The sequence below is a fragment of the Peromyscus eremicus genome, chromosome 15 (genome assembly GCF_949786415.1).
Source record: "Peromyscus eremicus chromosome 15, PerEre_H2_v1, whole genome shotgun sequence".
NCBI lineage: Eukaryota > Metazoa > Chordata > Mammalia > Rodentia > Cricetidae > Peromyscus > Peromyscus eremicus.
The window spans coordinates 22,250,779-22,320,222 of record NC_081431.1 but is presented as its reverse complement, the minus strand read 5'-3'; the positions used below and the strand labels follow the sequence as shown (position 1 = coordinate 22,320,222).

Below are 69,444 nucleotides of genomic sequence, written 5' to 3'. Positions count from 1 at the left end.
GGGATGCCACGCCAGATCCTCTGATCAGACGTCCCCCCTGCCCCTGCCCTCCATGAATGGTTAATATATATGTATATATAAGTTTTAGCAGTGACATTCCCCGAGAGCCCCTGGATCTCTAATCTCTCCTCTGCCAGGGTAGGGTCCAGCCTATCTGGTCACCTCTGGCAGTGCCCGATGATTGCCTCTTTTCTTTCTGGGCTTACTAATACATTCCTTCCCCACAGCCGTCAAAACTGGACCAACTTTTCCCCCGGGACCAAAGCCTCCTTCCGCCAGTGTGCCTCTCTCTCCCTGACCTCTGCACTTCCAGTCCATTCCTTGGCCAGGAGTCAGAGATGCTGCCCCGTGGCCCTGTGCCGCACTGACCTTCCTTCTACAAGTATGCCTCTCCTACAGCTGCGGCTGCAGGGATTTAATTTATAGGGAGGAGCCTGCGGCTGTCACTCCAGCCACAGCTGGGCTGTACTTAGCACACATCTGGGCAGCTTTCCCATACAGAGGCCCTTTCGGCTTCTTATTTTCCATTCCTCTCACTGTGGCTAAGGGGTGGGTGGAGCAGCCTAGACAGAGGTGGAAGAGCTGCCCACCGTGGTCTGGGGCTTGAGGAACACGAGTTGGCTGAATTTCAATAAAGAACCTCATTCTTTTTTGGATGGAGTCAGGCTGTGTCTGGGGCCACTGTGCCCACTTTGGGGGAGGGAATCACACCAGGCAAGGAGCAGGGGGCAGAGTTGAAAGGTTGCAGGGCTGAGCCCTGTCTTTGTTTCCGTCCCCATCCCTCTCTGTCGTTTGGTTTAGGGGAAGACAGGTTGGGATAAAGAAGGCACAGGACCTCACTTGGGGTAGGAGCCTTAATGCAGTTTATGTGAGCTGCATTTGTAGGATGGAAGAACTTTATTCCTCAGTGAATTGGGCAGGTGACCTGCTGCTCCTGGCTGAGTCTTGACAAGTACAGGCCTAACCAAACAGGAGGCCCTTGAGGCAGGCAGGGGGCAAGATGGCCCATGTTGGAGTAGGCTATTCCAGAGTGGGGGGCTAAAGGTGGGGGGGGGGTCACAGTGGCTGGGAAATGAGCAGGAATGAGTTAGCGGCTGTGGAGATGTCTTATCCACTGACCCCAAGCACCTGTGAGCTGTATTCCAGGGACAGCCTCGAGGCAGCTTTCCTCTAGATTTTGGCCTTGGATAAGAATCAACTTGGGGTCGCTCTGTCCCCAGCCCAACCCCGGAATGAATGCTCGCAGCCTGTAGGCTCTCAACCTTTCAAGGCTTCCTGTGCTGACTCCGTGTCTTCCCAGGGGGAACCTGAGGGACTCTAGGTCAGCTCCTGCCTGACCCCTGCCCACCCTCACTAGCCAGTCTCAGGGCCGTGGTCTCCCATGTCCCTCTCCCTTTTCCTGCTTTGATACTACCCATCTCTTGCAGAGCAGAAAGCCATAGCATTGTGCCTGAGACTCAGCTAATGCAGCGGTTTGTAACCAAAGAGCTTTTGTCTCCCGCTCCTTCCCTGCCTCACTGTGGCTGTCTCTTCCTAGAAACACCTACTGTGTGCCAGACACCATGCCCTAGTTTATAGCCGGCAGCCCCGTGGCTTTCGGCCTTATCCTGACACCTCACTATGGAAGAGATAGCATTTTCTTGCCTGCTGCACTCTCAGGGATGTGGCACGGATAAGATAGGCTGCAGCCTCTGTGTAAATCTCCAGGGGGTTAGCCGCCACTCCTTTATCTCTCCTTCAGAGAGGCTTTATGGACTACCAGCCTGTGAGAGTGATGTCATTGCAGAGAAAATACTGAATTCACTGATTTTCTTTTTTAAAAACATCCTTCCCTGATTTAACTATTTAGAGCTACAAACTGTTGTCAACACACTGCAGTTTTCTGGGATGTGATATGCCTCAGCATTAACACTGTCAGGTCTCAGAAGATTCTTATAGAAGTCCAGGAGGTGGATATTACCTTGTTATTGCCCCCATTCTACCCCCTGGGTCTCACAAAGGGAAAGAAGCTTAGCCCAGGCCACCTAGCAGTCACATGAAGGAGCAAGTATTTGAGCCCGAAGTCAACCTGGCTGAAGATGTAGTTCAGCCTGTGCTGTTATGGGCTCAGCCACAAATAGGGGTGTGGAGAGACTGGGGAATAAATGTAAAATGGGGTAATGGGATGCTGTTCCTCATTCTGTAAACCAGAGAGGATGATTTTTTCCTGAGGCTCCTGTGAAGATTGTGTAAGCCCAGAGTGGAAAGGACTTGCGTGGTGAATGCTTGTAAAGGCCTAAGAAATGAAGGAATATGGGATCAAAGGTAGGCTTTGTGTGCACAGTGGACTGGAAGATTGCCGATGCCCATTGGTGCTACAGCCCATCACCACAGTACTGCTGAGTATGATCAAAGAAGCTTCAGCTGGCCCTATCTCACTCTCTAGAGAACAAGGCAGTGGGGTCCAAGAGATGCTCATTTTTCTTCTGGTTATGATCTCCAATTGCCAGGCTTGAAGAGGAATCTCAATATCTCTTCATATCAGTAGACATTCAACTCCGTCCTGGTTAGGTTGGATTTGTGTGTGTGTGTGTGTGTGTGTGTGTGTGTGTGTGTGTGTGTGTGTGTAACTTGACACAAACGAGTTATCTGGGAAGAGAAATGTCAGTGAGAAAATGCCTCCATCAGACTGGCCTGCAGGTGAGTCTGTGGGGGCATTTCTTGATTAGTGATTGATGTGTGGGGGGGGCAGCCACAGTGGGAAAGTGGTCCTGGGTGATAACAGCAGACTGACCAAACCATGAACAGCAAGCCAGTAAGCAGTGTTCCCCTGTGGCCTCTGCTTCAGTTCCTGCCTCCAGGTGCCTGCCTGGAGTTCCTATCTTGATTCCCCCAATGGACTGCGACTATGGACATGTGAAACAAATAAATCCTTTTCTCACCAAGATGCTTTGGTCCTGATGTCTTTATTACAGCAACAGACAGCAAACTAAGACAAAACCCTTTTGGGACTAGCATCTTAAGCTCTTGTATCATTTTCTGTTTGCGTTTTAGCTTTTGGCCCCCGCTGAGGCCAGTTTCACTCCTGATTTGGCTCTTCTAGTTTTTCCTGGCACCCTTTCAAGCCCTGGAGTCCAGAATGGGTCCCAACCCTGATGCCAGGAGAAACAGCTCCTTTGTACAATGTCCTCTTTGCCTGTCATCTCCTAGCACCCGTCCTTGGTGGCTTTCTGTATGTATTTTGTAACTGATACTGCAGGGAGAGTCCAGCTACCTAAAACAACCTCCTTGGAGGTCTCTGCACGGTTTGCCCTTTTATCTCCTCAAAGCTTTCTTCAAATAGTGCCATTCCTGAGCACCCTACTTAAAACTGCACACCGCCTCGGCCTGCATCCCTCCTCCTTTCCTGCTGCCATTTATGACGGTCGGAGAGCCAATATGTTTAACTTACTCATTTCCAGCCTCCACCCATAGAGTCCACACTGCGCAGAGGCAGGGTTTTATTGGTTTTGTTGATGCAGAGTGGTGCCACAGGTGCTGGATAAATATTTGTTGGCTGAATAAACGAACGACTGTCATACCACCTGCTTGCTCTCAAATCCCCTTGCCTAGTGAGATAGTGCCCAGCCAGCCCAGGGGCACAGCCGCTCTGCCTCCCATCAGATCCGGGATGGAACCAAGCTCAATTGTCAGCTCCCATACTTCCCCTGCGCTAATTTTCACAAAGCAAACCCCCAAGAAGCTTCACCCCCTACTGCCAGAGAAGCTGCAAAGTGGATGGAGGGTAGTCTATGTGTGCAAATGGAAGGCAGAGTGATGACTTGAGATGAGGGGATGGGGAGTGGGAGGCACACCGGAAGAAGAGGGCAGAGTCAACTTTCCTTCAGTTTACTTTGCCTTCATCCATCAAGCAGAAAATCACTGTGGAGGTGTAGAAAAAGTAGGCGTGGCCCTTGGTGGCCAATAGAAGGGAGGATTAGAGAAGGGCAGCAGGGAGGAGGAGGAGGGTTTCAGAAGCTCCGCCCAGTTTGGCTTGCAGGTGAGAAAAATCGAAGGTCGGTGCTGTCCCTGTGTGAGTGTGTGTACTCAGGTGTGTGAGGACAGCTAGACCAAGGCTCAGGGACCCCAGGTGGGAGAGATGAATCTGTGTGAAGAGACCGCCTGTGAGTGTCTGTCTGCCCAGGGTGGAGGGTAACGGGTGGACAGAGGTATTGGTCCTGTGTGCGTGCGTGCGTGCGTGCGTGCGTGCGTGCGTGCGTGCGTAGGCATCTGTGTGTTTGTCCACCAGGGAGAACAATAGGCACCATTCCTACCCCTTTTGCTCTTTGAGAACTTGGCAAAGGGCCCAAGGAGCAGTGGAACAGGGAGAGGGCTGGAAATAGGACCCTAGGGAAGGAGACAATAGAGGGCCTGGGATTAAATTTGTTGAAGAAAGGCTAAAAGAGTGAATTAGTAACTGTCTCTTTGCAAAGAAGTAGGTTTTAGTCCCAGTGGCCGGGGAGGAGGGATTACAGAAAAATGCCCTGAAGTTGCATCTAGAGAAATTTAGGTTAGACAAGGAAAAATGATACTCTTGCCTCTAAAGGTTATTAGCCTCTGGAATCTCTCAAGGGTCAGAAGGAATGTCTTCAATAAATAGGACAAATCTCATTTCCTAATGGAAGAAAAATGGGCAGTTCTGCCCGGAAATGCTCAGATACACTCCCCCCCCCCTTTTTTTCCATGTGTGTGGTTTTCAACACTTATTACACTTACTGAGTTTCTATTTCAGACCTTACAGGGTAAATTATTGATACATGACCTCTTTGCTCAAAGACTATGTGCTCCTCTGAAGGGAGATCACATACAGATGTGAGCCGTGATGATTCCTGAAGCCAGTGACACATGCCTTTGAGGAATGTATGCAGGACTCTATGGGAGGACTCTCTGGTCAACTCCTCAACACTCTGGAGAATTCCTGAATGCCATGGGGATCAGAGGTCATCTAGATCAAGAATTATCTGCCCCCCTCCCATTTGCCCAAGGAAGTATGGGAGCCTACTAGGGAGACTTTTGAGATAATAAACAGTCACCGACTTAGTGGTCAGAGGTCAAGTGTCTGGGTGGAGAGGGGTTAGGCTTTTCTTTGGGATGGACACGAACAAAGAGGTGTACGAGTGAGAACCAGGGATCATCACGGGCAGACAGGTTAACATCACTAGAACCTGAAGTGGGTGTAAAGAGGTGATAGAAGCATCCCATCAGACACCCGGGCTGTCATTCTACTGTACTCCCCTTTGGCTAGAATCTGACTTTTCAGTTGGTTTTCCAGTAGGGAAATATGGCTCCGTGTGTCTGATAGAAGCGTGACTGTGGTGAAGGCGATGATAGTCACCATCATTTTTGCTACACGCTATGCTAGGAACTCTATGTTTTGGGTTTATTCTTTCATTATTTCAAATAGTAATCCTTGAACATCTTTTCAAAGTTGTGGCACCCGTTGCATTCTGGGGGTGAGGGCTCTGCCATTAACAAGACAAGCAATCTCCGGTCTCCTGAAAGGGTTAAGAAAAGCAAGGAGCCAATTATAAAACAACATGTGTCGTGGCATTATTAGAGGGTCTAGGTCTTAGGGGGAGCTCCAGGATGGGTGCCATGACCCATCATCACCGTCATTATCACGCTTCTACCACACACTGAGCTGTATTTCCCTACTAGAAAACCAGTTAAAAAATTGGATTCTGCCAGGCGGTGGTGGCGCACGCCTTTAATCCCAGCACTCGGGAGGCAGAGGCAAGCGGATCTCTGTGAGTTCGAGGCCAGCCTGGTCTACAGAGCAAGATCCAGGAAAGGCGCAAAGCTACACAGAGAAACCCTGTCTCGAAAAACCAATAAATAAATAAATAAATAAATAAATAAATAAATAAATAAATAAATAAAATAAAAATTAAAAAAAATTAAAAAAAATTGGATTTTACCATACACCTTCCATGGGTTATGGAAGATGGTGACATCTGAAAATGCCGGGGTAATTGAAAGCATATAGGGAAGCCAGGGGTGGTGAGACTTCCCGGGCACGATGTGAGAAGTGCCCTTGCAGGGATGAGGCTATGCCAGGTTGGACCGGATCTTTGAATTTAGAGATGCTGCTAAGAAATGTGATTGAGAAGGGAAGTGAGGATCAGGTCATCAAAGGAGCTTCCAAGAAGTTATTGGATTCTTTTCCAGGAGACAGCTTCTTATGTGGTTGGCCTTGAACTTGTGGCAGTCTTCCTGCCTCTCCCTTTGGCATGCTGGGATTCAGGCGCTTGCCACCATGCCTCATGACTGAATGATGCCGAGCCAGACAAGAGAGTTGTAAACTGTGCTTTGTTCAGAAAGTTCTGTGAGGCTGCAAGGCCAAGAATGGTCTAAAATAGGGAAAGGAGTGCTGGAGGGTTCAGGCTGATGTGACAGTGGCCTGGGTTAAGGGCAGGGCAGTGAAAACTGGAAGAAGATAATGAAGGTCCAAATAGTTTGGAACTCTTACTGACAGTAGAACAGAAGGAGAGAGGAAGGGGTTAAGAAAGACATCGTTTAGCTCCAATAACTCATGTGCTAGCTGTTGCTGGGATGAGAAGTCCACGAGGAGAGGGCACCAACACAAAATACGAATCTTCCCCATTTCACAGAGCAGGACACCTAAGCTCACGGAGTAACAGTGACTCGCCCAGCCAAACTGATAGACCGACTGAAACCTAAACTCTAGATAGCAGAAGTCCAAGCTAGTGCTCACCCCGTTGTGGGGTTCCCCTGTGAAATGACTGACCCTGAAGAAGGGTTCAGCCTGCAGCTGGCTCGGGCTGTGGTTTTCCTGTGAGTGGAGGCCAGGGCCATAGTGGAGGAAGGGAGAGGTCAGGCTTGGCAAGAGGTACAGGAAGTTCAGCTCTGCATCAGCCACCTCTCCAGTCAAATGGAGAGCTGGCTGCTTTGGAGAGGAATCCGACAAGACCGCCTGAGGCGCAGCCCCTGGATCCTGCTTCTGCAGGTTTCCTGCTCAAGGCAGCCTGACCTTCTTAGACCTCCCTCAGATAGCCCCATTTTTACCTCCAGCGACAGAAACTACAGCGACCACCGAGACTGTGCTTTCAAGACACTTGGATATTTATTGATCCCAGAGAGGTTTGCCACCTCCTGGTAAGGCTTTAATATTTTCATATCCTTTGGAGAGAACAGAAAAACCAAAACTTAGGGAGTGTGAGTGATTTGCCTGGAGTCCTACAGTTCCCGAGAGCAGGAAGCATACATTACATATCTTCCCTTGGCTCCTGGTTCTCAGAACCAAAAAGTGTTACAGCCAGAAGGAGCTCAGAGTTCAGGATTTTGAACTGTGATGCATGAACTAGAACCCAGGTTTCTAGACGCCTGTCCATCAGTTGATGTTGAAAGTCAAGCATCCTTGGAGCTGGGGCTGGCTATAGACCTTAGGGAACACAGGATGGTAGATTCTCCTAACCCGATCACCAGGAGCTCCACCTTGCTAAACACATCCCGTTCTCTAAGTGATATCCTCACACTCCAGCATGGGACTCAATGGGACGCCAGTGAGAAACGCAGATTCTAGCTGACTTATTAGAGCTATAGACCCAGAACCTGGGTGGAGATTAAATCAAATGGACTCCTCCTTAATTTTCAGTCAGTATATCCCAGAAGACTGGAAAAAGTTTCTCTAACAAGAAAACTGAGGTCTTGGAAGAGCGCTGGCCTGAGCCAGGAACAGTTGTTGTCCCTTCCCCCTCAACCCTAGCTCTGTTTGGTGACTGTGGTGGGGTTGCCAGGGGAACCAGCCTGTGCAACTTCCTGGCTTTGGTGGTTTTTTTTTCCCTCCCCTCCTTGGCCTTATCTCAGCCTCCGCCATCCAGTCCAGGGCTGCGTGCTGGTCACGTAGGAGGGGAAGCTGGTGCCAGGCATGTCCAGGACACCAAGGGAACATTGGCCCAAGTGCTGGATGGGTAGGAGGGTGGCGCTGTGAAGTTCAAGAAGTCAGGGAGGGTGGGTAGGGGCACAATTTAATTAATGTCTTTCTCTGTGGCCTGGGCGGTACCTGCCACATGGTGATGTAGGGGAGGGTGGTGGTCACGGACAAGGGTCTCTCTCTGTCCTGACTCTGATATCTCAACTGTCCTTTCATCCTCCCCTCTGGCGCCTGCTCCTCTCTCTCTCTTCTCTAGACCCAAAGTCTCCAGCCCCAAGGACCCCCAGTGGTCCCTACTTCCACCCCCGACACTGACATCCCTGCCCCCACAGTCCTGTGCTCTTCTGTTCTCTCTGTTTGGTTCCAGATCGCTTCCTGCGTTTCAGGCTCTCCTCTCTCCCTGCCTCGCCTGGGTCTCTTGGGCGGGCGGTGGATGGTTAAGAACAGGAAAGAGAAAGGGAGTTTTGCAGACAGATGGAAAGCAGTTAGCAATTTAAGTAGAGTAATTCGTGCGCGTTTAAGCATTTATTTATGTTTTGAGCCTTACTTTGATTTCAAAAGAATTTAGGGTGGTTTGGAGAATTTAAGTGTTCCAGGAAAGGGCATGGTGACGCAGCTCTCAGGCATCATGCAGCTTAGCAGAGAGGGTAAGATCCATTCCTGGGTCCTGATGTTTGTACTACACTAAGGACGAGCCCCCCTTAAACCCCCACATGGCTGGGGGGAAGAAAATACTGCAAACTGATTTTGAGCATGGTCTTATCTTCATACCTCCCCTCCTCCCCGGGGTGGGGGCTATTATCCTTTCCCAGGAGGAAACCAGGCCCAGGCCAGGGTCAAGCCTTGGGAGACTCTCAAGTCATAGCTGTCCTTTTTCCATTCTGTTCTCCCAGGGGACACAGCATGGGGGAGCTCCTTCAGGCCCTCCAAAATGGAATTTTGGCTGGGAACCAGACTTAGAAGAAAGAGCTTTACTGGGGAGAAAATGGATACCCCTAAAATGGAAGCAAAGGCCCTTGAAAGGGATGGGACAGGTCCAGGGAATGGAGGGGACTCCTGGACTCAAGAACTCCCAGGTCTGAGTATAGAAGTTCAGAAAGACAATGCCAGAGAGCCATATGCAAGGAACACAAACCCCTCTACAGGAATGCGGAGTCCTGCCACATTCTCTGTCCACGCCCAGCTACCCCATCCTATTTCCTTTCTTACCTAGCTTCAGAGTGTGTCATGCTAGAGCAGGGAGGCCAGGTTCCCCCTTCATTTCAGAGAGGCCAGAGGAAGGGGAAGCCAAGGAGGAGCAGAGAATCACTCTCCCTTCCCATTGCTCTTAGACAGGAGATACGCTTAAGTGAGAAGCCAGACTTTATTTTAATAGCTCTGCTGGGCCATGTCTCCCAGGCTCCTCCAGCTAAATATGCTTATTCATCAGAGTCAAACTTCCTATGTCTCCTGCCTCAGCCAGTGTGGGGAGCATCTCAAGGGCCAGCAGGGTGACTGGCCAGGCACCCTTCAAGGCTCCAAGGGATGAGATGGCTGTTCCAGGGCCAAGTCCAAACCAGAACTGGCAGGCTGTGTGCTCCAGCCCCTTGCCTCCACGCTTCTCCTGGATCTTGACCCCTGGCTAGCGACCTAGGCCTTTTTCTGGGACTTCCCTGGGAGTGGTGCCCTGGTGGGAAGGGTGAGGCAGGGTTGGCAGGAGGCAGGGTTGAGCAGGGCACCAGTCCCCTCCCTCTTCTTCTAGCTCAGCTTTTTAGCTCTTCTCATAGCTCTCACCACTGGGCTTGCTGGACAGTGAGGACATGAGCAGTGGAGAGTGAAGAAAGGATTGCTTATGGGGGGAGGGGGGTGGGGGGTGGGGGTGGGAGGGGTAGACAAGAAAGGACTTCAAAGATGTAGAAGTAGAAATAGCTGGAAGAAGACAGAAAAGGGTATTGAGGGATGAGTGGGCAGGGTTGGGGGAGGGAGGCAATCACTTGAAGCCTTACTCGATAAGGTAGGATACTGCTGTGCTTTTGAGCCAAGTTTTGCTGAGAAAGAAAAGAAAAAAAAAAAAGAGTACTTAGTTTTGTGAGGCCTGAAGCTTATGTAGTTTTTGGAAGCTCCAGTTGAGATAAGCAATACAAAGTTATTAATCCAAAATTAGATACAGAAACAAATACTTGGGATAATAAACAAAGCTGGAATAATTATAAGCTTTAGGCATTGAGGAAAATGTCACAAAAATCTCCACCCCAAGAGGAGTGATAAGCTTTGTGAAGGGTCTTTCTTCCCCACCCCTTAGTTTCTTCACTTGGTAATGGTTTTATAACCTGAGTAAGACAACCCAGTCTTTCCTGGGATGTGGATTGATCAACATTTTTATTATTATTGATAGATTAGAATGTTCCACTTCACCGTTTGTTGTAGGCAAAATCATGTCGGATGTTATTGTTGTTGTCAAATTTGGGGAAATTTGTACTAAATTTCTTTCTTGTAGGAGTTGTAGGATTTCAGAGTATTGTTCAGTAATTAATCTTAAGTGTTCTTTGAATTGATGACTCTCATTAATCAGATTGTGGCTGGTCCTCCTCTTGCTGTGCTAATATGGGTTTCATGCATTCTCTATCAATGCCAATGCTTTATATTAAATCAACAGGGAATTTAACATTCTCCCAATGTTTGTGCATTTCCTTTGTCTTGTTAAGTGGATTACTACACAACCTAAATTTAGTCTTCTTATTCCTTCAGATTTCATCTGTTCCTTTTGGAATTACCCTTCTTGTGGTACAGTTTAAAAATTGGTTTAATTTGCTTCTCAATTCCAAAGTAATTCCTATTGATTTCATGGCTTTTTTTTTTTCCTATTTCTGTTTCGTGAGCTGTCCATTTGAAGTTAATTTAATGTCTTTTAACACATATACTTAAAGTCATAAGAAGGAAATATATTGTCCATATATATCCAAATCAGAAATCTTTTAAATTTGACTTGCATGACTGACATTTCCAAAAATAGGCAGCTGGGATTTAGGTCAGTGGTAGAGCACTTTCCTGAGATGCCTGAGGCCCTGAGTTTGATCCTCAGTTTAAGGAGATTGCTCAGTGGGTAAAAGTACTTGCTGTAAAAGCTGGACCGACCTGAGCTTGATCCCTGGATGTCGTAGTCCCCATTGGTATTCATGGCACTCTTACGTGGAGATGGAAGGCAGAGACAGGAGAATCACCCCACCCCACCCCACCCATGCCTCTACGTGTGTGTGTGTGTGTGTGTGTGTGTGTGTGTGTGTGTGTGTGTATGCCACAAGTATATAAATAAACAAAAATAGCAGTCTAAAATGGAACGGCCTCATCAGCCCCTTCCCCTTAGGGCACAGGGAACTGTGCAGAAGAGGAGGCTGGAAGACTGTAAGGGTCAGAGGTGATGGATGACACCAAGGAGCAGTGTCTTCCAGACACAACGGGACTGACGCACCTATGAACTCACACCGAGGAAACTGTCTTCCAGACACAACAGGACTGACGCACACACAAACCCATGAAGGCAGTCGACACAGGGCCTGCACAGGTCCAGGCCAAATGGAGGAAGTGGACATGAGCTCCTATCCCTAACCAAGAAACTATCTCCACTCATAAAGGAACAATTAGTTTCCCCAGCGGAGTCTCACTGGGTATACAGGCCACTAGTAAGGCCAGACCCCATGCCCAGCAGTAGACGGCCATCACAAAATGAACTCATTTTTTTTTTTTTTTGGTCTCATATTGCTTTGTTTGGGCATTTTACCTCCTTACTGGTATTTTGCTTGTATATTATGGTTTCTGATTTTTGTGGGTTTTGTGTGTGTGTGTGTGTGTGTGTGTGTGTGTGTGTGTGTGTGTTTGTTTGTTGTTGTTTTGAGACAGGATTTCTCTGTGTAACCATCCTGGCTGTTCTGGAATTCACTTTGAGGATGGCCTCAAACTCACAGAGGTCTCCCTGCACCTACCTCTGCCTCCCGAGTGCTGGGAATAAAGGCATGTGCCACTATCACCAGGGTGATTTTTATGTTTGTATTTATTTATTTATTTGGTGTGTGTGTGTGTGTGTGTGTGTGTGTGTATGTTTCTCATGCTTTTTCTTTCTTTCTTTTTATTTATTTATTTTATCCATTTGTTTTCTAAAGCAAGAGAGAGAAAGGTGTGGCATTGGAAGTGTGGGTGGGGAAGTGGGGAGGATCTGGGAGGAGAGAAAGGAGGGGCAACTGTGATCAGAATATATTGTATGAAAACATATTCAATAAAAAGAAGCTCCAAATAAAACCATAAATACATTAAAATGGACTTCAAAGCAACATAGTCCATGTTTTAGCATTTTCAATAAATTTTATTTTATTTTTCAAATCTTTGAAAATATAGTGCAGGGTATGGAGAGATGGATCTGTGGTTAGGAGCACTGACTGCTCTTCCTGAGGACCCAGGTTTGATTCCCAGCACCCACAGGGCAGATCCTAACTCTCTGTAACTCCAATTCCAGGGGATCCAATGCCATCTTCTGGCCCCCAGGGGCACTGCAGGCATGTGATGCACAAACAATTATCATTATATACATGTACATAAACATAATAAATAAGAAAAGTGTTCAAAAAATTGAGAAGAAAATACGTCACAGAGCCCTTAAAATACCCTTGTTATGCTTCATAGTGTGGTAGGCTGAATGAAGCACACCCTTCCAACACACTGCCCGAATGTCCACCTCTTCATCTCCAGAACTTGTGAATACTCACCTTACATGGCAAAAGTGGTTAATCAGAAATGGTTAAGTCAGGGAGCCTGAGATGAGGGGTGACCTTCACTCTTCTGGGTGCACAGAGTCCTGAAAAACATCAGAGAACATTTCCCAGCAGAGCGGGTGGTAACTACTGCAGAACTGCCAGAGACAGTCAACAGTGCTGCCTTTGTGGAGAGTGGAAGGGTTCATGAGCCAAGGACAAGGGGCAGCCTTAGAAACACCGCAACCTCTAGGAAGAACGCATCCCCGCTGACACTTTAATTTTAGCCCAGTGAAACCCACATCAGACTTCTAAACTGTAATAAATTCGTGTTTATTTAAGCTCCTAAATTCATCGTGATTTGTTATAGCGGCAGTGGGAAACTAAAACACAGGACCTGGATAGCTTTAAAATGAGAAGACTGCGTCCATTATGCTTAGGAAAATTCGGGTGACTTGCACTTCAGGGACTGTAATAAAGAAATACAAAGAGAAAATAATCAGCGAAGGAGAAATGCAAGCAGCCAACCAGTTTGGGTGCTCTGGGGCAGCTTTTCTCTGATGAAACGTGTGATGTACACATAACTATGTATGTTCCATGTCTCTTTCTGGACACAGAGAACTTCAGTTTTCGCTAAGCATGAGTACAGAATGAGTGAATCCCCATGTAACATTTTGTCCTAGTCTTTCTTGTGTGTGTACGCATGGTGTGCAAGCATGTGTGTATGTGTGCTTGCATATGTGTTCAGATACATTGCATGAGTGTGCATGCATGCAGAGCCTGGAGGTTGGTGTTGGGTGTCCTCCTCAGTTGCTCTCCACCTTAGTATTGAAGCAAGAGCTCTCACTTATACCCAGAGCTTGCTGATTCTGTTAATCTAGGAAGCCAGACCGCTCTGGGACCCCATCTCTGCCTCCTGGGATTTGGGACTATCATACCTGCCATACCCATCAGGCATCTAGGTGGGTTTTCCGGATCTGAACTCTGGTCTTCAGGCTTAAGTGGCACACATTTTATCCAATGATCCAGCTTCCCATGCCCACTTAGAGCTTTACAGCATTGATGGTTAGAGGAATATTTTTTCCACAGACTGGCTTCTGGCTTTGTTCATTCCCAACCTTGTTTTCCCTCCCTTTTCGAATCCTTTAGCCATCAGGCATCACAGACAGCCATATGGAGAATATGGCTCATAAGTTGCTGCCTGGATGTCCAGTGAGTTGACTTAGTAGCCTGGTGGGATGAGCGTTCCAGGAAGCTTTCCTTTTCTAGAAAAGTCTTAACTGTACACGCAAGTGATGGAAACCACACCAACATGTGTCACTAAACCCAGAATAAATGTTTCTTTAAATCAACTTACGTTGCACAAATACGTGACTAAGCAGACATATTGTTCAGGGCTTTGCTATGAGCCTTAGAGTGCCTCATGCGAGCAGCAGGCCCTGGAGCAAGGCGCTGTTAACTGTGAGCTACATTCAGACACTGGAGAGTGATTTCCCTGCAGTGCACTCTGTCAGCCATTCCTCCCTGCCTTTACCCCTTTCCTTTAGCGTGGCAGGCTGAGTTGTGAAAAGCACACATGCCTTGTTTTGCAGTTGCCTCTCTTGGCCTTACTTTTCCATCTTTGGTTACGGGGCTAATACTTACCTCCGAGAGGTGTGGTTAAGAATTGGATTCCAAAGGAGATAAGAGTGGAGGAACCTGGGGAATGAACTCTGTAGCTTTCTGGATTAAGCAGCAGCAGCAGGAGCAGCAATAACAATACACTTCTGAGAAAATAGGAAAGAAAAAATCCCGCCAAAACTTCACCTGGTTGGTGGGAGATTTTTGTGAGGAGTGAGTGGGGCATGCAGGATCCCAGGTCTGCTCAGTTCTGTCTGTCCTGCAGATGGGGAGGCATGGGGGACCAAGGCCGAGCTGGGTGATCTTAAAGCTCCTGAAAACATTTACAGTAGGTGAAAGGCAGGTTCCCCTAAGCTGGAGCCGTGGATTTTGACGTCATTTAGGTAGGACTTATGTTTTTAGTTTACTTACTTATTTATTGAGATGGAGCTTGCTATACTGCCCAGGCTGATTTTGAACTTCCCGTCTCAGATTCCCTGTCATCTCAGAGCTACAGCTTGTGAGACTACATACCCGTCTTCGGGGCTAGCTCGCTCTTTGGTCTAGCCAGACTCCCTCCTACTGTGAAATGTGTTTGGTTTAATGCTGCCGGCTTGTCTGCCGCCTGAACTCTTATCAGGTTTGGTTTGGCTCCTCCTGCAAACCCGTAGCAGTAACCATGGTAACCTAGGGTGGGTGGAAAGGTCTGTGAGAGAAAACTGCGACCGGGGCCTGGCTCCTGGGCTCCTTGATAGTGGAGCCCTTCTGGGCCCATGGAAAGTAGGCCCTTTAAAGTTTGAGCCTGACTTAAATTGAGTCAAAGCCAAAGTGGACGTCAGGGGCATATCCAAGGGGCTCAACCTTCAAGACCCTTGTTCTTGCTCCACTGTAGGGCGGGAAAAGCTTGAGGGAAGGTTTCCTGCTTCTAAACTACCTTGTGACTGCCCCAGGAACTGGGAGGGGCGGGGTACGGGGCGGGGCTAAAGCGCAGACTGCGGGTTCTTGGTTGCTATGGTAACGCGTCATCTCCCGCGGAGCCAGTGGAGGCGCTTGCAGCTGAAGCGGTGGCAGAGATGGTGAGGCTCTGGGTAGCTATAGCTCCTGAGTCCTGAAGTGGATTGGGGCTCTGAGGGGGAAAACTGGGCTTTTCTCTGAGAGGCTGGGGAGGACAGGAAGTTATGGGAGTGAGCACCGGACCACTGTGGAAACGCAGTAAAGGAAGTCCAGAGGCGGATTCAAAAGACTTAGTATTGATTGGCAACCTCCGGTAGGGTTGAATGGGGGATGTGCTGCACCTTTTCCCATCCCATTGGGCTGGGTCCTCTTGGGTTGTGGGGTGTGATGTGGAGAAAAGCACCGGTAAGAAGGCCAGATGATGGGGTCGACGACCCGCTATGCAGTTAACCAGCAGGGTGATCATGGGAAAAGCACTTAATGTTCTAGAAGAACCCTCCTCGGTTCTCACTTGTGTGGGGATGACTTCGGATCATTCAGTGGGCACTCCATAAGCATTTGTGAATGAATGGATGGATGGATAAATGGATGGATGGATGGATGGATGGATGGATGGATGGATGATGGATGAATGAATGAACGAATGAACAAATGAATGAGGAGGATCTCAGGTTTACAAAGTCCTGGGGAATGATTGGGGTAAGTCGGACAGTCCTGAGATTCCTTGAGCTGGGGTGGACTGCCATGGTCATGGACTGAGAAAATCAGCAAGACCTCGTAGGAGCCATAAAAGCCTTGTCCTGAGTGTGTTGGATCTGAGGGGTTAGGGGAGGCTGCGGACAGGTGTTGGAGCATATAGTTACTGGAACTTACTTAGAATGTCTGGCGAGCTGGGTGGCTAAAGGGGGTAATTGGGTTGTATTTGTGGACACACTTTAGGCTCAGAGGCTGCCTTGCGTTTGTGGAGTTTAGTGGATTTCAGAAGAAGCTGGTTAATTACGAAAGAAGTAAGTCTTCAAGTTCCCAGCTTTTGGGGACGCTCTGAAGTGTAGTGATGGGAATCCCTTCCGGTTGTACACTTTGATTGTCTCCCCTCAACACAGCAGTGCGTGCGTGCGTGCGTGCGTGCGTGCGTGCGTGTGTGTGTGTGTGTGTGTGTGTGTGATGACCTGGCACCAAGCCTGGTCTCTAGGGACAAGTGCTAGATATCAGCTCATCTCTCCTGTTTCAAAAGCATCCTCTTTCCAAGCACTCGTGAATCAGCAAGTTGCAACTGGACTAGCTAGATTTGTGGGCTGCATAGATCCCAAGCCCAGAGATTTCCACCCAAAGACCACTCAGGACAAGGGTCTGGATAAGTCATTCGACCCTTATAAAATGCTTTGGATAGGAATGGGTATATAGACATGTTGGAAAGATAGTGGGTTTAAGTAATCCTCAGCAAGCCAGATGTGCATGTCCGTGTGCGTGTGTGCGTGTGTGCGTGTGTGTGTGTGTGTGTGTGTGTGTGTGTGTGTGTGTGTGTGTCTATAGTGCTACTCTCAAGCTTTTTTGAGAGCATGGAGGAATGAGAAGAGGTGGTGGTGGGGAGGATCATAGACAGGCTATTAATCACTTCAAAAGAAAATGATTAATAGCATCCTCTAGAGGGAGGGGCAGGAGCCTCCGTACCAACTCTGCTGTAATGTTTAGGTGATCCGCCACAGATAGGCAATCTGGTCCGTTTAGAAAGAGGACAACCAGCTGGATCCCTTGGAGTGGAAGGCAAGGGGCCTGGTGTGTGGGAATCCCTCCTTTCTTAGTAGCCAAGCCTATGGAAAAGGAAGTACACCAGGCCAAAAATCTGAAGTCTGACTTTGTCAGCCTGTGTTGACTCTGTATGAAGGAGGAACTAGATCTCAGAGTAGGAAGGGCATCTAAGAACGGACATGCCTTTGTCTTTGTTCCACTGACAGGTGTTGGACTTACGTCAGGGAAACTCCACACCGACCTATTCCAGTCCCTGCTAGTATTGTCTTGTTGCATTTAAGCCAAATGCGCTAGCTCCTGCCATCTAGATAAATAGAACTGAGTTCGTTTTCAGGGGCTGCACTCTCCTGCCTTCAGAGTCAGGTACCAGCCCCGTAGTTATACTTTGTTTTCAACTAGAAAGAGTTTACTGTTATTATTATTATTTTATTGTTTCTTGGTCATAACATTGTTATCTATTCATTGCATAAAGTTAATATAAGGAACAGCTTCAGATGGTAATACTCACCTGAAATGTGGGGCGGCGGGGGTGGGGGTGGGGGTGAGGGTAAGAATCGTGAATGTGTGCTGCTATGCTCAGCTTTTATGTGAGTGCCAGAGATCCAAACTCAGGTCCTCACGCTTTTGTGCAATAAGCATTTTGCAATTAAGCCAGCCCTCTCTATCAGCATTTCTACAGGAGCATTTATATATTTGTTAGAATATATTTTTTCTTCAAAAAATTTTTTGACAGTTTTATACAGTTATGTAATGAATTTTAGTCATTTCTCTCTCTCTCTCTCTCTCTCTCTCTCTCTCTCTCTCTCTCTCTCTCTCTCTCTCTCTCTGTCTCTCTCTCTCACACACACACACACACACACACACACACACACACATCCCATTCCCTTCACATCCTCCTCCCTCTTCTACTGAAAATGATATGTTTTCTTTAAAACTTTGTATATTAGGGAGATTTCCCTATTTCGCCTCTACCCATTTGACTTCATCCTTCTGCCTCAGCATCTCTGTTAGAGCAGCCTTGTTTGGCACAAACTCTCATGCTCCTGGGATGAGATGGCATATAAAGAGAAGGGGGCAGCTGGGTCACCAAGATAAGCATATTAATGCGGGGCTTGCACGTTTATCTGTCCCTGATCGATCTTCGTCTTCCTTATTGTCCCTGCCTCCTCAGCTCTCGGTAAGCTGGAGAAAGCCGTTTTTCCTTCCAACGCGGTCTCCTTCCAAGCAGGGGCAGGCAGCTTCTGGCTAGCCACTGCTCAGCATCGTGGGGATATTTATTTGGTCACGCAAGAAATAAATCCAGCCCTTTACCTCCTAAGAGGACCACTTGGCTACTGCCTCTGATCCAGAGGGATCTGACTTTCCATTTCTGCTTGGTTCTTCATTTTTTTTTTCTTTCTAGCGTGTTTACACAGTGACCTCCCTAGTTCTTCTTGTTACTCTTGGCAAAATTGGTTATTCTAGCCCTGGGGTAGGGTTTGTGGCTTCACAGTCAGCAGTTCTCCAACGAGGTTTTCTTAGATACCCAACGCTAGTGCTCATCGCTTCCCCCGGCCTGCTCAGTGGCTGTTTTTCTGTGGTCATTTGCTTTCCTCCCTCTGTTCCGACTTCTCGGTTCAGGCAGTGGATTGTTTCCTGTGGTGACTTCCTCCAACCTGGGTACCAAGGACACAGGAAAGAGAAGACAGTCTCTGCCTTGAGGGACCTATAGTCTGCTGCACAATGCCACACACAGGAGCCCTGGAAAAGAAACAGGAAAACAGATGCGAAAACAATAATAATGCTTTCCATCTGTACTCCGAAACCCTTCCATATACATTATTCTCCTCAGTGCAGACCGCGTACGTGATCTGGAAAACGTGGAACGGTGGAGTGACTTGGAGTCAGACATTCATTGCTCACAGACACTCATCTCAGTCTGGTCTAGACTCCTTGCAGGGTCACTTTGTTTAATTTCATTCCTTGTTTTGTATCACATGTAAGTTGGGTTCCTACTGTGTGCCAGGCCCTGCACTTTTTCCTTAGTCATGTAGAGAACTCAAACTCTGCCCTTTGTTATCCTCCCACCTCACCCCTCCCACCCCCTGCCACGCTTAGCCTCAACCCTATCTACTGAAATTTCTGTTCATTTCCTCTTATTCTGTTTCCAGAGGAAAAGGGGAGCGTTTGCTCACCACTGCCATATAACAACCCATCAGAGGCTGCTTTTAGACGTCATTGGGGGCTGCCATATTTACCGTTTAATAAATCCAGACTTGTCTGCTCTGCTGTCTTGGGGCTGTCTGAAGATGTAAGCCTAGGCTGGCTGTGCCAGGCAGCGAGGGGAAGGCACACCCAGCAGTTATCATTGTTTGGTAAAGAGCCAGCTGAAGAATCATTGCCCAGTTTAGTGTAAAAACCTGACGTAGGCGCTACAGGGGCTGGAAGGAAGTCTTGTTGGTCGTGGCAGATGACCGAGAGCTTGTAAAACACTGTCCAGTGTTCAGTGGCCTGGAATGCGAGCTCCACGTCTCTCTTTACTCCATCCCCCTTGGTGGCTGCTGATGTCCAGACTTGGAGGGACCCAGTGTGTCTAGACCATTTCCCTGAGATATCTCGGCTTACAGAGCTCTGTCGAGACGGGCGGGCGTGGGCTCCTCCAAAGCAGTGTATGAATCAGCTTTAGATTAAGGCTACCGTTATCCAAAAGCCCTTGCGGAAACGGCTTCCTGGACGTAGATATCTACTCTCTGGGCCAAGCTGCAGCTGAACTGACCGCTGGGACGGGAGGTTGTGATTAGCCGGGTTCTCGGTTGTAAGCAGCAGAACCAGAACTCTTATTCCAGTAGGGTGGAACACCCTGAGAGGATGTAGGAAAGCCCACTGATTTTTGTACCAGCAGGGAAGCTAGGTTTGGAAAATAGGAACAGAGGGTGCCTCTTCAGCTGTAACCGAGGCCAAACTCCAAACCGAGAACTGGTCTGGCACATGCTCCCCGGTGCTGCTGGCTTTGCATGCCGGTGGTATCCTTATCAGTGTTGCCCCAGATGCCGAGTGTGGCTGCTCTTGCCATCCATGTCAGAAAGGCTTTCCTTGTTCTGTGTCTTACATCACCGGTTTCCCGGTCGCTGTCAGGTCGGGGGCATCTTATTGGCCCAGCTTAGATGCCCTGCTTGACTGGGAAGGCAAAGACATGATGTTTTCAGCTTTTGTTGTTGGGAATGAGCCTTGTCTCTCACAGTCCTTACAGGGAGGATCTGCCAAACATAGGAAGCTGTCGGAAGCCATTGGCACAGCAAATAGTATTGTGTGTATTACACCTGGGTTAATTTTGTCTGATTGGAGCTGGTTATCATTGTTCATACACTACCTGAAGTTTGTCATCCGTCACATGCTGAGCTGCGGCCCAGATGAGTTTCTACAATTTTTATTTCCTTTTGCAGTATGTCCTCAGTGAAGGGGGCCCTAGAGCGGGGCTGAGAAGATGGGTGGTGAAGAGGACACTGTATTCTCAGGCACAGAGGCCTCTCGAGGCCATTCTTGTGGGAAACCACAGTTGGGCAGGCGATGGGGTGCAGTGTTACTCTGTTCCTCTCGCCATCCTTTCCTCCATCCTTGCATGGGTACCTTGTGAGTGACTTGGCTTTATCAGCTCCCAAGACTACAGAAACAGTCTTTTGTAGAGCTAATACGTCTCGTCAAGAGATCCCTCTCCATGGGGATGCTGTGACCCTACATTTCAGGGCCCACACAGACACTTTGTGCAAGAGGTTTTCCCACAGGATCACCCTCTAGCTCTCAGCATAAGCTAGAGAAATGTTTGCTGCCTGTGGTCTAGATGTCACTGGGTACTGATGTCCGTTCCTTTCCGTCTCTTCCTGTAGCCGCTAAGTACAGGGGATGCCTCGAGCTCCGCTTCCACTGCTTCCAACAGGTCACGGAACAGGACCCGCTATCGGACCAAAGCCATGAACTCTGAGGTAGATGAGAGCCTTTTTGGAGGTGTCAAGGTAACTAATCATCTGCAGACCCCCTGCCCCCCGCCCCCCCCCCATGGGTAGCCACTCCTGGACAGCAGTGGCCTAGACCAGCGTTGCTTAGGATGAAGCTTGTACTTGTCACATCACTGAGACTTCATGCCAAAGAAAAAGGGGAAGTTCCTAGCCCCTAGCTGTACAGCTCCAACATCTAGTGTGTTCTAAAACAGGGGTGCCTGGTTCCTCACCCCTGAAAATTCCCAGTTCCTCACAGCATCAGAGTACAAAACAGTGCAAACAGCCTCCCCTTTTCAACTTCCATGTGCTGGACTAACACAGTCAGCTTGGGGAGGCCAGCAAGACTGACCCGGACTGGGGCAGTGACAATCCCCGGGGTGCAGAAAAGGAGAGGCAGAGAGTTGTTTGGAACAAATTTTGGTGCCTGTGATGGTAGATAAGAAGGGGGTGGGGTGGGATGGGGAAAGAATGAGACTTGGAGAGTCAGACGGGGGGGGGGGGGGGGGTGGAGGAAGAGAGAGAAAGAGCACAGAGGAGAAAGAGGTGACACTTTTGGAAGCGTAGGTGGGCTGGGAGTAGAGAGCTGGTGTCTGTTGCTGCTCTTCATTGGTCTCACTGTGCGTGGAGGAGGGCTGTCTAGAGGGCCCCTTGGAAGATCTCCCACTCTGCATGTTTTCCCCACTGGTAAAGTCAAGAGTCAAAAGGATGCAATTTTATAATTACACCGAGGGACTCTTTCTGAGGAGAAAGATCCTTAGGGAATTTTCTAGTCAGAAAGGAGGGTGGGAAATGGCCAAGTGCTCCAGGATTAGTCCTGCCCTGGCCCAAGGTCTTTGGCCTTATGGGTAGATGAGAGTCCAGGAAGTTGGCGGTAGGGGGCAGAAGTGGCCTGTGGCCTGACTCAGTCATGCCCTCCGGAAGCAGAGATGAACGGCAGGTGGCAGCAGCGTTCAGGGGACGGTGCAGAGTGAACAGTCAAAGCCACACACACACACACACATACACACACACACACACACACACACACAGAGTCTCAACCTGCCTTTAACATAGTACACAAGTGCCCGTGTACACACTGACACACACACACACACACACACACCCAGAGTCTCAACCTGCCTTTAACATAGTACACAAGTGCCGTGTACACACTGACACACACACACACACACACACACACACACACACACCCAGAGTCTCAACCTGCCTTTAACATAGTACACAAGTGCCCGTGTACACACTCACACACACACACACACACAGAGTCTCAACCTGCCTTTAACATAGTACAGAAGTACCCGTGTACACACACACACACACACACACACACACACACACACACACACACACCCAGTCACTAGGCAGGTGTCAGTGACTGCATTTATGGCACCAACATTTTTCTGTGCCTAGAAATTCCCTGAAATGGGTGATTGTGTTTTCTTGATAACTCTTTCACAGTTGGAAAAATCTAAAAAATACCACACACCTCATCTGTGTTCATTTTGCTGAATCCTCAGTGACCTCCTTGACCACAATTTTTTTTTTTTTTTTTTTGGTCTTTTTTGCTAAGAGTCTTCCTGTATAGCCTAAGTTGGCTTCAAACTAGCTGTCCTCCTGCCTCTGCCTCCCAATTGCTGGGATCAAAGGTGTGTGCCACCAGGCTTGGCCCAACCATTTTTAGATTTTAAAGGCAGGTTCCTTTTAGGTTACCTAACTATGCCTAACTCCCTCAATATGGCTTTTTTTGACCATTAATCATTGGAAAGGATTAAAAATTACTAATACTAAAGGGTAAATTAATCTATATAACATGTATTGCTTCAAACTCACAGTGTGTTCGAAGAATTTCACAAGACCAGAAATGTTCACGAAGAGATAACCTACACACCAATTTTTTTATTAAGAAATTTTTCATTCATTTTACATACCAATCACAGATCCCCCTCTTCCCTCCTCCCGTCCCCTCCAGCCTTCTCCCCCCCCCCCATTCCCTCCTACAAAAAGGTAAGGCCTCCCATGGGGAGTCAGCAGAGCCTGGTACATTCAGTAGAAGCAGGTCCAAGCCCCCCCTCCCCCCCAAGGCTGTGTGAGGTGTCCCACCATAGGTAGTGGGCTCCAAAAAGCCAGCTCATGCACCAAGGATGGATTCTGATCCTACTGCCAGGGGGCCTCTTAAACAGATCAAGCTACACAACTGTCTTGCCTATGTAGAGGGCCTAGTCCAGTTCCATGCAGGCTCCACAGCTGTTGGTCTAAAGTTCATGAGTTCCCACTAGTTTGGTTTGGTCATCTCTGTAGGTTTTCCCATCAAGACCTTGATGCTCCTCGCTCTTAGAATCCCTCTTCCTTCTCTCTGACTGGACTCCTGGAGCTGGGCCTGTACACACCAAATTTTTAATTTTCATTCCCAATGGTTTTAACATAGGGATGGATATACACTGTCTCCCCACCTCTTGGCACAGTCTCTGGCATCCTCAGGAGGAATGCTTGCCTGAGAATGAAAGGCACTACAATGCCCTAGCCACTCTTGGTGTTCAGCAGTCTATACCAGAGCCAGCCCCCTTCCCCCACACCCCTCCGTCCCCCCACAGCTGGATGGGGTGGAAGCCCCAGGGAAGCTACCCCTGCCTGAGGTTAGGATAGATCAGGGGGAAGTGGCGTGACCAGCTTCTCAGTCTTCCTTTCCGATCTCACAGCCTCCACCCCAGGGCAAGAGTGACAGCCCTATCGTGGTGCTCCGCGATAAACACGCCGTCCGGAAAACTCTCACTGCTCTGGGCTTGGACCACAAGCCAGAGACAATCCAGCTCATCACCCGAGACATGGTCCGAGAACTCATGTGAGTCCCCAGGGCACAGTGCTGGGTTCCCGCCTCCGTACAGGGTGATGGGGAGATCATGGCCATCCAGGCCGCCCAACTCAAATGCTTTCCTCTCCTCTCCTCTCCTCTCCTCTCCTCTCCTCTCCTCTCCTCTCTCACCTTTCGTTTGGTTTTGTTTACCTGTATAGATTTTTTTTTAAAAATCTTTTTTTTTGGTTAATATTCACAGAAATGTGTTTCATTGTGACATTTTCTTATATCTATATACTTTGTTCCTAGTGTCCTTTCCCCAGTTCCTTCCCTGTCCTCCCTCTTCCCTTCTTCATGGTCCCCTTCCTCCTCCAAATAGTTCCTTTCTGCTACCATGACACATATATCCCAATGTCCTCTCTAGTTCCCTTCTCCTACTTAAATCTCTTCCTCTCTCTTACAGTCCTCTCTCTATTTCCATGATCACACATGGGCACACACACACACACACACACACACACACACCCACACCCACGCACACACACCTAAATTCTACACTTGAAGAGAAAAGAACCAATATGCCCCGTTGTGTTTCAGAGTTTTTCCTCTCCATCTTGGCCTTTCTCTTCTCCCTTTTGCAGTTTACCATTACACTGCCCTTCACTCCAGAGTTTCTCTCTCCTCCCTTTCTTAGGATGAGCTTGGGCTCTAAAAGTAACTGGTAGATGGTCAGTGCTTCTAAGCCCTCAGTAGTGCCCTCGGCGAAGGGAAGTGAACCAGATGAGTCACTTCCTTTTGGCTACATCAAGAATCCAAAGCAAAGGGAAACTGACCAGATGCCTAATTAACACTCTGGCTCCTTCCCAGACTCCGTGGCTATCAGAGGAAATTCACAGGGGCTCTCCAGGGTCCTGGGAGGTGGGGGGTAGCTCAGTTTTACTTCCCGACTGGAGTAGTGCCACTGGGCTCCTCTTAAGGGTGCATGCTGAGCTCAGTCAGCCAAGTGCCAGGAGCCAGTGCTGTGTTTGGTGGCTTAGCACCCATGTTCTGTGCTTCACGCTCTCTACACATTCCTACCACTCTGGCTCCACTGCTGAATGACGTAAGTTCCCAGAATCTGAAGCCCTTGACTCATGGCTTAAGCTGAAGAGACACAGCTGGATCCCAGTGCAGGAGCAGGAGCTGGACTTGAGTACAGCCTTTTTTTTCTTTTTTTTTTTTTCTTTTTTTTTTTTTTTAGCTGAGGCTGGCCAGCCTGGGCATCTGACAGCCCGACATGGGCAGTAACCTGAGGGGTGCTACTTCTTGGAATGGTCTCTCTGCAGACACATTGGTGGTATTTCAGATCCACTGTCGTGGATCCAGCTTGCTCTTGGTCACTTTGTACCCTTGGTTGTTTGGGGCCACACCACTTGGGGCAGTATAAGACCTTGACTAATATGTAAATCCACTTCTTGAACAGCCCCCACGAGTTTTATTAGTTGAGATTTCACTTCCTGTCTCAGATCGTCTGCGTCTTATTGCCATGCACCTGTTAAATTGCCTCGCCCAGAAGCAGCTTTATTCCCACCTCTCAACTACTCCCTCCCCCATCCTTAATGTATGTTATTTGTTTCTAATCATTATAATTAGCTATAGGTTTGTTGAATGCGTTGGGTAGCTACAAGGAGAGTTCAAGAGACATGTCTCCAGCAGCTGTCGATCAGAGTTTTTAATTAATATTTAGGGTTCAAAGCTTCTATCTAGGCTGGATGGACAGGGATATTTAGATTTCCCACCAGCATCCATTTCAACCTTGTCTCGCATTCTCTTATACTTTCTATGCATCGGGAATAATCTGTTTTTAAAGTTCAGTTCAACAGCTTTCTTTTGAGTGCTAAGTACCAAGTACCGGGTCAGAGATTAAGGTCACTGATGTAGTTAAGATAGTGCTTCATCCTGAAGGAGCTTGAAACAGGCCTTGCACCATTGGTCCTGATGTGGGCAGTGAAATGGAGTCAGAATGTGGTGGGGCAGGGTGGACAGACATAAACACAAGGTAGAGTCATGGACAGTTACACAGAGAATGTAGCCTATGAAATAGATCATGGAGAGAAAGATGTGAAATGTCTTTTTTTCCCCCAATCTGCAGCATCACTTGCTTCTCACCTGAAACCCTTCACTCCAGTGGTCCATGATGCTGCAGAGTCTTCTGCCTCAGCATAGCGTGGGGAGGAGAAGAGAGCGTGGGAGCTTGGAACCTGCTCTCCTTCCTAACCCTGGTCATTTCTGTGTCAGTGTTCCCACAGAGGACCCCTCTGGGGAATCCCTAATCATCAGCCCCGAGGAGTTTGAGCGGATCAAATGGGCATCCCAAGTCCTGACCAAAGAAGAGTTGGAGGCCAGAGAGCAAGCCTTCAAGAAGGAGAAGGAAGCCATCTTGGTAACTCACCTTCATAGCCTGGTCCTTGGTGGCTGGGTGGCAGGACAGAAAAGTGTAGTGGGGAAGCCAGCTTCTCGTACCAGAGGGGGTAAACTCAGTTAAGGCATGCTAAAATAAGGCGTGCGTGCGTGCGTGCGTGTGTGTGTGTGTGTGTGTGTGTGTGTGTGTGTGCGCGCGTGCGTGCGTGCGTGCGTGCGTGTGCATTTAATAGAAAAATGTTGGGCAATGAAAACTGGAAGGCCGTCACTAAGATATGGGAGGGATATGTGGGCCACTGGGAGAAAGCCGGGCTGTGAAACCTCTCTGCTCTGATATAGCGATGGACTGAGGAGAAATGTTCCCAGGTTACCTGTGGCAGACAAGTGCACAGGGAACGACCCCCTACCAATCCAGGCTGGTGTCCCTTAGGAAGCAGTGACGATCCGCAAGAAGATCATGAAGCAGAAGGAAATGGCCTGGAACAACAACAAGAAACTGAGTGACCTGGAGGAGGTGGCCAGGGAGCGGGCCCAGAACCTTCTGCAAAGGGCCAGCAAGCTTCGCATGGAGCAGGAGGAGGAGCTCAAGGAAATGACCCAGGTGAGTCGCTTCCTTTTATTTGAGGGCTCCCTGCCACGCCCTCTTGGCTCTTATTCACGCACTGGACAAAGTGAGGGACTGCTGTGGGCGGGGCCGGCATGAGGAGGAGGAGGAAGAGGAGGAGGAGGAGGAGGAGGAGGAGGAGGACTGATCTGCTTGCTGGATGACTAGAGCAAGTCCCTTGCCCTCCCTGAGCCTCATGGAGGCCAGGCGCAACATAGCGATGGCAACACTGTTTAGCAGAATTATTGACTGTATTAAGGAAGCCAAGATATAAGACAGCCTTTGTGAACTGTGACTGATAAGGATCTCGATTTTGTTTTTATCCTGTTAGTTCAGGTCTGGCCCTGGATGGTGGCGGAGACAATAGAGCCCAGAGTACTTCTCTTAGCAGGGAGCATAAAGATCAGGGACTCATTTGCAATTCTTTTCTGTAATTCATTTGCGTGTGGCTCCCTTATTGATCAAATGAAAAATGCTGACTCCCCAAGCCCTTCATCTCTGATTTCCATCTCTTAGGTAAATCTCCACTTGTACCTGCTTTTATTATTTTCCCAAAGCTCGTACTTTCTGGTTCTTAATGAAGGTGGCACCATGGTTTTCATTTCTTTTATGTCATGTTGGGTTCTTCTCAATTAAAAAAATTTAGTGGTTTGATTTCCGCTTGAACATCATGGCTCCCGTAAGCATAACATGGTGTTCCTGGGTCTCTGTGAAGGAACTGGGCAACTCTAAAGACTTACGGAGATTTTGTGTGTGTTTATGCAGGTGAATACGATATCATGGTTTTCCATCCTATTTCAGAAGGCTGATTCATTACCTCTCAAACTCTACAATACTGAGTGAGGCTGTCTCTCCTTGAATAAACCTTAAGTGCCTCATAAGAACCCAGTAAATATTTGAGCTATGCTGTGTTAAGGAGTGAGTGGGAAAAAGTGCTCTTTTTCTTTGAACTCGTGACGGACCCTGCACATCTCCGGCACATTGTATTCTGCTCCCATTTCTTCCCCCTTAAATTTCTACACACTCATAACACCGCCTTCCTTAACCTTAGTCCCCCCGCCCCAAAGCCTAGTGCCACAATCTTTTTCTCCATTCCCTAGATTATTCTGAACGCCAAGTGCCACGCCATCCGGGATGCCCAGATCCTGGAGAAGCAACAGATACAAAAGGAACTGGACGCAGAGGAGAAGCGGTTGGATCAGATGATGGAAGTAGATCGGCAGAAATCCCTTCAAAGGCAGAAGGATCGGGAAAAGAAGAGGAAGGAGGAAAGACTGCGGTAGGTAGAGGTGTGGGCTTGGCGTTTCCCCTCCCTGAGTCCTGTCCACTATCTTCAAGTCCAGGTAGCCTAGCGAAGAGGGAAGAACACATGGCGGGGAGGCTCCAGTGTCTCTCATCCCTTACGGGATGATGCGGGGAATCATACAACCTGTGAAGCTTGTTTACAAGATGGTAACAGCTGCTTCTCTGTAGATTCCAGTTCAGTGTCCGTTCTTAGTGCTTCCTGTCATCCACTCCACACTCCTCTCCCAACATCTACAAAAGAAAGCTCTGCCTCATTAGGCAGCTCTGGTGTCCTGACCGGATCTTTACACTGATTGAGCTCAAACCCGCTTTCCAGGCAACTCTTTCTGCCCTTCCTTACTTCATCTGTTGTAAGAAGCATCCGGCATCTGAATATGAGTTGAACATTTCTTCTTGATTCACATCTTTGCCTTCTCTCGTTCCTGCAGCCTTTACTCATGCCATAGGCTCTAGATGCCTCCAAGTTCACTGACATGCCCACAGCACCCTGGGGTCACGTGGCAGGGAGCACTGATTGCAGAGCCAGTAGCCCTGTACTTACGGTGGAAAAGAGGGCTTTGCTGAGTGGAACTCAGGGTTCAGCCCTGTCTTTCAGCCGCTGAGAGTCTTCAGCGTAAGTCACGTACACAAAAAGACAGTGGCAGAGTAGGCATGAGTGTCAGGCTGGGAGATAATAGAGGAGAAGCGCTGAAGGAATTAGACATCCTGGACTTTGAAAATCTACAAAGCTCTGTGAAGCTGGGGGAGGAAGCTGTCTTCCCACCTCATTAGAAGAGTTGGGGAGAAAGCTGGATTCCAGAAGCTTGTTAAACACCAGAAGGGAGAAGATGTAGGGTATCTCCTGGGCGGACAGATTAAAAAAAAAAGAGGAGTCTCAGGCAAGGGTACCCTGGAAATAGGACACAGCAAACTGAGGGTTTATGGCCCAGGACACTCGAGGGAAGGACTTTAGTCTGGGTGCAGGAAGCATAAGCAGGCCAAAGGGACACTTGTCAAATGATGCCGATGCCGGAGAAACCTCTCGATGACTTAGGTAGAAGTGGGGGTGGAAACTTGATGGACTCTTGGTTTCAGAGCCACTCTGGTCCTGTTTTCTCCCAGGGGAAAGCGGCAGATCGTGGACCAGATCAAGAGGAACGAGGAGGAGCGCTCACTGCTTGCAGAGCACCGTGAACAGGAGAAGGAGCAGATGCTGGCCTATCTGGAGCGGCTCCAGGAGGAAGATTTGCAGGTAACAGGCTACCGGGCCATGCTGAGTTTCAGCAGCAGCAAAGCCCTCCAAGCTCCATACCTGGGCTCAGGGTATGGAGTGATTTTTTTTCTTCCCGCTGACAAGGCACTCATTCGTTTCACAACATTGTCACCATCAACTTCTTAATTGCTGTCTGAAACATTTGTTTGGCCATGGCATCATGCTGGGGTTGAGCTGTGATTTGGATAAATATTGTCCTTGCCTCCCAGGGACTTGGGGTCTGAGACTGGCATATTGATGTGAACAGACACATAAAGGAAATATATGGTTGCATGCTTTGCACAAGTAAACATAGGGATGTTTTACAGTCTTCTCCTCGGTTACTGAGGGAAATTATACACTCCACAGATGAACAGTAATGCTCTGGTTTCCCACTCCCTGCTGTTGTCTCATTCAGAGTACACAATATCCCATTGTCATTAATTGTGTTGTGAAGCCAAACCTTTTATCCCTGTTAGCTTAGATAAAATTAGTAGGCACATTTAATGAGAAAACAAAACAAAAACAAAAACAAAACAAAATAAAACACCCGATGACACACCTGTGCGAACTTCGTAAAGTTTAAGATGGTCTTTTATTTGCCTTAGATGGTCTGTTGCAATACATGAAGCATGTAGCAAAGACATATATGTAGCTATGGCTGTAGGTATGCATGCTTTTGCATGTGATGGACACACGTGTGTGTGCACACATGCACGTGGGAAGCCCCAGGTTGACGTCAGGGATCATCCTCCATTGCTTTTCTGCCTCATTGACTGAGGCGGCTCTCAGTCAAGCCTAGTCTTGCTGGCCACTTTGCTCTGGGGATCTTTCTCTGTCTTCTCAGGCTATAATAACAAGTGGACCACCACACCCACTCAGCATTTACAAGATTTCCGGGGACCCAAACTCCCGGCCTCACGGTCCTCACGCTTGTGTGGCAAACACTTTATCCATGGAGCCATCTCTCCAGCCCTGTAGCAAGCATTTGAGAACATACACACACACATTCAAGTTTGATTAGTCTTTTGATAATTTTGTACAATGTGTTTGGATCATATTTGCCCCTTTGCCCATTTTTTTTTAAAATTTCAAAAACTTCACACAGAAGTTGAAAGAATTGTAACCATATCCATCAGCACTTCACTTTGGTTTAATGATTAACCATTTACCTTAATTGTTGATGAAACTATGTTTGGCTCTAGACATCTTGATAATTTTCTTCTGTGTACTTCACCCTGCATCTCTGAAGAACAAGGGCCCTCTTACGTAGCCTCCATCAAAAAGTCTTCCAAAGATCCCATAATATCACCCAGTATTAACCTATATTTAGTTTTCTTTAATTGATACAGAAATGTATTTTCAGCTGTATTTCTTTTTCCAAACCAATTTCTAAATAAGGCTCACATGCAACGTTTGGTTAAGCCTTTGTAGTCTGTTTTGATCTAGAAGTATTCTCTCATTTGTTGATTCATTTGTTTCTTTAATATATTTAGTTTTTCCAGACAGGATTTCTCTGTGTAGCTTTGGAGCCTGTCCTGGAACTCACTCTGTATCCAAGGCTGGCCTCGAACTCAGAGATCTGCCTGCCTTTGCCTCCCAAGTGCTGGGATTAAAGGCGTGTGCCACCATCGCCCGGCTTATATATTTTTATTTTTGACCAACACCTAGTAACTGTGCATGTTTGTGGTCTACACTGTGACAGTTCTATATGTAGGATGTGTAATGGTCAGATCAGGGTGATGTGACTATTACCACCTCAGATAGTCAACATTTCTTTGTATCGGGAACACTCAGAATCTTTTCTACTAGTATTTTCAAATGTACAGTTGATTATTGTTGACTGTAAGTATCCTGCTGTGCTATAGAACACCAGAAATTATTCCTCTTATCCAACAGCATTCCTATACCTGATTCTTTTTTTCATGGTGCCATTTAAATCATGAAACACATCGGTTTTTATTTTTGTGTCCCCACCCCCTGCCCCATGTGTATGGATGATTGAGCATTATCAACTGCTACATTGGGTGCTGGTGAGTGACTGGGGACCATTAAGGGTCCCATTAGCAGGTTCTCGGAGCACCTACAGTATAAGGACTAGTGTGAAGAGTAGGTTGCAGATCTCTGGGGGGAGAAGAGGGGGCTTGTAGCCTTGTGAACTGCTTGCAAAGGAGACCAAGAAGATAGACACACTCAGCTAGGATCCTGGCTTGGGGGAGAAGTGTGGGAGAGAGTCAGGAAAGAGAGGTCTGGGGGAAATATTCAGGGAATGAGGTGGGAAACAAAGACTAGACAATTCAGCCAGACCGTGGAGAGTTGGGAATTGGTGGGCTCGCTGGGAAGTCCCAGCAGTCAGTGAGTCAACACCATCACACTAATGTGTCACTGTCCTTTGGATATCCTTCTAAAAGACACTCCCAAGTCTCCAGGAAGTATTATTAGGCAAGTTTAGGGTAGAACCCTGCACCTCACAGGCCATAGAGCTGCTTGTCAGCACCTCCGGAGCAGGACAGCTCTTCCCACCGTGTTAGCAAGATGGAGAAGAATCATGGGAGTTTTTCTAGGTTGCTTTGAAGGGCTTTGATGACAGGAAACAGGGAAAGTCCCTTTGGTTCCTTGGAAGTCAAACGAGCCAGCAGAAACCACAAAGCAAAGAGTAAATACACAGGCAACAGAGCAAATAAATACAGGATTATATAACTGCCCTAGATCAGCAGCGACAGCTTATTCAGCACTGAGGGTCAGTGTGAATAATGCCTGGGCTATCAACGACGGTCCTGAAACTGGTGAGAAGTTGGGAAGGAAGATATGGAGAAGGCTGTGTGTGTGAGAGCTGGAGGGGTAGAAGGGAAGAGTGGTGTATGTGAGTCAGGAGAGAGTGAGGGAAGCCTGCGACCCACAGAGCTGCTGTGGGGACCAGGCCAGGAAGCTTCCTGGAATAGGGAAACCCTAAACTGGGTAGCAGCTAACTTGGCAGAGAGCAGCCCTGGGGAGGCTGAGGGTAGCAGGGCCGAAGCTGGGCTGCAGGAGAAGCTGCTAGGCTTTGGGGAGGTGCAGCTTTTGAAGAAACGGAGCCGGAAGCAGCTTGGGAAGCTGGGTGGGAAGAGGGCTGAAACAGAGCCTGGCATCCACTGGAAGTGACAGGTAGCCAGCCGCGCAAGATTCCAGAGTCTCTGCACGTGACTCAAGAACATGCCGGGTGTGGTGGCCCATGCCTTTGATACAAGCACTCCTGAGGCAAAGGCAGGTGATCTCTGTGAGTTCGAGGCCAGCCTCCTCTATGGGAGTTCTAGGCCAGCTAGGGTTATAGTAGTGGGACCCTGTCTTTACAAAAAATGTACCTAGCTTAAAAGTACCTGAGTTTGGAGACTTGGGGTGGGAAAAAAAATGTAGACTTTCTCTTTATAAAAGATCTTGATACTCCGATTGGCACTCTGCTTTCCATGGCTGTGTCTAAACACCCCCCCACACACACACACACACCATCACATACTACTTGCTTTGGTCTTTGTATAGCCATAGTTTATTGGGTATTTGCTGACTTCCTCACACTGGGCTATATGTTGTTGCAGGAGGGAGGGGAATGTCGCAAGGTGCCTGTCTCTATCAGGGACAGACTGAAAGGGAGGTGTGATTGATCATTTCCCAAAGGTGTGGCACCAGCCTCAAATGCAGAAAACTCAGCAAAGGAGACAACTGAAAGCTGAAACAATCCAGTAAGATTTCCAGAGCGGGCAGACATGTTAATTTAGGCAGAGAGTTTTACCAGCTGTGTGGCCTTGGGGAAGCTAATTAAAAGCTGGACCTCAGATTTTCATCTATGCAAGTCCTGCCTTTCAGGACTTGGGAAACAGCCTCTGCTAAATGCCAAGTGTGTGGAAATTACTCAATTTGAACAATGTTTTTGTTTTTTTGTTTTTTAATCATCACTGCTGAATGAAATCTCAAATGAAATCTCAAATTGGAGTTTCTATAGGAGAAAGACATTGAAAGCTGGAGGGTAGTAGCTCCTGAGGTCAGAGGGGTATACTTTAGCATGGTAAGAGGGAGAGAATTTTAAGAGCCTCTGTTTCCAGAGAGCATAGAGAGATAACAGTGTCAGTCAGGGGGCCGTCACCAAGTTGAGTTGGATGAAGACTACAAAGAGGTTATTTGATAGCAAAGTTGCTTATTGATGGTCCTTGAAGGACAGCTTTAATCCGGGCTGGTGACAGCGGCTGGACTTCCTCCTGCCTCGGTGTCTCTCCATACCAACACGCCGGCAGCTTTTCATCCTGCCGCCTTCTGCTCTGAGGCTCTCTTCCTTTTTCTGGCAGGATCTGGAACGAAGGCATCAGGAAAAGCTGAAGATGCAAGCTGAGATTAAACGTATCAACGAAGAAAACCAGAGACAGAAAGCCGAGCGGATGGCACAGGAGAAACTGGCAGACCAGATGGTGATGGAATTCACCAAGAAGAAGATGGTAGGGACTTAGTGTCTGATGCTGGGACCTGTGTCCAGGAGTGACTTGTCCGTAACAGACCTGAGCTATAACGGCACTCTAGCAGAAGACAGCCATGTCTTCATTCTAAAATACACAGGCCTGGCTTCTTTTTCTCTTCATGGTCAGATAACTTGTTCAATAAGAGTGTATAGCTTCAGAGACACCCCCCGCAGGGTGCCATTATTTTTCATTAGTACTTTCATTTAAAAGTTGGGATCAGGGTCACATGCAGTAAAAGAAAACTAAAATGATTGGTAAAAGTGAAGTTTCTGTGAATTCCTCAAGGTTTGAATTCCCTAGAAACCAAGAGCAGCTTCTCCATGCATTCTTTTATTTTTTTTTTTTTAAACTCTTATGTAGGATATCTGGTACTGGGTACTAAAAAGAGTCGACTCCCAGGAAGCAGTATCTGTAGACAGCTATGGGTTGATAGAGCTCTTCAATGTGTGGATTCATTCTGGGACAAAAATTGAATGATGGAATGATTGGGGTGTGTGGGGAGTGCAGGACAAAAAACAAACTAACAAAAACCAACTTCAGTTTAGAGTGAATGTGGATTTATGTAAAAATAGGAAGACAGACTTAAAGTGGCAGAAAAAATGATTTCTTCACGTGTGGATCCAGTCTCTTCTGCAAGTTTGGAGTTCTATAATGACAGTAGACACATCTTACTTCTCTATGGTGTGTTTTCAGGAAGTGTGACCAGACCTCTGGGCAATGCTTCTTCAGGACTAAAGGCAGAGAGGGGTTGTGGAAGCATCTAGAATTTTCTCCCCTGCCATCCAGGGCAAAGATGAGGCAGAGGAATCAGCTTGACCCCGGGGAGCGTGACTCCCAAGCAGGCAACTCCCTGGGCTTCCTGGCAGTCTGGGCAGGTAGAATAATGAGGGATAAGGGACAATGCTTACAGACTGGCCACTGAGTGTCACCCCACAGATGCTTGTGGTCATGTGACTGCGCTAGAAGCAGCAGTGAAGCTTTGGGGACATGCACTCCTATTCCTTCACAGAAGTGGTAAAAGGAGCACATTTTGTTGGTTCACTCTTGAGGTGAACTATGCTAAGCACTGTGGGATTGCCCAAAGCTTGGTTGGCAGTTTGCCCCGGGGGGGAACTAATGAGACAATCTCCACCTGCTGCATCTTAAAGTCTGGCAGTTGTTATTTGGCTCCGGTGGTCTTGCAACTCGAAATTATCTGCACTGTGATGGAGGGAGTCCAAAAGCCTGTCTCAGGATCCCTGCCTACGAATCAGTTTCAGCAACCCCACTATCTGTCTCTTGAGATGCTGCCTGGGCTCTCTAAGATAACGCCTGAGAAAGACGCCTTCTACAAACGCTAGTTGTCCTTACCTTTGTTGCTAAGATCCCTTCCCCCACATGGAGTGAGGAAGTGGTCGGGGAGATGCTGGAAGCAATGTTCCGCTGTGGAGACTGTTTCTCTGTGCAAAGCTGCAGCCCTGTGGATTGTCATGAGGCCTTTTTTTTTTTTTTTTTTTTTTTTTTCCTGGCAGGCTCGAGAGGCAGAGTTTGAGGCTGAGCAGGAAAGAATCCGGAGGGAGAAAGAGAAGGAGATTGCCCGCTTGAGGGCCATGCAGGAGAAGGCCCAGGATTACCGAGCAGAGCAGGTATTTACTTCCTCCTCCTCTTGGCTTTCCTTTGTCCCTCCCACTCCAGTAGCCATTCCTTGACAGCCGGTAAAGTGGCCTCCAAATCTAACCACAGACAAATGTCGTTTAATGACGGGATGCACTCTGAAGGAAGGGTGGACCCGGTCCCATTGACCGTAGTGGCGGCGGGAGAGCAGAAGTATGCACTCAGGTTCTGGAGAAAGTTTTTGACTGCTACACAAAGAAGAATTTTCAGCCTTCAATGACTATTGAAACATGACACCAGAGAAAAATTCGGCATCTCTATCATTAGCAGTTTTTAAAATTAGAAGCAATTTTAGGAGTGCCTGGAGGTGCTTAAGGAACGGGGAAGGAGTAAAGAGGAGAGACAGGACAAGGTGACCTCCCCCCCTCAGGAAATATTCTGGCCCCAGAGATCTATGCCAGGGTTCCATTTCTTCTTTTGGCAATACCTGGCTGCCAGAGAAATCCATGGTGCTTCTCGAAGCCGACTGAAGTCTGTAAGCCGGTGGCTCTACCTCCTTCTTTTGTACCCTCATCGTTGGTTCCACCTCTCCCCCGTCCCACGGCCTGCTTTCTCAGGATGCCTTGCGCGCCAAGCGCAACCAGGAGGTCGCCGATCGAGAATGGCGCCGAAAGGAAAAGGAAAACGCGCAGAAGAAGATGGAGACCGAGGAAAAACTGCGCAAAAGCCGGTTGGATCAGGTGGCTTTCAAGGAACACACGCTGGCGGTCCAGGTGCAGCGGGACCGAGATGAGTTCGAGAGGATCCTTCGGTAGGAGGGGCCCCGAGACCCTTGGCTTCCTTTCCCTGTGTGGATAAAGTTGGGGAAGGAGAACAGTGTGCTCAGGGGGTTGTGTGTGCTGGATGGAGAGGAGGCTTTCTGCCATGTCAACGGGCAAGTGGACATCCATCTTGATCACGTTGCCGCAATCATTCTGACTAGATGGATGGCTGAAATATTTCAAAGCCATTCGAGCCAGAAATTTTATGATCCGAGAATTGGAAAATAGCATCTGGAAGTGTTTAAGGAACTAAGGGCTATTTATCCTGAATCAGTAAAGATGTAAATAAAGGTATACATCTGGTCTGTTCTGCCTTCCCCCTAGACCCCCACATCCCTCTGCAACCTAGGGAAACTGAAGTAGGAGAAACCCGAGGGAGACAGAGGGTCTCTAGACATCAAGGGTTGTGTCACTAAAGCAGGACTCTGAGGGTGTCTTTGCCACTGACTCGACTCATAGCTGTTAAGCAACATATGTTCCAGACTCTGGGTATCATCAAGCTCGTTGTGAGCGAACACGGTTCTTGCCTGCTCCCTAGAAAGGCTTTCAGAGATTCCTAGCTGGATGGACCTCGTCTACAGTCATCTCCTGGCTGCTTAGCAGCTCTTAGCTTTACTTTTTGTTGTTTGGGCTCAATGACGATTCGGGCATGTACACAAAAGCCCAGGACCTACGCTGCTCACCCTTCTGACCCTCCCTCAGAGCAGCCGGCTTCCTTCTCTCTTCTGTTTTCTCCCAGTCAGATCTGCCAAACTGCCAGACCCAATCTGACTGGGAACAAGTCCCTTTGTTTGCTTTGTTTCCACCTCTGTAAAATAAGGATTAAAAAAAAAAAATAGTAAGGCAACAAACCAAATACAATTTGCATTTGGAGAATGTGAAATTATAGAAGTTATGCTCAGACGAAGCAAGGCTGATCAGCACTGTGTCATCTTGATGTCTGGGCTCTGGGTCCTTCCTTCCTCTTGGAACTGTCTCAGTCAGGAGCAAGCCAGGCCAGGCTTTCCTGCACCCTAGTGGAGGCAGAGCAGAGCTGTGGAACCTCTCTCCCGCCAGAACCGGATTCCTGGACTTGCACAGAATCTTGCCCCTGCTTGTTCCCACTGGCTGTGATGCCTTTCGGCTCTGCTGCTTTTCCTGCCCTTGGGGTTGTGCTGTGGTCACTGAACACCTGGTAAAGGAGACAGCCTCCTAAATCCCCCCCAGAGCCTGCCCCTGGGCTCCAGATTGCCTTCCAGATGTCTCCCCCTCCTCCCTGCCTCCATGCCCTTGGACAGCTGTGAGCCTTTGGCAGGCACTAATAAATATTAATGGGATGAATTCCAAGTCCTACTTCTGCTGCTGACCCACTTGACTCCGCTTTGCTGTGTTTGCCTGAAGCATGTACACTAGCCAGCTATTAACGCTTGTCCGGCCCTCTGGGGAAGTCTAAGTTCACCTGCTGCCCTAGCTTAGCATCTAGACCTGGTGTCTCCAAACCATGTGACCTCCACTGACAGCCGTCTTCACTCTCAGGGTGTCTCTGCCACAGCCAGCAATTCATATTTTCTTACTTCAAAAGTGTGACCTCCAGTACGGCCTGCATATGGACTTGCTGCTTCTGGGTAGAAGGTCTTGAACTTTTAGGCTGTTGACTGAGCAGAGAGAGCTGAGTCAGGACATTTTGAAAAAAAAAAAAAAATACGGACATTCAGGTTTGCACCCCAACAGGTTGTGGCTTAAACGCCCTGGGGCAAGTAGCTTTTGAAATCTTGTAGGTGATTCTAACATGCAGTCAGTATCCACAGCTACTGCCTTCACCCTGTGCTATGACCGGTATATTAGTTACTTTTCTTAGTGTCGTGACAAATTATCCAGTGAAAGCAGTTTGAGGAAGGGCTTGTTTGGGCTCACGGTTTGAGGGGAGACAGTCCATCATGGCAGGGAAAGTCATGACAGCAAGGTGATTGACTGGTCTCATAGCATCCATAGTCAAGAAGCAGACAGAAAGCCAGGCGTGGTGGCGAGAGCCTTTAATCCCAGCACTTGGGAGGCAGAGGCAGGCAGATCTCTGCGAGTTCGAGGTCAGCCTGGTCTAGAGTGTGTTCCAGGACAGCCAGGGCTGCACAGGCTGTTTTGTGTCTCGGAACACAAAACAAAACGAACGAGACAGGTTGTAGACAGAGAAGATTGCTGGTGCTCAGCTTCCATTCTCCACTAAATTTTTTTTTTTTAATCCAGGACCCCACTCCACAGATGGTGCTGCCCAAATTCAGGGCACATCTCCCCGCCCCCCTCAGTTAAATCTCTCTGGAAACCCCCTCACAGGTAGATATGTCCAGGGGGTGTTTCTTCCAGGTGAGTCTACGGTCTAGTGGCATTGACAATGAAGGTTAACTGAATCCTTCCGCATTTGGATTTTCAACTGCCCACCATCCTAGCAGCTCTCTTAGTGATAGATACATCCAGCTCTCCCTTTTCCACACTTACTCCTTCACTTAGATGATCGTGAAGCACTAGGAAACTCATCTACATACAGGGCAGTCATGATAAGCCGGGAGAGTACATTCCCCGCCCCAGATCCCTGTGGGCGGCAGGGCATTTGGTGTCTAGTTACAGAGGGGTGTGGAGACCAGCAGTTCCCTTCCTGTGCACTGGGAAAGGCTCTGCAGAGGGTAGAGGTGTGGGATTTGGGGGAGACATTTGCATGGCTGGAGGAGCTGTTAGGATGTGAGAGGGTTCCCCACGTGGGATGGATTTTGTCAGACAGTGAGGAGATGATTAAGTGTCAGTGTCCTTTGGTGGTGGGAGGGGAATCTTTGTTTTGGTATAAGGGAGCCTGGGGGCGAAAAGCAGGCGAGAAATCCCTGCCTAGGATAGTTCTACAGTTCCAGTTTGAGTGTACTGAGAAGAAATCTGAGACTAGGTTAGATGGCCTCTGACCGAAGCCATTAGAGATGTCCTCCCTGATATTAGTTAGGGTCTACGAAGCACTCTTGTGGAAGACATCCGGAGAAGGAATGTGAAGACATCGGTCGGTAAGGGGACAGAGAGATGCCTGACTGAGTTCTTGCCTTCCTCCAGCAACTGAAGTAGAGCTAACATACAGATGCTGTTTCCTTGCTCCTGCTTGGTTTTGTCGACGACGACGACGACGTCATTACCATCAGAGAGGAAAGGAAGGGAGATCATTTAGATCAGGCCGAGAGGAGTTAGTTGCATCATTAGCAGGAAGAGTAGGGACAGCTCTCGTTGGGTGAAACCCTGGTGGTGGGACCTAGCTATGTGGTTTACAGAGTACACACACATGGTAGGGATTCTTGTTTAAAGATACTAAGGGCCGAAGAGATGTCTCAGCAGATGAGAGCACTGGATGCTCTTCCAGAGGATCCAGGATCAATTCCCATCACCCATGTGGCAGTTCATAATCATCTGTAACTCCAGCCCCAGGGGATCCAATGCCCTCCTTTGGTCTCTGAGGGCATCAGGCATAGATGTAGTGCCCAAACACACATGCCGGCCAACACCCATCCACATAAAGTAAAATGAAAAAAAAATTTAGAAATTATTAACAATTTCAACACTGTGATTTATGACAATGGACCTGGTTCTGGCAGGCGAGAGGAAAGCACGCAGTAGGCACTTTTAGTCTGATCTCTGAGGCCTGGAGGTTGGATGGCTGTGGACCACTGAAGAAGGGTCACCCAAGAGCTCAGCCAGTTGCATTCCTTTCGTCCCTTCCCCAGGGCTCAGAGAGAGCAGATCGAGAAGGAGAGGCTGGAGCAGGAGAAAAAGGCGGCGGACCGCCTCCAGCACGCCAATGAGCTCCGGCGGCAGGTGCGTGAGAACCAGCAGAAGCAGGTGCAGAACCGGCTCTCCACCTTCGAAGAGGGCCGGCGCCTCAAGGAGGAAGCCCAGAAGCGCCGTGAACGCATCGAGGACATCAAGAAACAAAAGCTGGACGAGCTGAGGTGCGCCACCCGGGTTCCTTCCTTTCTCTGCTCCTCTGCTCTTCCTCAAAGAGGTGGCACAGTGGGCTGGAAAAGCCGTGACAGGGGAAGGGGGAACCGTGACGGGAGGTGCTTAGCGGGAGGACTTCCCGCAGGAGGCTTGCCCTTCTGATGGGTCTCTAGCAGAAGGTTCTGGAACTGGGTCTTGTTGGCTCACTAGCAGCTCTTTGGCACGGTGTTAGGACCTCGACTGGAATATGCTCGGTGGGTAGATGGTAGGAATAGGGTGGGGTACAGGGCCCCAGGTTGTGGAGGCCCAGGGCACGCTTTCTCCTGTCACACCTTTGGTAAGTACCTTACTTACACATGCCCCGTGTTTCTCCCGGCAGAGCAACTGGCCTTCCTGAGAAATACTGCATCGAAGCTGAGCGCAAAGCCAACATCCTGCCAACCACTTCTGTGAACTGAAGCCTCTATGGTCTTGGGGTGGGGCACAGATTCTGCCTCGTCCCTGGGGGCACCCCCAGTTGCTGCTAATCTAGACATTTCATAGTTACAGATTAAAAGTATTCTATTCTTCTAAGGAACAGCTCAGCTTTACTACTGTGAGTGTGGGGATCCTGGCGGGCCATTGAAGGTGGATCCAAATAAACCCCAGGGGACCTGAATGTGAGCTGGCCTGACACTCAGGCTCTGGAACGGGATGGTGCTCAGGTGGGGTCTTCTCTCCTAAACAGTGAGATCCATTTTTTTTTTTTTTTTTTTTGATGGCAGGGGGCACCTGGCCTTTTCGTAATCATATGGTCTGTCCATTTTCAGTACATTCTTGTCTCTTTACTGGTCCTGTACCCAGTTCATAGGAATTTGGGGGCACTGAGGCCGAGTTAAAGGCATGCTTTTGTGGAGGGCTGGTGAAAGGGCTGCTTGAGGCAGAGCTGGAGAGCGAGGGGCACGAATAGCTGAGACTGGCTTACCCTGGGCTCCTAATTGTGACTCAGACCACATGTATGGAGGGGGCGGTGTGTGAGCCCGGGGCTCCCTGCTCTGGGCTCAGGCCTCTCCTGCTTAGACCCTTTCAACTCCAGGCAGTCCTGCAGCACAGACATTTGCCCCATTCCCGTGGAGGTACACCCAAGACCCCGCTCCTCATCCAAAGACAGCTGACCCTCACTCTTGGTCCTGTTATCCTCGGTTCACCTTATTCCACGAGTGGGCCGCCTCTGTGTTTAACCTTCCCTACCTTGTCCCAATCCACTCCTACATCCTCATTCGCTCTGCAGGTGCTTACTGAATACTTGTTATGCCATGTACCATCGAGGTCCCCTTTTCTAGAAGCGTCTTGTTTGCGCTTCTGATTCTCCCCTCAGCTTTACCCCATTTCATACACCTTTAGAATGGTCTCAGCATTTTTAGAATGTCCTTGGGTATCAAGCCTTCCATTTTGAACTAGAGTACCACCTTTCAACGATGGAGATAACTCTCCATCCATCTAACATCATTGCTGCGGTGCCTGTCTCCTTCATCCCCAGGGGCTTGCTCCATCCCTCAGATTCAGAATCTAGTCTTGTCTTCCCCCATGCATGCATCCTGTACCAATGAGGAGAGGATAGAAGCTGGGTGTGTCCTGGGTATTTACAACGCCAGCTTACAAGGGCCTGCGGCAAGAGTCCTCTTTTCATAGGGCCCAAGGAGAGTCACAAGCTGCTGCTTGTGTTTCCTCTTCCTCAGACCCAGGGGCTTCCCCAGTCACCTTCTCCACGGTCCTCAACTGGAAGACTACTGCTTTCACACAACTAGGTGGGAAGCTCCACTGGATGGGGAAAAGACTTATTTACCTTCCTTTTGTAGCACCCCTGACTCAGTGCCCTCTTACCTAAAGAAGTGTATACATTCCTCCATAAAGGTCTTGGAAGATGAGGTACCCAGCCCAGGATAGGAGAGAAAGCATTGGTAGTGCCACCAAGGACTCTAGCCTGTTTCTGGCTGGCACACTGACACTACTGATTGTTCAGATGATACCCACTGGGGCCACAGAACGAGCCTCATCTATTTCAGAGGAACTTCTGTCTCAAGAAAGCCAGAAACGTTCTTAGTACTTCATATTTGGCTGGTTCTACACCCGCTGTCCTTTCCAGAGCTGAAAAGAATGGGCCCCTCTGGAGTGCAAGCCAGAGAGGAAGGAGGTTCCATACCCATTACCAACTGCTGAGTCTACATAGAGAAAAATGAGCCAGGTTCACACTTGTAAAATAAGCCTGGCATTTGACCAAGCTGCTGCTGGTGAAATGCAGGTCTGTGGGGCTTGCAGAGCCCAAGGCCTCAGAGTGAGACAGACTGGACAGGGTCTAGGCCATGTGGGTAGAGCTCTGTCTCTAGGAGCTGGAGAGATGGCTCAGAGGTTAAGAGCACTGGCTGCTCTTCCAGAGGTCCTGAGTTCAATTCCCAGCAACCACACGGTGGCTCGCAACCATCTATAATAAGATCTGGCACTATCTCCTGATGCAGGCAGAAGCATAAGAAATAAATAAGTAATAAAAAAAAAAAGGTCTGTCTCTAGAGAAAGGACTACAGCCAACTAAGAATATGAAGATGGTTTGGGAGAGTATCTAAAACAAAGGATTGCCCCTCCAGTCCCATTAACTTCTTAAAATGTCGGAATTGGCCACGTGATGTGGAGGAGAGATTTGATTTCTTTTCTCAAGATTCATGAGAGACCCTTCACAGCATCTGTAGCCTCCAGCATCAGTTGGTTCATCTCCTGGATCCATGTTGCTATAAGGGGGACAGTTCTGAGAGCTGTTGGGGTCTTGGGAGGCTCCATATTGTCATCTTGTATAAACCTTCTACCAACTCTTTATGACGTACCTTGTGGGGTGTTTTTTTACTTGCTGGGGAATGAAGGTGGGGCCTCACATACGCTAGACAAGCATTCTACTATCAAACTGTGTCTCCAGCCCCTCTCTAGCCCTTTTTTTTTTTTTTTTGGTTTTTCGATACAGGGTTTCTCTGTGTAGCTTGGCGCCTTTCCTGAATCTCACTCTGTAGACTAGGCTGGCCTCGAACTCACAGAGATCCTCCTGCCTCTGCTTCCCGAGTGCTGGGATTAAAGGCGTGCGCCACCACCGCCCGGCCTCTCTAGCCCTCTTAATGATGATTGGCAGTGGGGCTAGTTCCATAAAAAAGTCACCTGGCTGAAGCGGGGGCTGGTGGGTCCGTCTGTCCATCTGTGGCAGCGATGGTTAAGCCAGCAGGAAGTTGGGCGCGTACAGTCTGCAGGATGGGGGTGAAGTGCAGGGGGGAACTAAAAGGTGTGATTCTGAGGGCTCAGGAATCAGGGATGTCCAGTCTCAGTCTTGCCTCTAAAAGTTAGCTCTTTGTTGAGCTTTTTCTGCTTCAGCTGACCTCATGCTCAGAGGCACAAGTAGCTTTATCCCCGCCCCCCCCCCCCCCCCCCAGCTACAGATCAGCCTTGAGGTTATCTGGGAGGCTGCAGAAAAGTAAAGTAGTATTGGGGGGATCAGGAGATAAGCAGGAGGTGTACTGGTGTTGTCTTTGTTGATGTAAAGTTGTTTTTTGTTTGTTTGTTTTGAGTGCCCAAACTATTAGTAACTTAGTTGTAGCAGATTTTTTTTCTCTTTTTGGAGACAGCCTTTCTCTACATAGCCCTAGCTATTCTGGAACTCCCTATGTAGACCAGGATGACTTCTAACTCACTCGCCTCTTCCTCCTGAGTGCTGGGATTAAAGGCATTTGCCACCACACTAAGCTCAGATTCCTTTATATATTATACTTTTATTGTCTTATATAAAGGTATTATTAACTGCCAAGGATTTCTTAACCCATCTTATGCCTCTAGAATCCTTCAGACCTTGCAATGTCAAACTGAGTTGGTCCAACCTAGGAAACCTAGGGGCTGAGCTCCTAGATATAACAAGTAGCTGCCTCCCAGGCACATGTGCCCTAGCTCCTGCCTGGGCTCTATGCCCTACCTGCCCACATGAGCCTGGTTGCCTACACCATGCTCTGCGGTGGCTTGGGGGCGGTCTCAGAACCTTTGCACCTGCTCCAGTTGGGTATGATTCAGCTGCCAGGCTCCGGTGGCCTAGCCAGGTAGTCCCTGACTCAGTGGAGTGCTGGGATGTCTTCAGTGCTCCTGAAAGCTTCAGCATCCCCCGGTGTGACTTGGACCACAGCTGGGCATTAATTGGTCTCAGTAAAAGCACTTTGAATAGGCTCGGATGAAAGGGGTTCTCAGAGTTCAAAGTCCCGCGGCGTTTTGGGGGGTGAGTAAAGGTGGCAGCTGTTTAGGTGACAGAAGAAAGAAGCGCTGAAGTGTCAGACAAGCAGTCTGGGCACACGGGCTGGAGGCTTAGGGACAGAGAGTTCCTCACTTTCTGTTCTTTCGACCACACCCCTCCTGCTATATTCTTGTGAATCCTGGAAGCCCTGTGGTAAAGGCAACTGCTCACTAGAGACCTCAGGTCCCTTGCTATGTAAAAGTGACCCACATCCCCTTCTACATACTGAGATGCAGCCCAGAAAATAAGGTTACCTGGCCTATCTGAATTTCAAGGGATTTGGCTGTCCTTAAATAGTTCACCCCCCTTCTCTGCTTTAGTGACCACAGCTCCTGCTCTTGTCTCTGCTGACTGGGTTATGTCTCTTGAGGTACAAACTCCTGCATTCACACCTACATCCCTCTTGGAAAGGATGGCCTTGGTCTCAGTGGCTTTGATGGCGTTGGTGCTGGGGCAGTGGTGGAGCTGAGGCAGTGGCTTTCTCAGACTCCCAGAAAGAGGAGGTGATGTGGGGAGGGGAGGGCCTGGGAGAAACCAGTTAGTGATTTTTTTTTTCTACATAGCTGCTGGAGAAAGTCTATGTCTGGGCCAATGGGAATGAGCACAAAGTCATGAGAACCAAGGCTAGAAGAGACCTAGGAGAACTGCCAGTGTTCCCGTCTTCTTGGTAAACCCTAGTCAAATGGCTGGGCAGTCTGGCTTGCATTCCCCGAGCGACAGGATGCCCACTGCCTACTTGCTAATGGAACCTGGCCGTCCCAGAGCAGACTCTGCTGCCCAGAAAGCTCAGTTTGTAGTCCACCTGCGTCTTCCCGTGCATCGAATGCACAGCCCCAGCCTCGCTCTTCGGGACGACACGAAACAGGCGCAGGTTCTCTCTACAAGATCGAAGCCCGCTGTCTCCACTCTGCATAGTGAGCGTGATGACGGAAAGGGCCCTGCCTTCTGGGAAGACAGGGCTCTGCAGAGGCTTCCAGGGCAAGTGCTGGAAGGAGGTACCTGGGGGAGGGGAGGAGGCTTCCTCTTCGTCCTTGGGCAGGGCTTATGGCTGTCCTGACAGTTAACACTTCCCTCTCCAGCCCGGCCTGGCGGAGCTGTAGTGAAGCCCCACCTTCTCTCTCTCAGGCCTTTATCCCAGTCTCCAGGCAACAGGAAACAAACAGGGAGGGCAGAGAGAGAGGGCCTGCCTGGTCAGGCTTAGTGAGGAAAGCTACGAACCCGATACCAGCTTTCTTCTGATGCCTCTCTCCACCTCCTACCTCTCCGGGCAGTTGTTCAGTGCAGGACAGGCCTGGGACCACCCTGGGGGTTGAGGGGGACCACAGCTTCCCTTTGAAGATAGGTGGTCGGAAAATCCAAGCACTGAAGCAAAAGAAAATTTTATTCCTACACGTCCAAAAGCCAAAGTCCCACTGGACACATAGGGATTAATTCATCACAAAATCTGTCTTCACACACAGGGACACATGGTCCAGGCCAATCAATCTGAGTTGTAGGATCTATCCTGAGGACCTGGCTATGATCCCAGCGAAGCCCTCTTAGGATTTGAGTAGAAGGATCCAAGAGGGTTAGTTCTCAAGGATCTTATCTCCTCTGTCGAAGAATAATCATCAGCTGTCACTCCTGGCTTCATTCTTCTGAATTGTGTCTGGCAGGACCCTGGCTTACTTCCCAAGCACTGAGACATAACTCTGGTCACCTCTGGAGTCCTCTAGTTCTCTCTGTGGGCACATCATCAATAACCTTTTGGATCTCTGTTTTGACATCATTTCCACCAAGCAGGACCTTGGTGGCATATTATCACACCGTGGGCTAAGTGTCCCTCAGCTTGTCCGTGTCTCTCAGTGGGGATGCTGTGGGAGAGGAGCTGTCTCTCCTTTGCTTTTTCTCCACATTCTGCACGAGGTCCAGCAGCCAGGGAAGTGCTGGAGGTCCGAGGGATGGAGATGTAGCCGAAGACACTTTTATCTTCGAGGCTTCTCAGTTCTTCCTCAGCTCCGTCAGCAGGGTTCCCCAGGCTCTTTACAAGGGGCTCCCTCTTGACTTTGTTTGTTCCCCTGACAATTTCAGTTGATGATATCCAGTCAACCACTCTTGGCTCGTGAGTCTTGCTGAAAGTGGTGGTAAGTCAGGCCACTCCTTCAGAAGACTGTGTGACCCATGCTCAGCCCTAGGATGCTGCTTGATGGGAGAGACTTGGGTATACCCAGCTTCCCTCTTGCTGAGGGGAGCCAGTGGAAGCACCGAGACTCCAGAGCTGGGGAATGGGCCCAGATCATCTTTGGGTCATGTGTGTTTCAGGCTGTTGCTTGAAGCCCCATCTGTATTGAAGTCTACAGCCCCACCCCCACACTTTCAAACTTAAGCACTTACATAGACCTCTCTGCTTTTCTTCCACCTGACTTTAACCCTTCCTGTCAGAACTTACAGTGAGCCCTTCATGCCACCAGCCCTATGTCTGAGCCCCTGCCCTCAGCCTCACCTGGTAGTCCTTTACCCTATTACCTTCACTGAAATCTGGTGGGAAGTCAGCAGCTGCTCCAGCCCTTTGGCATCCAGAATCCAGCTTCTCTGCAGCCATCTTGCTTTAAGACCTACAGGATACCATCTCTCTGTGGTAGTTCCTAACTTCTGCTCCCAAACTCCTCAGAGACCTTCTCTGCTGGGTAACTCTTCCCTAGATGTTCGGGTCTGAGCTCTAGGTCTACATGGAGGCATGGAAGAAGGGGCAGAGGGGCTGCGAGAGAGGGAGGTCTAGAAGCGGGTCAGGGTGTAGTCTCCAGTTAGCTGGCATCTTGAGCCTGTACCCAGGGAGCCTGGGGAGGAGCTGGGGCAAGTCAGGAAGGAAGAGAAGAGCAAGGGGTTTGTGTGGAATTGCTGAGAAGGTAGCTTTGGAGGATGGGCAGGCTACCTGTATTCTAAAGGGACCTGGGGTTAGGTTGCACCCCGCCCCCAGAAGCTGGCTCTGGCTTCTCTGAATCCCTGTCAGGCCTCCTCCATTCCTCACTGTCTCTGTTCACTCTTTGCTAGGTCTTCATCTTTTATTTCTGTCCTAGAAGAGAAGTGAGCGTTGTCGCCCCTCGCTCCTAGCACAGAAGTCCAAGATTTTCTGAGATCAGCCTGGACCTTTATGGGATTTGAAAAGGAAGTAGAGGGTGAAAACAGTTAGTTTAGGGTGGAGACAGATGGTGAGGGGGAGGCGAGGGAAGAGTTACAGCAGGGTGCCTCTCAGGAGTGGGACCTTCTTCCTTTGCTGAGAGTGAGGCCCAGAGAGGCACAGGGCTGCAGGCCAGTCTCAAAAGGTGGAAACACTAGGCTGGATCTATGCCTGGTCCCCTTACCCCACCACCCTGCTCCCAAGCCCCTGTGGCACAGGGCAGGAAGACCTACAGCTTTGTTTATAGGCTCCAGATTGCAAGCAGGTGACAATTAGGCTTCAGTAGGTCAAGGGGGACCAAAGATGATGCTCTGTTTTTTTTCTTGCTCTGGGAAACCCTCTGTGATCCCCTCAAAAGTATTTTTTCTAGAAGCATCTACTAAGAGGTCCTTATTCTTTCTCAACCCCTCTACCTCAGCCTCTTTGATACTCCACAATCCCTTCCCCTGTAAATCTGTCTGATGGGCCTCATCTTTCGGCGACAGAACTCCACTGGTTACTCATAGCTTCCTGCATCTGGAAGCTTCCTTAGGCTGTGAGCAGGTGGTAGAGCAGGACTTCAGAGGTTACATTTGTTGTGGGATCAGGTTGCTTCATCCTTTCATATGGGCTCATGCGTTTTTTAATCCCTCCCTCAGATACTGGGTATATCAGTATGTACCACTAGTATGTTTCCAGAGCGGAGCCAAACCTGGATCTAACAGGAGAGGCGGCTGGTATCTTTCTATACCGTAAATTCTCATTTTTGATTACCTTGAACCCTCTTGATCATACATTTTCACCCATGTTTTAACCACAGCTGCACACTCTTTGGACTTAAATCCCAAACTTAATTCAAACTCGTTTGTAACAAATCCTAAATCAGTTTCAACCCAGCCTTGGATTTACCTCAATCTGGATTCCTAAGCATATCTGCAAATGATACTGAAAGTGAATTCTTTGTCATAGCACAAAGCCCAGCCTTGACTCCTAACTGCACTTCCAGCAGTCATTCTAACCTGAACACTGACCTTAACTTCAATCCAAGCCTCAAACCTGACCCTAACCTCGTCCATAATTTCAAATAACCCCAAATTTAACCCCAGGGGCAGCCATCAAATCCAGAGCTCAAATGAATGAGCGTATACCTCGATTTAGTGGACCCACAGCTCTACCCCTTTCCATTTGGTTTCTCTCTCTTCCTGGTCCTGCCTGCTTTCCCCTCCACTCACCACTGACCTTCCACCCTTTCCTCTGATGGGTAGTATTCCATCCAGCCTTCTTTTGGACCACTCAGGGCTGAGAGTCATGGTGCCTGCCTATCCCCTACTCAGCCAGTAGCTGCGACTGAACTGAATCTTTGTTTCTCCGGGCTTCTGTTTCCCTACCCGTAGAATGGGGATAATGACCCCTGTTTTCTAGAAGGCTCAGAACAACCCTATAAATCTCAAAATAGATAAGGAAGTAAGGATAGCTACTGTGTAGATCTGGTGGGCCCTCGAGCAACCTGTTATTGTTGGCAGGTTGGGTAAAAGGGCTTGGAACACAGAGCCGCGTGGACTCCTTATGCTTCCTCATTGTTCTGTCTTATTCTTCCAAGGGGGTGGGCCCTGGCCGCACTCCTGAACCCCATAACTCTCCTGAAGACTCTTCCCCCTCTGCCCTTCCTGAATCTCAGATCAGCTGTGGAGAGGGCTCTGGGATCCCTTGTGGGAGGCAGGCTGTAGAATGAGGCTTCCCGTGACTTGCCTCCTGTTGGACGGTCCTGGGATCCAGGGAAGGTTAAGGAACTGTTCTGAACCCATAGATCAGCCAACAGCAGCTGGCCTTCCCCCTTCTGCTGGCTAAGACCTTCCCACCCCAGCTTCTACCTAACCGCCTGGAACTGCGACGGCCTAGTCACCCTGATGACTGTAGTTGCCCAGTGGACAGTCCAGGCTTTGAGGGTCTTGGTTCTTAGGAAATTATGACCCTTGTTAACTTGGGCCTGCATCAACCCTTCAAGGCCTGCCTGAGATCCCAAGAAATCCCCGAAGAAAGCACACAGCCAAGCTCAGTCCTTCTACCTTCATGCCTGTGAGAGAGATGCACGTACTCACATGACCTCTTGCCCTGCCCACCTCAAACATTCCCTCAACCTTCGAAGTCCCTCACTCCCCCCAAATGCCCCGACTCCTCTTTCCTTCTTCTTTGAGCCTTGGTAAACTGATTTAGATTTGTGTGGGAGGTAGGATCTAGACCCATCATAGCACCTCCTGCTCTCTCTGGGGTCCTGGAACTTGGGGATGACCTTTGTGTCAGCAAGGATGGAGAAGCAGTAGCAAGGGAAGACCCTGTTCTTACACACACCCTTTCTCTCCCTCGTCAGCTCAGGAGGCCCCACTCTCTTTGAAGGGAAAGAGAAAAGCTACATTCCAGTATCCCCTGTTACCTGGGCTTTCTCTCCAGGCCTAGGTCCCAACATGGGAGAAGCGTACCTTCTCTGGTGCACTGTCTTTAATACCTGATCTGGAGGACCCTCCACTCCCCCGACACCCAGAAAGCAAGAGGTGCTTGAAAGGGTTAGGACTTGGAAATCTGGGTCTGCAATGGGGGAGCATGTCAGGATCTGGGGTGTCTTTGGTCAGTGTTAACTCTCCAAATCCTGGCCATCCTTCCTCCCCAAATCCGGCTTCTCCTTCCTCTTTCCCCCAGGGAAGTAGGCAACAAATGAGTGGTGAGTGGAGCTCCGTGGACGCTGTAAAATGGGGCAACTGTTGTCACCCCGAGGACTTGGTCAGGAGGAAATGGAGGTTTAACAGGTGCCTAATTACAAGTCCCGCTGGTCGCTGTGCACTACTCTTGGGACAGGGAAGAGCTTGGGTGAGGGCTGGGTAATGCCTGGGTAGGCCACCCTGTCACCCTGCTAATTAGGGCTACTTGGGCTCCTCCCCAAGGCGGGGACCAGGCCCCCTCCCTCCTGTAGAAATAACTCCGGCTGCTCCTTAGCCTGGCACTCATTTGCACCTTCCTGCCACCCCGGGCAGTGTCTGGGCCCTCCGCTCCCCCTCCCTCCACCTGCCCCATCCACCCACCACCACCAGCCCACTGGAGCCCAGCTCAGGCGGAGGAAAGACCAAGCCTGGAGACATGGGAGTTCGAGGAGCATTCCATCTACTACTCGTGTGCCTGAGCCCAGGTATGGGGCTGGGCAGAGGCAAGGATGCCCAGTATTATGCCAGAAGGTCAGGGATGAGCAAGGGCTCACAGAAGAGCCTCAAAGATGGTCTAAGAGTCACTGGCAGGGACTGTCTACCTTCACTTTGCTGACACTGATTTGGATACTGCCAAGGGAGCTTCTCCCCAGGACAGCCTGTGCCCGAAGGCTTGGGACAGTGTCTGTGTGCAGAGGCCTCGGAATAGATCTTCATGATCTAATTGACAGTTCGAGTAGCTCATATATGTGTGCAAGTGCCCTTTGTGATGCTTCCATGCTGGGAGATGGAGACAGGGCTTGCTTGGAGATACGGAGTTAGTTGTGGGCATTGCAGGTGGGGTATGAGTCAGGTGAGCAGCAGCTCTGGGTGGGGGCTGAGGAGGAGCCTGGCAATGATCCGTTTCGTTCAGACGGTCGGTGTGTTCTTCTCAGTGGAAGGGTCAGCTCTCCCAAACCAGAGCATTGGGCAGGAAAGCTGTTTGCCTTGAAAGGGCTCCACATGCTGGGACGCTTCCATCATAGCCAGTAAGAACCCAGGCCTAGGGCCTCTGGTCCATGTCCCATGTGCTGTGGGAGTCCATAGGTGATGCCTCTTCTGGGATGAGGCTGAGAGGATGTGGACAGGATGGATGGTAAACTCCCAGAGCCCCCTTCACCTCTCTAGGGCATGGCTGGAAGGCAGGATTCACAGGTTTGGATACTATGGCTGTCTGCCCGGGGCCTGGGCAAGTCCTAGCAAGGGACGTTCTATTAAGTATTGCTGAAAATAGCGTGGAGCCCCTCCTGGGGTCTAGATGTAGGATGAAGGGTATGAGGAAGGAGACCGAGAAGGGGGACTGTTTCATCCTGTTTCTGTGTATGGGAATGTGCGTGCCTGTGTGTGCACATATGTGTGATGGCTGTATTTCTGGCAAGATGCCTGCTGCACCCTTTCTCTGCCGAGGGCCTCTCAGGCAGTGCCCACTCAGGAAGCCCTGGTTGTGCCAGGAGAGTTGGGGGTATCTCCGTGTGTGCCGTGTGTGTGTGTGAGGGTGTGTGGGCTAGATGCTTCCTGTGCCAATACTTTCTGAGCTGCCTTTTTTTTTCTTCTCTCTTCCTCTTCCAGTCTGAAATCAGTTTAAAAATTCAGAAGAGATTTCTTAGCTGAGAACAGACACTTGGCCGAGGTGACATTCCCCATACAGGGTGGCCAGCCCTGGTGATTTTATAAGGGACAGTCACTAGTTCCTTGGACAGCCCCTTGACTTCCCAGTGTCCCTCTCTCCCCAGGTCTTGCCTAGGACTCTTATCTATGCCGACTTTCATCCTGATTCTTCTCTCCGCGCAAGCTGCCTACTTCTCTTACATTCCCTGGAAATCCTTCCCCAGCGCCACAGCAAGATAAACCAGGGTGATATGCCAGGAACAACTTCCCAAGGGCTGGGAGGAGGTACGAAAAGGCTGGAACCTTAGGGAGGAGGCTGAGAAAGCATCTAAGGAGGCTGTGGAGCTAGGGTGAGGCTCCTTGTCCCGGGACAATTGAAGCAAGACAGTCTAGCGCAGGGTGGAGGCATTCTCTTCCAGCTTATTCCTCCTGCCCAAGCCCCTTTCTCTAAATACTTACCCTCTGTCTGACTGACATCCGTGGTGTGGGGAAAGGGAATCCTCCCTGTCGTCATCTTTTTCCAGTGGCTCATCCCCAGGGTGGAGCTTCTGCTCTCAGGTGAATTCTGGCTCATCCCTGGCTTACCTCTAGCCGCCTCAGGATCTGGCAGATAGCATCAGGATCCTTATCTGGAATGAGCTGGTATTCTCTTGGCCTAAGGCTGGAGGAGGCATCTCTAGGTCCCGTTAGAGTCCCAGAAGCCAGGCTGCCTGTTGGAGGATAACTCAGAGTCTATCGGATGAGATGGGCTAGCCATGGTTTAGAGGGGCAGGTCCGGTGATGCTTGAGATGTTGGGGGAAATGCAAGGCCCTCACTAGCTTCTCCAGAGCTAGGCTACACGCAGAACTCAGGGCTTCTACAGATATGTCTGGTCTTGAATGGACGCGCAGGAAGCCACAAAGCGTGCAGTGGGTGTGTCATAGATTAATGTGTACTCTGCCTGTGAATGTGTGTCTGTGTATAGGTCCGATAATCTGTGTGTAAGGAAGTGGGAACTGCATGGGCATATATTCACATTTTGAGGGCTTGAAAGGACATGCCTGTGTCTATTTGTTCAGTACAGTGTATACCTGTGTGTGTGTGTGTGTGTGTGCGCGCGTGAGAGAAAGAGAGAGAGAGAGAGAGAGAGAGAGAGAGAGAGAGAGAGAGAGAGAGAGAAGAGTGGGCTGGAACCTCAAAGAGCAAGTTTACTCAAAACGGCCATCAGTAGAGAAGCTTGGTGAGGGGCTTTGTAGAGGGAGTGTTGGAGAGACTGTGGAGGTAGGGAGCTGAGTGTCTAGGGTGGAGTCCTGGGCTCACTCCCCCCTTGTTCTTGTCTAGGTCTAACCGGTTGGGGCTAGAGCTCGCCTGAGGCTTCAGGGTAGGGAGGGGTAGGAGCTCCCTCCTAAGCTTCCTGATCCTGGCTCCAAACTCAGGGCTCCTGCTCTGACTCAGTGGCAGGAGGGGCCCCAAAGGGAGCAAGCAAGTGGGAGCAGCTCTGCTGGAGCCACACAAGCACACAAGGAGGACACACAGCCTACAATGGTACACTTTGCCATACAAGGTTCATTCTACAGATACAAGCTGCCGTAGACAAAGACATGCACATGAATGTGGCCAGGCTCTAGGTTACAGCTGCCCACTGTCAGGCAAAGGTGTATGCTGTCACTTAGAACACTTATATAGTCAGCATACACTATCATACATATCACACACACACACACACACACACACACACACACACACACACAGAGATATACCTAGTCTTATGCTTTTCAGGATGGAAAAGGATCCCAGGAGTCACTGTATCCACTCTCCTGCTTCTTGCTGGAGCTCTTCACTTGACCCAGATAAGGCCCAAACCCAGCCCATACAGGTAGCTTTTAAACAGCCTGTTTCTTCCAAAGGAACATTTAACAACTTCGGTGTTTCACGCATGCACACACACACACACACACACACACACACACACACACACAGACACACACACAGACACATTGCCTATACCATCATGTAAATATATAGGTAGATATACTACATGGTCATGTGCATGAATATCTTTGCAGCTACAAAGACTCATAAACATATGATGCACATTTGTGCACATATATTCATACATTCAAATGCACAATTGTGTATACACATAAATATAAGAGCTGTATGTATGTAAACAGTATTCAAATGTACATCTACAGAAACCTAGAATATATACACAAGTTCACAAGGATGCCCAGAGACTGCCATATGAATAAACAAACAATATTAAGTATTGCTTATGCCAGTACACACACACACACACACACACACACAGGCAGCCCCTCATTCCTATAGATGCTCCACTGAGTTCTAGCTGACAGGTAGCAGAGTGGTTGAGATTGACTGCTCAAGCACTGTTCACATCTCCTCACCCACTTTACCCTACCCCAGCACTGCTGTCTGCTGTAAGGATCAACGGGGATGGCCAGGAGGTCATGTACCTGGCGGAAGGTGACAATGTGAGGCTAGGCTGCCCCTACATGCTGGATCCTGAGGACTATGGTCCCAATGGTCTGGACATTGAGTGGATGCAAGTCAACTCGGAACCCTCACATAGGGAAAATGTGGTAAGTGTTTGGCACAGGATCCTCTATCCTCCGTATACTCTGTGATGTCAAACCTGACGGGAAGCCAACATCCTGAGGGAGAAGGAAGAAGGCCAGTGAGGAAACCAAGGCTTTGAACTTCCTCCAAGGTCTCTCAGGGAATGAGGCAACAGGGAAAAGAGCTGTCCAACTGGGAATCAAGCCAGACAGATTCTACCTCCCTCTACTCCACATCAAGGGGGAGATTAAGTGTGGTCCCTGCCTTTAGAAGTTCCTACTCTGACCTTTTATTGGTCTAGAATATCTAATCGCATTAGCTCTTACTTGTTCTGTAACAGAGCAGTGTGCTTGACACTATCCTTCCCATTTTTTCAACTGAGAAAATTGAGTCTTAGAGAAGATCAGTGAATTACCCACTCGACCCACATGACCCTCCTTGGCTCAGTTTATCTCGACAGCTCTGTCTCCCTCTCTTCTTCACAGTTTCTAACGTATCAAGACAAGAGGATTGGCCATGGCAACCTCCCCCATCTGCAGCAGAGGGTCCGCTTTGCAGCCTCAGACCCCAGCCAGTACGATGCCTCCATCAACCTCATGAACCTGCAGGTATCTGACACAGCAACCTATGAGTGTCGGGTAAAGAAGACCACCATGGCCACCAGGAAGGTCATAGTCACTGTCCAAGGTACGACCCGATTCTTCTGGGCTCCCCTTCCCCGGGCTTCAGAGTCAAGGGCGGGTGGGCCACTGTGAGCCTGGCTCTGTCTTTCGGCTGGGTCTGGGTTTATAATTGCCTGCCTTGTTACAGCACGTCCTGCGGTACCCATGTGCTGGACCGAAGGCCACATGTCCAAGGGCAACGATGTGGTACTGAAGTGCTTTGCCAATGGAGGCTCTCAGCCCCTCTCCTACAAGTGGGCCAAGATCAGTGGGCACAGCCACCCCTACCGAGCTGGATCCTACCACTCCCAGCACAGCTTCCACTCTGAGCTTTCCTATCAAGAGTCTTTCCACAGCTCCATCAACCAAGGTGAGGGGGCCCAGCTGAGTGAGAGGGAAGATAAGTAGTGGATCGGGAAAGGGGGCCTGCTGGGACTTCCATGGCTTGTCGGTGGTACCAAGTCTATGAGCGGCTGCTCATCTGGGCATGTCCCAGCAGCTGCTATTGAGGGAAGGAGAAAAGGTATAAATGGGATGTCAGTCAAAAGCAGCATGATTAGTTTGGAGAGACCACGGTCCAAGGAAGAGCTGAGCTTGAATCCTGGCTAGGATGCTGGTTGGTAGTAAATCTCAGGCAAGTGGCTTAACACCTCTGTGACAGGTGGAAAAAAAGGAATACTTTCTAGTAACTACCACTCACTGGTAAGTGAGGATTGGATGCTCCTCCTAGCATTTAGAGAAGCTGAATAATACAAGGGGGGCAGTGCTCAGACTCAGGATGTATTTCCCTGAGGTCACAGAGAATTAAAGGTGACTCTGTCTTCTTTCTGAGAGAGGGACCTTTCCCTGTCTTTCTGTCTCAGCAAGGGGAGTATTTAGATTTGAGTGGACTTGTGAATGCTTGCATCCACCTTCCTTGTTTTTTTTTTTTAGAGTGGTATTCCATCCTCCATCCCACAGGGGCTGGGCAGGGTAGGAGCCTCAGAGATCAGGCCTCTCTGTCTCACAGTCCCTCTGATGCTCTTCCAATTTCAGGCATGGGCAATGGGGACCTGGTGTTGAAAGGTGTCAATGCGGATGATGATGGGCTTTATCAGTGCACAGTGGCCAACCACGTGGGCTACAGCGTCTGTGTGGTGGAAGTGAAAGTCTCAGGTAGGTACAGCAGCCCCAGAGTCCCCTGGCTGGGAGGGCTGGAATGCAGGTACCTAGACTTTATCTTGGAGCCTCAGCTGGTTGCCTCTCCACTTCTCGCAGGCTAGGCCTTTGTCTAGAGCAGCTGGAAGCCATCTGCAGATTCGCTTACCCTTTACCTTCTCACATCTTCCTCGCTGGACTTCCCAGGGCCCTGGGTTCTTTCCCACAAACATTTGCCCTGGCCTGTGCCAGACTGTCAGAAGCCTGATTGTCTCCCCTTCTCTCCACAGACTCCCAGCGTGTAGGCATGATCGTCGGCGCGGTGCTGGGCTCTTTGCTCATGCTGGCCTGCCTGGCACTAGGCATCTGGGGGCTCATCTGCTGCTGCTGCGGAGGCGGCGGGGCTGGTGGTGCCCGCGGTGCCTTCGGCTACGGGGTCGGCGGCGGGGTCGGCGGCGGGGCCTGCGGCGACATGGCTAGTGAGATCAGGTAAAACCTGATGCATGCTGCATGCTGCTGCTGCACGGCGGGGGACCGGCGCCCTGTCCTCTTCACCCTTGTCTGCCATCGGCCGGCTGGGAACCCCACCCCAAACCTGCCCCACCATCGCCATGGAGTGCTGGGACTGCAGCATGTCGACCTGCCTACTCGCCGCATGGCTTTTCTGTCTTTCCCCGCTTCCAGTCTTCACCTCTGCTCCCTGCCTTCCCTTTTCTTTCTGTCGTCTATGCATCCCTCGGTCTGTCTGGCCTAGACTGTAAGCTCCTGGAGGGCAGGGACCGTGTGTTTTTACCTTCCCCTTGTATTGCGCCGGCAAGAACCTCAACATGCCTATTTAAGAAGAGGTAACATCGGTAGTGCGAATAACTTATATTAGAAGCAAACTAGAAATAAAAATAGAACAAGAGTAGCAGTGTTAATGATTGCAATGCCTTGGGGACAGAGGAAAAGAAGAGCGAGGGCCAGGAGGCGACGAGAGCTTGCCAGAGCGCAGGGTGAGGGTTAGTCGAGGAAAGGAGGGACACTAAGACTCCCTTTCCAGCCAAACACTAGAAAGGGACCGAGGGCGCCTGACTGAGGCTGCCCGCCGTGAGCTGCTGGGACACTTGAGGACAAGCGGGTCTGAAGGATGAGGATGGTGGCATGGGGGCGCTGCAGGGTCGCTGGCCCGGGAATGTACAGAGAGGAGAGTAGGTTGAGAGAGAGAGAGAGAGAGAGAGAGAGAGAGAGAGAGAGAGAGAGAGAGAGAGAGAGAGAGAGAGAGAGAGAGGTGAGGGGCAGGTGGAGGGGGGCGCGGGAGATGAGAGGTTGCCAAGAGCCCCCAGCTCTGCCCAGGCCGTGCCAACGCCGCGCCGTGGAGGAGCCAGCTCACGCGCCCGCCTGTTGTTTTCCAGAGTGGACGCCGAGGCGCCCGGGTGCAAGGCCAGCGGGCGCGGCAGCCGCGTCACCCATCTCCTGGGGTACCCGACGCAGAACGTCAGCCGCTCCCTGCGCCGCAAGTACGCGCCTCCGCCCTGCGGCGGCTCCGAGGACGTGGCCCTAGTGCCCCGCACAGCCTCCGCAGCCTGCGAAGCGGGCCCTTCCCCCGTCTACGTCAAGGTCAAGAGCGCAGAGCCGGCCGGCTGCACCGACTGTGCCCAGGTCGAGCAGCGGTCGTGCAAGGACGGCCTCTTAGTGTGAGCGCGCGGCACCGGGCTGCGCCCCGGCTGGCAGGCGGTTTCGGGGCTCTCCGCCCGCAGCTGGGGACAGGCTCGGGCAGGCGCAGACCTGGCTCTCACGGGCCGCTTGGAGGCAGAGAGTTCAAGGGAATTTCTCTCAGAGATGCCTGGGGGACAGAGCCTCCTGTGGCTCTGAACTAGGAGGGGGCAGGGGACAGAGGAAGACAGTTCAGAGCCCTCCCTCACCCCTGGGCTCCAGGGAGAGGAAGAGAGGGAAGCAGTCGGTATCCCAGAACCGCAGAGGTACAAGCCAGGTGTCCCCAGCCACGGCAGAGGGCCCCCAGCCCTGGGAAGGTGGGGGTCAGGACTGGATTGTTCTGTGTGTGAGATCTGAGCTCCGAGGCAACAGTGTTAGCACAATAAAGAAGCTTAAAGACGACACCCAGGTGGCTGTCCGGCGTTCCTCAGAGGGCTGGGCGGGCGTGGGATGGGGAGCCCCGACAAGTTGATCCTTACTGCCCTGCCTCCTAGCTGAATCCTCTGCTTCCCCTTCCTGTAGGGAAGGCCGCAGCTGGAAGGGGTCATCTAGTCCTATTCCTTCGCAGCACACATGGGAAACTGAGGTCCTTCAGAACGGACTTTTCCAAACTTGTGTTTCCCTTTTTATTCTAGAAGAGGGAACGAGTGTGAGTGTATGTGTGTGTGTGTGTGTGTGTGTGTGTGTGTGTGTGTGGTGGTGGTGGTGGTGGTGGTGTTAGAGGTGACCTCTACACGGTCCCTGACCATTCTCAGCATCCTCTTTTCTCCATCCACCTAATCCGAACTTCTTTATCTCTCCCAGGTGTATGCCTTCCTTCCCAGCAGCCAGGAAGGGATCTAAACCCATTCAGACTCTGTAACAGAAAGACCTGAGGATATCTAGCCCAAGCCTCTCTTTGATGGGAAGGTTAAGTGTATTAGACACCCACTAAGTGCCAGGTGCTTTCAGATGTTTTATTTTACTTCCTAACTTTAGCTCTGTGAGGCTGTGCATCATTCCTATCATACACAAAAGAAACAGAGATTCAGGGGGATTATGTATCTCATCCGAGTCAAAGGGGGAAAAAAAAAGGCAACAATTCAGGATTTGGTCTAGGAGTATTTGATTCCAGGACACCAGGCTGTTTGCTGATAGCTGAATTCCTTCTGTAACATTCCTGACGAGGACTGTCCCAACCCACCCACTTCTTGCCTACCTTCCGTGCCAGCTCACTGCCTCCCAAAGCTTGAGCCTTTGGTTGGGAAGATCTCATAGGAAATTACTTCTATTGACTGTGTGTACCTTTTATTCTTTGGTCCAAGGATCTACTTGTGGGGAGCCCAGAGCATCCTATTTCGACTCAGGTGCCTCTAGTGGACCACGTGGTTGTTCCACCCAGGACACCTGTCTGGTGTTAGTGGGTTCAGGGATCTTCACAAGTTCACAGCACTGTAAAGCCAATTAGGTGTGCTTGCCTTTCCCCAGGCACCTGCTAGCTGAGAGCCCAGATTCTTCTCTGGTTTCTCTTCTCCTCAGAAGAAACTGGTCATTCCTAATCTTCCTTCTCCTGTCCCAGGGCAACATAAAGTAGGTATGCATAAGGCTTAGAGTATCCTTCTTGGTAGTAAATAACCTGGAAACCCCTGGGATGGCTTGGGGGGTTGTCAAGGGGTGGCGGCGTTGTCCATTCTGCCTTGGCAGTCTTGGCAAGACAGATGAGAGAGAATGAATTCTGGGACAAAGGGAATCAAAGACTGTTTACCTAGGGACTGGGGGAAGGGCATTGGGGAGTGTATGGAGATGAAGGGGGAAGAGATTTAAGTAGGGAGGGAGTAGAGAACTCCAGTAGCCAGCAACCATTTGGTGGTGTTGATGAGTGCCTTTCAGATGACTTATTCGTAGATAGAGTTAGCTTTTCAGCAGGGCGCTGTGCCCGGCACACTTTTGCCCTAAGGCAGGTGACTGATGAAGATGATATGAGGAAAAGGTGGTTCCCACTCTGAGGAACTGCCAACCCAGCCTCCTTGCAAGGTGGTGAGGGGCTGAGGCAGCGAAGTGGCTTACTGTTTGTGTTTTAGTGACATCCCAGCCCCACCACCAGGGGAATAGGGGAGTCACACTTACATTTAGCTTTCGTTTGAGCGGTGGCAATGGTGAAGCTCTGGTGACAATTTCTGTTAGGGTGAGTCTAAGTGTTAAGTTAGGGGACGTTTCTAAGTGTACGATGGAGGACCCTTACTTTTCCAACAATTGATCGTATTATAAGACCATCTGGGTCTTTTTCTCTCCTTTCTTCTGCTTGTAACCTGTTTGGTGTGTGAAGAGGCAACATGGGGTGATACATGTTGAATAATGGATTTGGGGGTGAGCTGGACTGGAGTGGGGGGGTCACGGAAGCTTTGATTTGTAGCTGGGTTGCCAAATTTAGGTGGGCCATATCACCATTCTTGCTAGTCAGCTTTGATTCACTATGACAAACTCCTGAGATAATGAATTTTGAAAGAGGAAAAGCTGATTTTGACTCACAGTTTTGGAGATTTCTGTTCATGGTTGCTTGGCTTCCTCGCCTTTAGGCCTTCGTTGAGACAGCGCATAGTTGTGAAAGCACACTAGAGGAAGAGGTTCATTCCTTCGAGCTGGAAAGCAAAGAGCAAAAGCATGGGGAGGGATTGGACATGCCCCAAATGTCTTAACTTCCTCCTTCTAACTTGGCCTTCTCAAGGTTCCACCTTCTCTCAATATTGGCAGAGACTGAAATCAAGCCTGCAACACCCAGGACTTTGGTTACTAATCTAAACTGCAACACCAGCCAAACAGCTGGCTAGGCGCATACACTGCCTCCAAGGGAAATCAGAAAGACAGTTCTGACTTACTGCTGTCTGTCTTTCTCCAGAGACTCAACTAGAACAAAGTCACCTGTTCACATTCCTCTTTCCGATTCTGTCTTTTGCACCTCTTCCCAACCTTGCCAGGACTGAATTGTAGTTCTTTGGGTCACTGAAGAATTATGTAGGTAATCGACATCTCCTTGGTAACACACACCACTCTCTCCATAGCCATTAGAGACTCCATTCGGCATTCACAAAATTTTCATGAAGTTTGTCTCCGGTACATCTGATGGTGGGGCATCTCTGCTAGAAATGCTTCTCAGTCTTCACATACTCAGCCCCTCTGACTTCCCTCCCCAGCCCTTAGAAAGGCAGAGAGTCAATTCTCAAGCCTGTGGGGAGGAGGGATCCTATGAATCACCTGCTTGTTCCTCCGAGGGTAACCATGGCCATCCAGCCTGACCATTGCATTTTACAGTGTACCTCAGGTAATGTGACCTAAATCACAGGTTGGCAAGTATAGCTTGAGGGTCAAATCTGGCTCGTGACCTGGTTTTATATATAAATCTTTATCAGCATCTCTTTATTCTTAGGGCAGGTGAAGTGGCAACTTTGGGAAATCTGGAGAGCTTAGGATTTGGTCACTGTGCCTACTGGTGGGGAGTAGACAAGATGGCCTGCTGGGCCTCTGTGGCCATTGCCCTTAGCAGACATTTTAGATGGGACGCTGAGCAATAGCAGAGATACAGAAGTGCTGGACCAAGGCAAAGAGCTAAGCAGAGGAGGACTGGGGTCAAATCCTGAACTTATTTTCATCAAGGCTGAGTACAGTGATGGTGGGTCCTGTGTGGATTTGGGGAGTAGGAGAAAAAGAAGAGGAATAGAACAGTTGTGATAAGGATTGTGAGTTTTCCTTGTTCACATGTGCAAAAGGAGCCTGTGCTTTTAGAGTTGGACAGAACTAGATCCATAGCTATTGAGTGAGTAGGTTTCCAAAGTGTCAGTTTCTTAAATGGAACATGGAGAAGGTTATCTGATGTGATGTGCATATTACATACACACACACACACACACACACACACACACACACACACACACTCACTCACCTATGTAGTAGGGACTCAGCAAGTGGCTGAGTCCTCTATATCTGATGTGTAATCTCATCTGCCACAAAAAGGCAGGCCTGGAAGCCTGGACCTAACCATACAGGGGTTGGGATGAAGGCTGGAGTGGTTGGAAGGCGCAGGGAGTGGTGTCGCTGTGTGTCACGACACGGGTGTGTGGGTTCATGCAGATCCGTGGAAAGAAGACGCAGAGGCATCTTAAGAATGAATCTAGCCTTTCATGGCTGCCCAGAGGGTGGGGGTGTCCAGTCTCGAAGGACTGAACATCTTTCCTCTGCCTGAGGCATTTTTATTTCTCTCCATTACAACCTAAAAGGAGCTCCCAACAATACAATGCCAAGTGCAAATTCCTCGATTTCTCAGGTGCCAAGGTTTTCCGGGTTTCCTGAACTAAGCCTCCTAGGCCTTTGTATCCTTGGGAGACTCCCAAGATTCACATAGAGGGCAACAAGGGAAACAAAAGGTGTCTGCTAAACAAAAGATGGACTAGGGCTGGGTGCTGCTCTCTGGAGCCAGGCCAGGTACAGCTCAGCAGGGATGCAGCCACAGAGGGGGATGTTTGGGGATTGAATTTAAGAGACAGTTCACCACATGGAGGGAAGGGACAAGGAATTCTGCAAACAACCAGTAGCCAAGTAGGTGGACCAGGCCTAGCCTGTGAGGCTTGCAGTCCACTAATATTGACAACAATCCTCATTAATAACAGCGATACTAATAATTACAGGAAGTACCTGAAACACAAGCTCAGCAGGGGCCTGGACCAGCTTCCAGAATCCTCTGGTGCCTCCCGGGACCAGGGTGTGTCTTCCTAGTACTTAGGGCCACGGTTGCTGCCCTCTGGAGTGCCCACTGTAACCCTGACAGCCTCTCCCTGGTATCCCATTCCTCCAGAGGGTTCTTCACACAGCTTTCAGCAAGGAGGAGCCTTCCCTACAGGGCAGGGTGGATGCAGATTAGCTGCCGCTGCAGCCCCATCCCCCACTGCACTCCCCCCCCCAAAAAAAATCAACTCAGTTCAGGACTGGTCTCTTTTGGCCTCCACACAGCCATTCACCCTGCTTCTTCTCTGGTTAGTCTCCTCAGTATTCTCTGGATTGCCCCTGCCTTTCTCCTACCAGGATGCCAAACTGTCTTGAGACCCTAATCTCCAAAAGCTCCTCGAGCCTCCTCTAGTCCCAGCCCCTGACTTGCCTCAGCTCTTGGCCAAGGCAGTTTTCCTGCTTGTAAAAGCTTCCCTGCCTTCCTTCTCCCTGACCCCTTTCTCAGTTGGCCTTCGCAGGAAGCAGATGGCCTAGCCCGGGCCCTCCATCCCAGCCTCGTCTCTGCTGGTAGACCAGGGGAAAGAGCGTCTACTCAATTAGCTTTTTCTGTTTGGGGAGTGTCCTGTTGTTCTCCAGCCCCACCAACCCGGGCTTCCCTTGGGGTTGGTGTGGCCTCGTCTCCTCCTTTCTCCTCATTGACTCCCTTGGGAGTGCAGGAGCTCAGCGAATGGGTAAAATTAGGGTGATGCATAGTTTGTGCTAGCGAGTCCTCTCCCGATTTGGTAAAGACAATAGTCAAGGCTTTGTGATTATTTCCAAGAGGTGGAGTAGACAGGCCTCATGTGTCTTCTCAAATCCTTTTGGAAGGTACCTGGGAACTTAACTCTCCCTAAGAGAAGGGGGATGAACAGAGACGGGCATGAGCGGGGAAACTGTTACCAGGACTCTGGGCTTCCAAGGCATGCCCCAAGGGCTGGGTCTACCAGCTAGGTCATAGTTAGTGATCTTGTCTCTATGACCAGGAGGCCGTCAAAGTTCTCTCTCCCCTGTACAGCTTGTAGACTTCTCATTTACAGTGTGTGAAAGACTTGAGGAAATGCCATGTCTGTGATTACTGCTATAAAAAATTGAGCAACTAGTCCTTGGTCCCTAGTCTAACCAGCCATTATTACGTTGCTCCTGTGGGGAAATCTGATTCCTTCTTTTCAGTAAACATTAAGCCTTTCCAGGAATGGAGCATATGCTCTGAAAAGGGGAATAGAGAAGTCAGCAGTTTTCTGCATTGGTATCCTCCACCTCCCTACCCAGTCACCTAAGACTTGCATACCAACAACACACACACATTTGTTTATTCACTTGGGTCAGACATCTCTCCTAAATTCTACACTTACTTTCTGCTTATTTAAGACAATTCAGTGTTTCCCCAAAGTTAGCATGCCCCAAAGACTGTCAATAGTCTTCTCTAAATCTGTCCTGCTGCCTCCCTCCTCCAGCAGATGGCAACTGTCTGTTAATTCCTTTCTTATCTGTTCCCCACCATCTCCCCGTGCTTAGGAGATCCCGGTTCTGCCTTCAGAGTAAGTCTAGAACCTGCCATTCTTCTGTCGCTTTGTAGTTCCTGAGCACTCTCAGGTCTTGCCTGGCTTACCTCAGCGGGACTACGTATTGGGTGATCACCCTGCTTGCTTCCCGTTCACCACAGCTTAGTATCTACAGAGGAGCCAGACTGAGAGTTGAGCATTCCTCTCAAACTTCTGGAATGGCTTTACAGAGTCGAAGCTCTTAACTGTTCCAGACCTTTTCTGACCATCTGTGACACCCCCACTCCCCAGCTCTCTCCTCTCCGGCCACATTGCATCACCTTAGGATTCTCACCCTGGCTGATCCCTTGGCTCTTCCAGACTGCCCAGTGCAAGTTCTCATCTTCAAATCTCTCTCAACAGTGTTCTTTCCAGGGTGGTTGTCCATCATGGGCACCTTGTGAAAGACTGCGTCTGTCTTCTACCTATGCTTGTCGTCCTTAACCTTCACCCCTTTCTTTAATTTGCAGACCATCGGCAGCCTTTGGGGGCATGCTATCTCACATACTGTTCCATTCACTGGGGATGGTTGGTAACTGATTCACCCCTCATTGTCCCTCTTCCAGCTCTACAAGGAGGAAGTACAAGACAGGGGCTCTTAGCTGCTTTATTCACTAAACGCACTTCAACTCCGAAAACAGCCATGAACATGCTCAGTCGGTAGAGGGGCTTGCTGCGCAAGTCTGGCAATCTCAGTTCAATCCCCAGAACCCGCATAAAGGCGGGAGAAGAGAATGAACTCCATATTACTGTCCTCTAACCTCTACATGTGTGCCATGGCACATGCTCATCCCACATGCACACATATACAAATAAATAAATGAATGAAATTTATACAATAATAAATACATAAATAAATGTCAGGCATATAGAAAATACTCAATAGATATTGTTTCTAGGAAAGAAAAGAGATAAGGGTACAGACTGCTTGAAGCAAGAGGAGTTAACCTTTGACTTCAGTCCCTGGGGAGGTGAGAAGTTAGGGGGAGAAACAGTCTTCTCCAGAATGCAGAGCTTCGTGAAGACTCTAGAGGGTTGTCTGAGCTCAGACTGTTGACTGCAGAGTCTGGACGTGGAGACCGAGTAGGAGAACATCCCAACCTGAGACCCTAGGCTCACGCAGTGGAGAGACTAGGTGGCAATGGTTATGTGTTGTCCACCTGTCTGCCCTTAGCTCCCCACAGTAACCTCTTAATTAACAAGCGTGCTTTGCGGGATGTGCTTAATGTGTGTGACAAGCCCGGCATCTGAGACCTAATCCTTCCCAGAGCAGCCCGCCTCCTGAGGGAGACGATTAAGCTCATTTGGAAAAATTATAGAACGATGCCTGTAGCTGTTGATTCAGTTCTGTGTGAGCTGGGAGAGCTGGTGCTGTGAGATCACGGTAGGAGTGCCAGGGCTGGGCCTTGAATCACTTGCTTGGAAAGCAAGATGGATGAAGGATTGCATGTCAGGCTGAGAGTTAGGGAGGAGTACCTGGATTAAGGGATAGAGTGCTCGAATGTGTCAGAATTCTCGGATAGATAAGAGCCTTGCTTGTCTGGAACAGAGGGTGTGAGTGGGGTTTGCTGATGGCTGTTACCTTTGCCTTATGGCCCCTGGGTCTAGGGCTGGGGAAGGTTTGTCTGGGTTAGCTGCTGTGCACCCCAGCAGGGGATCCATCTTCTAAGCTGAGTTCCTTTATTTCTTTTGGCTGCAAACTGTCCACTGAATCTGCATCCCTCCAGGGTTGAGGGATTCCGGTTTCCTCTGCATTTTCTCTGGATATTTCCAGCCCAGACAGTGTAAGGAGAGCCTGTTTTAGTATTTAGAACCCAGCTGGCTCAGCCTCCAGGAATGAGACCTAGTTCTGAAAACAGCACCGAGGCCATGCTGGCACTCCGAGGCAAGGGGACAACTTGGTAATGGGATGTTTGTGCGTCCTTCCAACAGGAAGCTGTGTAGTGAGTGGGTAAGATGTCCACTGGGATAGTGATGGCTGAGGGGCTACAGGGTCAAGGAATAGGACACAAGAGACCACTTCTGCCTAGACTTGGGATACTCTTGAATCTCTGCCTTCCCCTTCCCCAGACAGCCTGTTAGCCCTCAGAAGTGTCTAGGACATCTCTAGCCCAGAGTTGACTGAGCATCTAGTGACCTGCCTACTTTTAACCTTACTGTATGCAGCCGGCTGCCAGCCATCAGCAGGCGGGCACCGGGCACCGATCAGTAGTGAGTTCCCAGCTGTCTTGCAAGGGCATTCTGCACCTTCTGCTCCCCAGTTTCCTGACCCGAGACAGCAATTCTTGATGTCTCCCCCATGAAAAGATACTGTAGTGTCTCTGACCTGGCCTGTGTGACACCTTTGAGGGACTATCATAGCGGGGACCAAAACAGATGCTCTGCGGTAAGCGAAGCGCCATCCTTCTGTGTCTGATCTTGTCCGTCCATGTCACTACCATTGCTTGGATAGGCTTCTCTCAGGGACTCCATCCAGACAGTCTATGTGGGGCCCAAAGGCTGCAGGAGTCTCTGTGGGTAGGCTGTAGTCACAGGATGTTTCCTCATAGCTCTTGAGGTAGCTTCAGCACTCTCCATCACTATGATTTCAGGTCCTGAATGTTCTTGTTTTTTTGTTTTTTGGTTTTTGGTTTTTTTTGTTTGTTTGTTTGTTTTCTCCTGAAAATGCTAAGGCAGGACCCAGGCTAGGAGAAAGGACATTGTGGGTCTAGATGAGATTGGACCAAAGGCTCTTTGAGAGGTGCTTTTGTCTTAAAAATACCTCATGAACCTCAATTCTTAAGTTCATGTCTAAGGAACCTGGCAGATCTGCGGTGCAAAAAGTGCCCAATTAGAGGCATATCCCTGTGATGCTGGGTAGGTGTAGAATCAGTGCGGAGGAGGGATTTTTCTTTCTTAGGCTGACTTACATTGAAATTACTAGGTTGAATTCTATGAAATCATCTATATTGCTTATATCTATGACAATTTTCATATGATCCAACCCAATATATTTTTCATCCTTCTCATATTTTTTGTTAGCTCCTGTCCCCTGATAATTAAGGATGAGGGAATTCCTGACTCTTTCCTACAATGTGCTCAGCTCTCAGTATTACCAGTTTTCATGAATGACACCTCCATCTACCCATCGTGTCTACTCAGACCAGATACCCCTGTGGTGGTCTTGGCCTTCCTTCAACCAAGGACACAATGCCCTGTCTATTCTAGGGCTGGATGCTTATTGGATACATCTGCTTTTCCCACCACTGCTCTACATCTATTCGAGGCTGCGGTCACTTCCTGCCAGGATCACTGCTGCGGTGGCTTTTTCTTCAGGCTTTTATTTCCCCCTTAGCTCCATTCCTCACACAGGGCCAGCCAGGTCTTTTAAAAACGCAAGTCAGATCATGTCACTTCCTTCCTTAAAGCTCTTCAGTGGCCTCCTTTTACCTTTGTAATTAAATTTTAAATCTTACCGTGTCTTACCAGACCCTGCCTGACCTGGCCTCTGCAACAGGCTCCTTCCAAGGCTGCTCTTGCTCATTACCCACTGGCCACAGGGACCTTCCTTTAGAGTCTAAAGTTTAGACGTTCACACACATCAAAATCTTTCCGGAAGGCTCTCCATACCTGCCGATTTCTGAGCTTGCGGGCCTTCTCGACTCTGCTTTATTACGGATTCCCACTCTTTCTGCTGGCTGTGGCTTAAACGTCCCTTTCTCAGAGGGGCATTTTGAAAGTTGCCTTCCTGCCAGCCATATTTTGCTCCCTCGTGTTTTTCTTACTTGCGGATCTCAGTTATTTTTTTCTGAAGAGACTTAGCACAATTTTAATCACCCATTTGCGGTGACTCGCCCCGCGCCTGTCTCTGCCCGGTGGACTGCTGCTTCCTGAGCGCAGTGAGAGGCAGAGGCAGGTTTGTCTCCTTGGCAGCCGCCTTCCCAGGGTTCCTTGCTTGTAGCAGGCACTCCTTAAGGGCGTGCTCAGAGTGTGGATCCTGAAGACAGACCGCTCAGTGGGCTGGGACGTCGGAGTCTGTCGTGCCGAGTTCGAACTCACAGCCTTCTGTTGTGCATCTTTAGGAGCCATAGGTAAAGCTGGAGTTTCGCCTAGAGTTATGGGGAGTGACTAGGAATTATGACAGGAAAAAAGCCCAAGGGGAGGGGTCCTCCTATTTAAGCCCACTCTTTTTTTTTTTTTTAAAGAAATGGAGACCATTTATTTGTTTTTAAAAAGGCAGTAGTGGCCAAAAATAGCCTTACAGTCCTTAAAGTGTTTGTTTGTTTTTCTGTTTTTGTTTTTTATAATTTATTAAAATTTTTTATTTTACATACCACCCACAGTTCCCCCTCCCATCCCTCCTCCAGCTCCTCCTCTCCTCCCTCCTCCATCCACACCCCATCCACTCCTCCAAAAGGGTAAGTCAACAAAGCCTGGTACATTTAGTTGAGGCAGGACCAAGGCCCTCCTCCCTGCATCAAGGCTGAGCAAGGCGTCCCATAGGGAATGGGGTCCAAAAAGCCAGCTTATGCACCAGGGATAGATTCTGATCACACTGCCGGGATCCCTCAAACAGACCAAACTACACACTGTCTCCTGTATGCAGAGGGCCTAGTCTGGTCCCAAGCAGGCTCCACAGCTGTCAGTGTGGGTTTGTGGGTTCCTACGAGCTTGGTTCCATTGTCTCTGTAGATTTCACCCCCCTTGCTCATAGAGTCCCTCTTCTCTCTCTTCGACTGGACTCCCAGAGCTTGGCCTGGTGCTTGGCTCTGCATCTGCTTCCATCAGTTACTGGATAAAGTGAAGCCCACTCTTAACATTTGTCGCTATAGATCATCACAGAAGAGGGAGCAGGAAGATTGTAAGAGCCAGAGGTAGTGCACATCTGCAGCGAAACCAAGCTTGCTGGACAGAACAGCCCTCTAGCACATATGAACTCCCAGTGGCTGTACCTGCATGCACAATCCTTGCACATGATCAAGCAAGCCAAAATCCCAGCGCAGATCAAGGAAGGGCTCATGAAGTCCTATTCCTGGCTGAGGAACTATTGGCAGCTGATGGCTTCTTGGGGAGGGAGAGTCAGTTTCCTACAGGGATGTGGCCTCTGAGAGATGGCCCTACACCCGCACACACAGGCAGCTCTAAGTGGACTCAGTAGGTTTAAAAGAAGAAGCAGCACATGAAATTGGGAGGGAAAGTGGTAGGGAGGATGTGGGAGGATGTGCGAGGTGTGAAGGGAAGGGAATGTGGGTGAGTGTAATCGAAATATATTACATGCATATACAAAATTCTTTT

General features: G+C 49.5%; 3 protein-coding genes and 1 long non-coding RNA gene across 5 annotated transcripts in view; 3 read left to right on the top strand and 1 right to left on the bottom strand.

The window, feature by feature from the left end:
* Nucleotides 1-660, top strand: part of Tagln2 (transgelin 2) — a 7,538-nt gene extending 6,878 nt beyond the window's left edge. The window contains exon 5 of the mRNA XM_059280966.1: nucleotides 1-660. This exon is cut by the window's left edge and continues 118 nt beyond it. Within this exon, the coding sequence (XP_059136949.1) occupies nucleotides 1-24 (24 nt within the window). The 3' untranslated portion in view covers nucleotides 25-660.
* An 11,648-nt stretch (nucleotides 661-12,308) lies between these two features.
* On the bottom strand, nucleotides 12,309-15,220 carry LOC131925395 (uncharacterized). Its single transcript, XR_009383235.1, has 4 exons — nucleotides 15,167-15,220; nucleotides 14,767-14,919; nucleotides 14,278-14,399; nucleotides 12,309-13,102 (listed from the first exon to the last, which is right to left on the bottom strand). It is a non-coding gene; the product is annotated as an uncharacterized LOC131925395 (long non-coding RNA).
* On the top strand, nucleotides 15,215-40,554 carry Cfap45 (cilia and flagella associated protein 45). 2 transcript variants are annotated; one of them, XM_059280716.1, is made up of 12 exons: nucleotides 15,215-15,308; nucleotides 20,799-20,924; nucleotides 23,606-23,748; nucleotides 25,978-26,122; nucleotides 26,531-26,701; nucleotides 27,805-27,983; nucleotides 29,111-29,240; nucleotides 33,557-33,703; nucleotides 35,236-35,349; nucleotides 35,935-36,128; nucleotides 39,864-40,088; nucleotides 40,457-40,554. In XM_059280716.1, the coding sequence occupies exons 1-12, from the start codon at nucleotides 15,306-15,308 to the stop codon at nucleotides 40,533-40,535; spliced, it is 1,656 nt and encodes a 551-aa protein (XP_059136699.1). In that variant the 5' UTR covers nucleotides 15,215-15,305; the 3' UTR covers nucleotides 40,536-40,554. The 2 variants fall into 2 exon arrangements, with proteins under 2 accessions (XP_059136699.1, XP_059136700.1); XM_059280717.1 differs by lacking the exon at nucleotides 15,215-15,308 and adding an exon at nucleotides 17,157-17,298.
* A 10,076-nt stretch (nucleotides 40,555-50,630) lies between these two features.
* Vsig8 (V-set and immunoglobulin domain containing 8) lies at nucleotides 50,631-57,880 on the top strand. The gene is made up of 7 exons (XM_059281178.1): nucleotides 50,631-50,679; nucleotides 54,249-54,424; nucleotides 54,887-55,088; nucleotides 55,212-55,433; nucleotides 56,099-56,218; nucleotides 56,491-56,689; nucleotides 57,595-57,880. The coding sequence occupies exons 1-7, from the start codon at nucleotides 50,631-50,633 to the stop codon at nucleotides 57,878-57,880; spliced, it is 1,254 nt and encodes a 417-aa protein (XP_059137161.1).
* Nucleotides 57,881-69,444: the final 11,564 nt, after the last annotated feature.

What these genes read in the sequence shown, in the direction of transcription:
- Cfap45 (XM_059280716.1), top strand. An exon ending in AATTCACCAAGAAGAAGATG is followed by an intron (nt 33,704 to 35,235) that starts GTAGGGACTTAG and finishes TTTTCCTGGCAG; the next exon opens with GCTCGAGAGGCAGAGTTTGA. An exon ending in AGGATTACCGAGCAGAGCAG is followed by an intron (nt 35,350 to 35,934) that starts GTATTTACTTCC and finishes CTGCTTTCTCAG; the next exon opens with GATGCCTTGCGCGCCAAGCG.
- Vsig8 (XM_059281178.1), top strand. Translation starts at nt 50,631, where the DNA reads ATGGGAGTTCGAGGAGCATTCCATCTACTACTCGTGTGCCTGAGCCCA. An exon ending in CCTCACATAGGGAAAATGTG is followed by an intron (nt 54,425 to 54,886) that starts GTAAGTGTTTGG and finishes TCTTCTTCACAG; the next exon opens with TTTCTAACGTATCAAGACAA. An exon ending in CCACAGCTCCATCAACCAAG is followed by an intron (nt 55,434 to 56,098) that starts GTGAGGGGGCCC and finishes TTCCAATTTCAG; the next exon opens with GCATGGGCAATGGGGACCTG.